The sequence below is a fragment of the Danio aesculapii genome, chromosome 16 (genome assembly GCF_903798145.1).
Source record: "Danio aesculapii chromosome 16, fDanAes4.1, whole genome shotgun sequence".
Classification (NCBI taxonomy): domain Eukaryota; kingdom Metazoa; phylum Chordata; class Actinopteri; order Cypriniformes; family Danionidae; genus Danio; species Danio aesculapii.
This window is the reverse complement of record NC_079450.1, coordinates 51,649,412-51,705,807: the sequence shown is the minus strand read 5'-3', so window position 1 is coordinate 51,705,807 and position 56,396 is coordinate 51,649,412. Positions and strand designations below refer to the sequence as shown.

At 38.5% G+C, this 56,396-nt stretch overlaps 2 protein-coding genes across 2 annotated transcripts; one reads left to right on the top strand and one right to left on the bottom strand.

The window, feature by feature from the left end:
* Positions 1–1,025: 1,025 nt before the first annotated feature.
* Positions 1,026–12,980, bottom strand: dctn3 (dynactin 3 (p22)). The gene is made up of 7 exons (XM_056476052.1): positions 12,840–12,980; positions 10,558–10,642; positions 10,372–10,458; positions 8,872–8,955; positions 5,633–5,691; positions 1,768–1,827; positions 1,026–1,636 (listed from the first exon to the last, which is right to left on the bottom strand). Exons 1-7 carry the CDS (start codon positions 12,939–12,941, stop codon positions 1,550–1,552), a joined length of 564 nt encoding a protein of 187 aa, XP_056332027.1. The 5' UTR covers positions 12,942–12,980; the 3' UTR covers positions 1,026–1,549.
* Positions 12,981–16,866: 3,886 nt separating this feature from the next.
* elovl4a (ELOVL fatty acid elongase 4a) lies at positions 16,867–42,162 on the top strand. The gene is made up of 7 exons (XM_056476022.1): positions 16,867–17,058; positions 17,619–17,709; positions 19,694–19,881; positions 23,947–24,027; positions 27,760–27,931; positions 29,822–29,949; positions 41,212–42,162. Exons 2-7 carry the CDS (start codon positions 17,643–17,645, stop codon positions 41,512–41,514), a joined length of 939 nt encoding a protein of 312 aa, XP_056331997.1. The 5' UTR covers positions 16,867–17,058; positions 17,619–17,642; the 3' UTR covers positions 41,515–42,162.
* The last annotated feature ends 14,234 nt before the right edge of the window (positions 42,163–56,396 follow it).

The window sequence follows — 56,396 nt, the reverse complement described above, 5'->3', positions numbered from 1 at the left end:
CACACACACACAGGGAGGTTCGGGTGCTTTGAAAGACCCACCCCTCACTGACAAAGGTCCAGAATTTGCCCCATATATGTGCTCATTTGTCCTATTTTGACGGCTATGCCATAAAGAATTGTGAAAATAACCTATAGAAAAAGACCAAGCGGAATCCTGTGTTAGCTGTCGATACAGAATTTGGGACACAGAATTTAAAAACAGATTCCTATTTTTCTAATGATATATAATTTAATAAATGTGTATTTTTAAAATAAGTGTTGTATGTATTATTGTATTTCTTTATTCTAAATCTTCAGGAAATGTTTTTTGACACATGCGTCAAGCTACTGCAGCAAAAAAAAGTGCTTAAAATGCAGTATTTAAACCTCATAATCAAATAGAAAATGAGGTGAATAACTGCAAAAGGTCCACTTTTTAAGAAAAAAGAAACACTCTTCACTAGGCTGGCTACAAGCCTGATATTTATATTAAAACAAGAAACTACGTAACTGCCTTTTAACTTTTTAATCATGTATTATTTATGAGTGTATGCATCTATTTATTCGCTATACAGTTTTTTTTTAATCAAATCTTGAATCTTGAAACTGTCATCAAAAATTATTGTTTATATTACTAAAATTAGGATTTATTTTGTACATGGATTGTGTGTTATTTAAATCAGTGCAAACATTACTCAAATAATAGCTGAATGAGGGATTTTTGATAGTAAGAGTAGAAAAAGTAATATTAATGACGTATTTAATGCTACGCTAATATTTATTGTTCAGTACATTGCATCATCATCCACTTATGTAATTATTTTGTGTTTTTACATAAAATCTTATAATATTATTCACAAAGCAGAAACCATATACATTTGTTAAAGATATTCATTAAAAATCATCAAAAAATATTGTTTATATTAGTAATATTAATATTTATTTTACACATGATTGCATGTTACTTAAATATGTAAATAATTGTCATGTAGATAAAATGTCATAGTTTTGTAAAAATAAATAAATACAAATACAACACAAACATTTTCTAAAGTTGAACTTTTATTTGATTGCTTAAGGTATTTTTAGGAGAAATCTTGCAGTGTAACCATCTTCATACACACATCATAAGAGCTGGAATAAATAAATAAAAGAGCAATAATGAGTCAGATTTAACCTGACGTCATCGCAGAATTTAAAATCTGCGTTTGAGTTTTATTAAGTAATTCCAACTGAAACTGAATATTGAGTAGGAGACCCAGTCTGCCCAATCAGATTCAACCTGATGTCATAATAGAAATGCGGCTATTCCAAAGCGTAATCAGATGGTCAGATTTGATTACAGATTACCAAAACAAAACATAATATTTCACTGGATTAATTTGCACGGATTCATTGTTCACCTTAAGATTGACAATGTGCGGCAACAAAATAAACATTGCAAATTTTAATGTCATGTGGACTTTAAACACATTACCAATGCATGTTGAGGAATGACAGTGCTGTTTTATTCATCAGTAATAAGTAAACGCGTCAATAGACTGAAAGACATCATAATCATTACGGTCCTAATCAATCTGCTGGACTTGTTTGGGTCCTTCCAGCGTTCGTAGAGTTTCATCCCACTGTGAAAACTGTTTGGACAGAAGAAACATCTGTGAAAGGGTTAAGGAGATTAGTGTGGAAGTATTCAGATGTTTAAAAAGACTGTGTTGTCTGTTTTAGCTGCAGGCAACACGTGGTAATAAAAAAAGTTATTTTCATGTTTCTCTGCAAGTAAGGATACCATTTTATTGTATTCTTCAAAGAGTCTTTTGACTTCAGTAGACAAGTCTTCATTCTGGTCCTGTAGATGTCAATGGGGGATGAAACACACTATTATATAGGTAGATGTACCAGCAGGGTTTACATTTAGTTGGTTTAATTATCATCTAACACCAGGGGCGTCGCTAGAGCCAATTTACTGGGGCACGTGCCCCAGTAAAAATCTCCAGTGCTCCAGTAAATGCAGAGATATGATTTACTTCATATGCAAGTGTATTTATGAAGAGTGGTAATTCCGAAATAAAGACGTTATTCTCTATGTGCAACTGAACCAACGCTGGTGAAAGCAATGCGTTTAATCAAAAAGCAAACTGACGCATCTCCGCGTGTGCGCAGAGAACCCGCGCACCTCTCACACGCGCTGTTCTTCTGCCAGTGCCAGTCTCGGTAGTTAACATGCGCGCCAAAAAAGCAGGCTACTTGCTTGTCATGCGCCACTCATGCGTTGTAAAACCGGCGTAACAGGCTTTTTTGTTTAGCTAGTCGACAAAACTAAAGTTTAAACAATATGACGGTGATCTTACTAAGCATGCCTCCTGATAGATTTATTTGTATGAAGCAAAAAGGAGGGATGAGGAGATGAGGAGGGATGAGGAGTCAGGGAGGTAAAGACTTAATAAACCTAATTCTCTGCCATGTGTCAAGTCTAAGACAACAGATAATTTAATAAAACATATTTTTTTGTATTTTATTGAATTTTATAAAGAATTTCATTAAAATGAAATTACTATTTATGCAAAAGATTTCTTAAATGATCTTAGCATCACTCCAGTTGTCTCTAAACATTGTTTGCCAGTTACATTTAAGATTATTTAGAATAATAATTGTATAATAACAAGAATACTTTTATTTATAATAAATATTTATTAAAAAAACAAATATATATACATTTATTTTATTTTTTTTGAAGGGATGGGGGGGTGGGTACCCTAGTAGACCTTTATGTCTAGCAACGCCCCTGTCTAACACTATGACCATTTCAGCATTTAAAAGTCTCCACTTTCCTTCCTAATCTGCAACTGCCTCTCTGGCTATATCACTAACTGTGCCCCCTCTCTCTCTCTCTCTCTCTCTCTTTCCAAAAAAAAAAAAATTTTTTCTAATGCTTTGACTTCTTAGACTTTACACACCTGAAACTTGTCTATAGCACTTGTTCACTGCTGCTCTTATAGTTGTGTGAATTGCTTCCTTGTCCTCATTTGTAAGTCGCTTTGGATAAAAGCGTCTGCTAAATGACTAAATGTAAATGTAAATGTAAAAGGATAGTTCACCCAAAACATTTTCAGTATTTTCTCTCCCTTAAGTAGAGCTGCACATTTAATGGGAAAAAGATTGCAATCTCGATTCGACCCAACACACGATCTTAATTCTGCTTTTCTGTGATTCAGCTAATAATATTTTCAAGGTCAGGAGAGCAGCATAAAATCTTCACATTGTTTTATATACGATGCTTAGCAACATGGACACCTCCAAATGGTGTTGAAAGTGTCACATACTGTAATTATAAGGTAATTAGGTAATATATAAGGTATAAGGTATATGTATAAGGTGATTATTAAGGTAATTATAATTATATTCACCCAAACATGTCATTTCTGTCTTAATGTAACGATGTATTCGTGGGCACAAAATCACACATAAGCTGATGCACTGTGTGTTTAATACCGATAGGATGCGCACGCGTGCCCGTGATTGATGTCTACTTTAGTGAACAGAACCTGCATTGGCAACACAATCTCACAGCAATTCGTAAGTTTTTAGATTTAGTGGCTAATTCGTATGAATTAATCTGATCTATTTCATACAATTTAGTACGATTTGCTCATCACCCAATGACAGTTGGGCTTAGGGGCGGGGTTTGGGTGCCACGCCTCCTTTTTAAAATCATACCTTTTCGTACGACTGAACTCGAATTTGTACAGATTAGCCACTAAACTGACAAAATACTTACGTTTTCTCGTGAGATCAGGCTGGCATAGGCTGTGAATAACATATAATAGTTATAAGTACATTCAGTTTGTTGCACAGAGCGATCGTTTGGGAGTCGCGCACATGTTTTCTTTTTCCTCAAAGTGACGACAGCCATGATATAAACCGCACTCGGCAGTGAAAGTAAATCTGAAAGCGTGCACATCATGTAAATGATCATATCGCAGTTTAGAGTTATGATTATGACAAGCATTTGATATGTTTTTTTCTTTCATAGCGAACACAAAGTGTTGTGTATAAAAATAAAAGTTTACTGGGTCAGTAAAACTACTCTAGCTTATATAATTGTGAATATAATGCAGGAGGGAATCTGATAATGACAAATGTCATTTCACCTGTGAAAAAAATTGTCTAATAATGTTTTCAATGACATGTCTCAAACATAATAATTGAACTCCAGAATTATGAATAGTTGCATTCTCATGTCGTCACTTTACTGTGCATTAAGGACCACGACATATTTAAAGTCTGTTCAAGTCCACCATTCCAAGTCTATACAAAATTTAGCATTTTAACTAACAGTAGACCTACACATAGGCCTAATGTTATTGTTGTTTTACCATATGTTTGAGAAATAACAATAATAATAGCCTTTTCATATTAACCTTTATTTTATATCCACAGAATCGTGATCTTGATTTTGCAGCCCCACCCTCAAGTGATTCCAAACTTTAATGAATTTATTTCCTCTGTTGAATGCAATAGAAGATATTTTGAATAAAGTTGAAAACCTGAAACCACAGCCTGCTATAGGAGGAAAAAAAACAATGAACGTCAGTGGTTAAAGGTTTCTTCAGTATATCTTCTTTTGTGTTCAACAGAAGAAAGAAACTCAAGTAAAGGGTGAGTAAAATTATGATCATTTAAATTTTTGGGGTGAACTGTCCCTTTAAGAGTATGTTCATGTCAAAAGTAAAGATTTCTATCGTTTTACAGAGAGGGAAAATAAGTATTGAAGACATCATGTGTTTTCCTGGGAATAATATTTCTAAAGGAGCTGTTGACGTGGAACTGAAGCAGATTTTGGAAAAACCCAAACAATACAAACATTAAAAAAAAATCTGAAAGAGGAGTTTTGTGTCAGGTATGAGTTAATCACAGACTTCAACAGAGTGTCAAAATCTTGATTGTTTCTGTGGGTCTCGTCTATCAAATCTGAGCTTTATTTTGTATTTTCCATTGGATTCAAGTCAGGTGATTGGCTGGGCCATTCTACAGCTTGATTTTCTTTCTCTGAAAGCTTTTGAAAGTTTCCTTGGCTGTGTTTTGCATCATTGTCTTGCTGAAATGTCCACCCTGGTTTCATCTTCATCCTCCTGCTAATGTAGATGTCGGACTGAAGCAGCTAATATTCATTTAGAATGAGGAAGGGCAGAGGGTTGCTGAAGAACTACTGAGAGATTTCAGCTGCTGTCTGGGCTTTCACTGCCTTTCTACACCTCCCTTTCTTCATGTGTTCAATACTATACATTTTATTTTATTAAGCATAACATAATTTGTAAATTAATTAGATTTGTTTTCTTTGCATTTATGGATTTCTTTGGTTGTTACCAACATCTGGTGAAAATTTACAGTCAACAGCACCTTTAGAAATATGTTTTCTGAGAAAAATGGTGACGTGTTTAATACTTATTTCCCCTGCTGTATATCGCAATATATAAAACACAAAACAACTACTAAATTTCACCATATCAGTTTTTACAGTATCATGTAGCCCTACTTAGCACGTACATTTTTATTTTTCATGCTAATGCGTACAGGGAAATAGCAGAGAAGACAATTGAGGTATATATATAATTAAATAAATAATTTAAAAATAATTGATTTTTTTTTGTTACCTGCTGTTGAATGTGAATTTGTGACAGCCGCTGTACTTTAGTAGTCAGCTCTGGAACCGCTGTAATATCATCAAGGAGGAAACAACACACACACAGCTGTTAATAATACAAAGACTGACTGACAGACACTTACAGTTCAAGACAAAGTATTTCCCAAGTTACAGTTAATAGAGAGAAGAATTCTTCAATACATTTTCAAACATAACAGCTTTAACTAATTTTTTTTGTCATGACAGTACAGAAAATTTGATTAAATACTTTTCAAGATACTAGTACACATCTTAAAGTACAATTTAAAGCAGGGGTGGGCAAACTCGGTCCTGGAGGGCCAGTGTCCTGCATAGTTTAGCTTCAACTCTAATTAAACACACCTGAACATGCTAATCAGTGTCTCCAAGATTATCTATAAGCAGGTGTGTTTGATCAGAGCTGGAGCTAAACTGCAGGACACCGGCCCTCCAGGACCGAGTTTGCCCACCCCTGATTTAAAGGCTTAATTAGGTTAATTAGGCAAGTTAGGTATGAAAGACAGTGGACAGTGTTTGTTAGCCAATCTAAAAAATTAATTTCCTAATTATTAAAACTAATAATATTGATTACTGAGTGCTTAGTTTTAACATTTAATATATTAAAAATCCTTTTTATTTCAGCCAAATTAAAAGTAATAAGACTTTCTCCAAAAGAAATATATAATAGGAAATACAGTGAAAAATTCCTTTGCTCTGTGCCACATCGAACGCGCTTTTTGCAATCTGAAATGAAACCATTTTGCTGACAAGAAAAAAAGAAGTAAGCTGCGCTTTTTATGTCAATAGGCAACCTTACCCATCATCCCTATTGCCAGACTGACTGCTGCTTTTTAATAATATTGAATGAATGTGATTTCCACAATTTGTGAAGTCATACATCACCGGATAACTGAAAACAGCGACCACTAGTCTCTTCTCCATCTTTAAAAGTCTCCATACTTGTCTTGACAACACAAACATTGTGAACACCTCAACAGAAGCCCCAGCTCTGCTTCATTTGATTGGAGAATGAAAAAAGACGTGACTGATGTAGCGAGCTTTTTTCACTCAGAGTTGACTTATTTTCAACCGCAGGTGCACAGAGCACAACAGCAAATATGCGAGGTGAGCAGGCAGTTAAAGCATGTAACGAGAAGAGCACATATGCAGTGCGCAAAACGCTTGTGTCCATTAAGCCTGGTTTATACTCGACGCGTTTGCTAGATCGCTTGAGTGCGCACGGCGAATGTGACGTCATCGCTGTGTTGATTTCGGCTGGCAGAGCGCATGAACATTTTTGAGACTCGAGCATACAGTTCGCGTGAAGCCGCGTCTCATTTGAGTTGAATATGAATCACTTTGAAGCAATTTTGTCTGAAACAGGTACGACTGTACAGACATCTGTATAATCCGTCCATGCGTGATCATAGGGAGAACCAGATCACCAATAATTCTTGGCTAGAAATCGCAACAGCCGTGGGAAAGGAGGACAGTTTTTGTATAAGTTTGGAAAACCCTGAGGGATAAGTTTGCTAAGACCAAAACAGATTATTTAATTACAGAAATATGTTTTTTCAACATTTATGTTGAATTTAAAATAATTGAATAATTACGAAACTAAAATTAAGGAACAAATTATTTCTTTGATAACTGAAAAAGAATATTTGAACCTATTGGTTTCAACATACTGATGCCCTGTTTTTCTGGACTTTATTGGTGATTATGGTTTATTATTTCTATAATAAAGAATATATTTGTAGAGCAACCCATGTTCTGTTGTCATTAATATTTTTATAAACTTTAATACAGGGTTATTCAATTACAAATTTAGTTGAGCCAGATTGTCAAACCAAGAAGGTTAGCTGGGCCAGTCATTTTAGCAGCAAAGCAGCTCATAATGACAAATTTTAAAACCAACACAAACAAATTTATTGAAAAACATAAGGTTTATTCGTTGTTTTTCTTTTAACTTTGGTCAGTTAAAATGCACCTTTGGTAAGTTAAAATGTATACAAAAAGAGCTGAATTAACAGAATCTGAGGGCGTACTCAGACGATGTATAGTTGCCTTGAACCGGGCTGAATGTCCCCCTCCCGTCTCCCCCGACGGCCTGCACTCACAGTGCATTCAGGCCTAAGCACGCTTCCGTCATCGATGATGCGCTGTTCAGTTTAAGAAGCACGCTCGCTCAGCACAGTCAAGATTTCTTTATAGCGTTCTATCATTTTGTGGTTTAGGATGCAGTGACACGCAGTCAAATATTTCGCAGAACAGATCAGCCACTTTTGATGCTCATAAACATCATAAAATCCTCATACTGCCGGAATTAGGAGGTTTGCTAAAGGTGCAGCTGTGGTGCAGTGAGGGATTTGCATCTTTAATAATCTACAGCAGTTTGCGTTCATTAAACAGTAAGAATGATTAATAAATTCATATGAAACAGGCCCTTAAAAGTCACGTCTCGTCTTCAGTTTCGGGTGCTCAGGCACATCTCTTGCAATCGGGCACACTCTGCATTGTTTGCGTGTTGCAGGCTATGTAATTTACGTAGGAATTTGCGTTTTTGGCGGGACCATAGACATAATGAATACTTTATATTAATATTATATTAAATTATATTAAATAACAATTAATGAATAATATATATTAATTTATTCTATGGGTGGAACTTAGGGCTGGGCTGCTCGGAGGTTGATTCTGGGCCGCATGTGGCCCGCGGGTCGCCAATTGAATAGCACTGCTTTAATAGGTAAAACTGTCCGAGATATGAACAAAAGAAAGTGATGCATCAAAGTTTGATTTAAAAAAATCGTGAATGATTATGAAAATCTTTATAATCATTAAAATCATTTATAAAAAAAAAAAATAATTAGTTTAAAAATCTTGAACGATATTAATGATATGACCTAGTTCCGGAAACTTCCTACTTCTGTGTTTATCCGTCTGATTTTGTGTTGGGTTTTTTTGACCGCCCCCTGTCCTTTTAAAGAATATTACAACGGCGAACGCGTCAAATATAAAAGCTTTTTATAAAAGTGAGGTGCGCGCGCAGTCAGTGGACGTTCACAATGCGGCACCAGGCGAAAATATAAATCAGGCTTTAGAAAAGCATTAAAAAAAAGGTGCCTCTTATTGCAAAAAGCATGTACGGTGTGACTGATCCTTTAAACAGCAAAATTCACAGGAGGGCTCATAATTTTGTCTTCTACTAAGAAACAGTCAGTGTTATACCTTTAATGTGGTTACTGTCCAGAAGAGGCTGCATAGTCTGCACCTGCTCCAGTAATGCAGCCTGTGAACGCAGAAACTCTTCCTCTGGAGGAAGAGACAGACATACACACACATGCATGCACATCAGACTTTACAACACTGCAGATCCTTCAAACATGTTTAGCCTGTTAACAGTGCATCCATTTTTGAGTGCTAGGTCATATTGAAATTGAAATAAACATAATACTTCTGGACTAGTTTTAAATATAATTCTCATTCTTGTCTTCTTTAAACACGGGTTCTTGTACAAATATCTGCATTTAAAAAAAATCAAATAACAAAAAAAGTTACAACTATTTCAGATTATTTCAATATACAAAGTACCACAATAAAACCTTCATATTTTATTGAAAGAGAGAAAGATTAAAGAAAATAGTCAGAGTTATACGAGATTCAAGTCATAACATTTCTAGAATATGTCTAAATATTACAAAAATGTACAAGTTTCAAGTTGTAAAACTATGAGCATAAAGTCGAAATATTACGAGAATAAAGTCTGAATATTACAAGATTAAAGTTGGAGTTACACAAGATTAAAGTCGTAATATTACAAGAATAAAGTCAGAATTATACAAGATTAAAGTCGTAATATTACAATAATAAAGGCAGAGTTATACAAGATTAAAGTTGTAATATTACAAGAAATAAGGCAGAGTTATACATGAATAAAGTCGTAATATTACAATAATAGTCAGAGTTATACAAGATTAAAGTCGTAATATTACAAGAAATAAGGCAGAGTTATACATGATTAAAGTCGTAATATTTTGAGAATAAAGTCTTAATGTTACAAGAATATAGTCGAAGTTATACAATAATTAAAGTCATAATATTTCGAGAACAAGCTCGTAATATTTCATGAAGTCAAAATATTACAATATAGTTGGAGTTATGTAAGATTAAAGTCAAAACGTTACAAGAATAAAGTCAGAGTTATACAAGATTAAAGTCGTAATATTACAAGAATAAAGTCAGAGTTATACAAGATTAAAGTCGTAATATTACAACAATAAAGTCAGAGTTATACAAGATTAAAGTTGTAATATTACAACAATAAAGTCAGAGTTATACAAGATTAAAGTTGTAATATTACAACAATAAAGTCAGAGTTATACAAGATTAAAGTTGTAATATTTTGAGAATAAAGTCAAAATGTTACAAGAATAAAGTCAGAGTTATACAAGATTAAAATCGTAATATTACAAGAACAAAGTCAGAGTTATATAACATTAAAGTTGTAATATTTTGAGAATAAAGTCATAATATTACATCAATATAGACCAAGTTATATGAGATTAAAGTCGAAATATTACAAGAATAAAATCTAAATATTAGAAGAATAAGGTGTGAGTTGTACGAGATTAAAGTCTTAATACTTAAAATTTCAGACTTCAGTGTACAAAGAGGTTTACTGTTCTAAAACATTTGACCAGCCGCATGTGTGGAAATCAGAGCACTAACCAGCTAGAATGAACTCCAGTTTGATTGAATCTGGCACAGCGATGAAGTCTGTGAACTGGGGGTCCAAATACTTCAGCAAATCTTCGACTGAGTGGAAACACAAATTATAAAATGATAAAGCAACATGTTAAAACACAGGCCATATTTTGAATATGCATATTTCTGGATAACGTCTGATGCTCTCACTCTTCTTGTGCAGGATCTTGACGCGCTCTCTCTTGTTGGCGGTGTTTGCCAGAGCTGCACTGATCCGGGTGAGGGATTCGGCACACTGGAGGAAAGAAAAAACTGATTACAAATACAGAAAACGAAATTTACAGCTACAACAATTTACAGTTCCTTTTTTTAAAAGTGTACCTACGATTTCACACCGAATATTCAAAGTAGTGTGGTAAACAATATTAGGGACGGTGTCACAAAGTTGTCACTGCTCAAATGTAACTTTGAAACGTTACCTTAATGAATTTGTGTCGCTACTATGGATGTCAATTGTCGCATTTTTCCAACATTCTTCAAAATATCTTCTTTTCAACAGACGAAAAAAAAAATCTTAGAACCATTTGAGTGTGAAAAATGGTGTTGTACTTTTAATTTTCCATGTCCCAAGAGCTAGTTTCTGTACCCGATGATCAGGTTTGAACCTTCGACCACCACCCATTCCACAATGTACCAGCCCCTTACGACTCCCCCTGCAGGTGGTAGTCCCATGTTGCTCCTTCGGGCTGAGCCTGGCCAGGTTCCATGGGATAAATCCCGGCCACAAGACACTCACATATGAGCACCAACCCCAGGCCTAGCTCCAGGGTGGGACCGGCATGCACTGGGGCGGTTTGCTGCCAAGTGTGACACGGCTGGGATGAGAATCAGCACCTCCAAGTCCCAGGCCATGGTGCTCCACCGGAAAATTGGTTTGCCATCTCCAGGTTGGAGGAAAGTCCTTACCCCAGGTGGAGGAGTTCAAGTATCTTGTGGTTTTGTTCACGAGTGAGGGAAGGATGGAACGTGAGAGTGACAGGCGGATGGGTGCAGTGGCAGCAGTAATGCTGCTGATGTACCAGTCCGTTGTGGTAAAGAAGGAGCTGAGCCGAAAGGTAAAGCTCTCTATTTACCAGTCAATCTACGTTCCTACTCTCACCTATGGTCGAGATTTGGGTCATGAATGAAAGAACAAGATCTCAGATACAAGCAGCCGAAATGAGTTTCCTTCGCAGGGTGCACACTTAAAGATAGGATGAGGAGTTCTTTCACCCAGGAGGAGCTCGGAGTAGAGCCACTGCTCCTCTACATCGAGAGAAGTCAGCTGAGGTGGCTTGGGCATCTGTTTTGGATGCCTTCTGGACGCCTACCTAGGGAGGTGTTCCAGAAATGTCCCACTGGGAGGAGGCCTCGGAGAAGACCCAGGACATGCTGGAGGGACTATGTCTCACAGCTGGCATGGCAACGCCTCGAGATCCCCCCTAAGGAGCTGGAGAAAGTGTCTAGGGAGAGCGAAGTCTGGGGTTCTCTCCTAAGACTGCTGCCCCCGCAACCCGGCCCCAGAGAAGCGGATGACATTTTTTTTGTGTGAAATATCCTTTTAAACGTACTTATCATATCACAGATAAATCATGTATCTTCTGTAATGTGTGTTATATCCCTCATTAGGGTAAAGTTGGATTTATATTCGCACATTAGGACTTTATCCTTGATAATATAATTTCAGAAAAGTATTATTTGCTCATTTTAAATAGTGGAATTATATTCGCAGCCAATGACTATCAAAGTACAACATTGTTCACAGCAGTGGTGTAGTCCTACAAAAAAAGGAGGTGTACTATTTCCCACCCAACCCATGCTGTTTTATAATTTTACCTGAACGTTTCAGCGAGACATCATTCAGTTAACTTCAGTTAATTAAATAGTGCTATTGTTGTTTTGAAGTCATTCTTGCATGCTGTGTCTGACCGAATATTCAAAGAAGCGTGGTAAACAATATAGGAAGTGTGTCACAAGTTGTCACTGTTCAAAACTTAATGAATGTTTGAATATAAAACCAACTTTACCTCAAAGATTTTTTTTATTGTTGTTGTTGATCCTATGGATGCAAATTGTCATTTTTTTCTATAGAATTTCTTGTTTTCAAACGAATAACAAAGTCTTAAAAGCTTAAAACCACTTGAGCGTGATAAATAGTGTGATAATTTAATTTTTTGAGTGAACTACCCCTTTAAAACTACTTATAAAATCGGATAAATCATCTAACGTTACTGTATAGTGTTAGATCCTCCTGCCACGCCCAACATCTAAATAACCTCAATAAAACATCCACAAAAGACCAACATGCGACCTCTAGCACAATTAACGCACATTAAACGTCATAATCATCGATGATAATAATGAATGCTATTGTTATGGGTTTTCATTTGTCAACAGTAAACACCACAGAGCCGCAGATCTGACAGGCTTAGAGACGCGAATTTGAGCGTCACCTTCACTGGCTTGCCGTCTTTTCCTCCCCTCTCTCCATAAACGCGTTTTTCGAGAAGCTGAAGACGAGCGTCCAGATCCTGCAGATTGCTTTTCTCTTCCATTTTGTTGCCTTGCAGTAATTCTGTACACCGGAAAGGACGCTAGGGGAACTATTTCTCGTGCGCACTCGCTTCCGCTGCTGGATGGGAAAGTCTTGATAGATTGGGATAACGTTACGCTCTCTTCAATATTACTTAATTTTCTTCTTCTTAGTGATTTTTTATTGGCGGTTGACATACAACTTTATGATACATTGCATAATTTTTGTGACATTGTACAACAATAATGAATATATTACATTACTGTACTGAGGTTGGGTTAAGGTTTGGGCCAATTCAATAGGTAATTCAATAAATAAAATAAATAATAAAAACTAAAATGACTGTTTTGGGCAGCACGGTTGTGCAGTGGGTAGCATAATCGCCTCACAGCAAAAAGGTCGCTGGTTCAAGCGAGTCAGTTGGCATTTCTGCTTGGGTTTCCCCCACAAATCCAAAAACATGTGGTATAGGTGAATTGTGTAAGCTAAATCGGCCTTGTCCCAGTGATGGGTTGCAGCTGCAAGAGCATCCGCTGCGTAAAAGATATGCTGGATAAGTTGGTGGTTCATTCCGCTGTGGCGACCCCGAATTAATAAAGGGAGTAAGCCAAAAAGAAAATGAATGAATAATGACTGTTTTTACATTACTGTAGGGGTTGGGGTAGAGGAACCGTAGAGGAATTCTTTTACAAAAAAAGGAGAGATTTGTAAGTACAGTATCAAAAGGAGAAATGTTTCTAAAGCTTGAACACTATAAACTGAAACTATATGTGTTCACACGTTCACACATATGGCCTTCGTTTTTTTTTTCATTCAATTTTTTTATTTGTCTATTTCTTTTACAAAACATAATATTTAAAACACTCAATATTGGTCACATTTTAAAAACATTGAATCAGATTATTTATTAAATTTGCCAATTAACTAAAAACTAAGTAATTCTTTAAAATGTTACATTGATGTAATGTTATAGCAATACTACGCTATAGACCGTATATACACTACCTGACAAGTCTTGTCGTCTATCCAAGTTTTACAACAGTTTTACAATTTACAAGTTTTACAGTTTACAACAAATAATCACTTGACGTCTAGTTTATCATTTGGAATCAGAAGTGGGTTATATGAAAGGCCTCTAGATTACAGTTATTTTATCAAAATAAAATATGATCATGCCTTGATTTTTAATTATTTAATTAGGACAGTAAGGTCAGACTTTGCTTAGACAAAAGTCTTGTCACTGAACAGAAATAATGTCCAGTATAGAATATAAAGTCATGTTGCAGTGGAAAATGAATGAATATTGTGTATGACTCCCATGAGCTTGGATGACTGCATCCATACATCTCTGCAATGACTCAAATCACTTATTAATAAAGTCATCTGGAATGGCAAAGAAAGCGTTCTTGCAGGACTCCCAGAGTTCATCAAGATTCTTTGGATTCATCTTCAATGCCTCCTCTTTCATCTTACCCCAGACATGCTGAATAATGTTCATCTCTGGTGACTTGGCTGGCCAATCCTGGAGCACCTTGACCTTCTTTGTTTTTAGGAACTTTGATGTGGAGGCTGCAGTATAAAAAGAAGCGCTATCCTGCTGAAGAATTTGCCCTCTCCTGTGGTTTGTAATGTAATGGGCAGCACAAATGTCTTGATACCTCAGACTGTTGATGTTGCCATCCACTCTGCAGATCTCTCACATGCCCCCATACTGAATGCATCTTGGCTTCATGTGGGTTCCAGTAGGTCTTCTGCAGTATTTGTGATGATTGAGATGCAGTTCAACAGAGGATTCATCAGAAAAATCTACCTTCTGCTATTTTTCCAAATGATCCCCTAGAAATCAAGTTATTATTTGTTGCTCTTACAACTGGGATCGATGACAAGACTTTTGTCAGGTAGTGTATATTTGGGAGTAACTTAATATTTATGGGAGAAAAAAAACGTTTATAATTTAAAAACTTGCTACTATGAAGTGTTATTATTCTTCACTGTTTGTTCAATATTTAAAGGCAACTTATTACAATTAACAAATTACTTTGAGCACACTATCAATAAATAACCACAAAAACCTGAAACAAGTTTTTTTTGGCTGCAGTATTACAGATTCATTTATTTTCTTTTCGCCACAGCGGAATGAACCGCCAACTTTTCCAGCGTACGTTTTACGTTTACACGTTTACAGCTGCAACCCATCACTGGGAAACATTCACTCATTCACACACATACACTACGGACAATTTAGCTTACCCAATTCACCTATAGTGCATGTCTTTGGACTTGTGGGGGTAATCGGAGCACCCGGAGGAAACCCACACCAACACGGGGAGAACATGCAAACTCCACACTGAAATGCCAACGATACCCACTGCGTCACGGCCGTTTCTAATAATAAGTATCTATTAATTGTACCAGCTTAGGACTTTCAAAAAAACAATAATCAAATAAGCAATACAATATTTTCTCAAACCTTCCCATCCCATATATTAGTTTTTCTCAGTCGCTTTGGTAGATTTCTCAGATCAGAATTGAACTTTGCAAAACAGTAAGTGTATTTCTCAAGTTTACAAATAGCAAAACACCATGGATTACCCACAAAAGCCAGTCTCCTGGTCAAAACGTTATTTCATCTCCCAAAACTGAATTTCTGTCAATGAACATGTCAGTGCCATCAGAATTAAAAGTCCTTGTGTCATTGTGTGAGGATAAGACAGTCAAATTACTTAATGTACATTTACTAATGTAAACTATGTTTTTTTTTTGCTCTTTGTACTGTAATTTGTTGGCAGATCATCTCATTGTGATACTGAAAGTAAGACAGCACTGCATAACACAAATAAAAAACAAAACAAAAGTACAAATGTAAACATAGGACAATCTGCTTTGAGATTCACCTCTATTAGAAAAAAAATCAAGATTCAGCTGTGATAAATTTACCAACAGACAGATTTAATAATAATAATAATTCCTTACATTTATATAGCGCTTTTCTGGGCACTCAAATCGCTTTACACACATAGGGGGGAATCTTCGCATTCACCACCAGTGTGCAGCATCCACCTAGATGATGCGATGGCAGCCATTTTGCGCCAGACTGCACACCACACGATTGGTGGAGAGGAGACAGAGTGATTAAGCCAATTACGATATGGGGAGGGTTAGGAGGCCATGATGGGCAGAGGCCAGGATGCCAGGGTTAATCCCCTACTCTTTTTTTGAAGGACATCCTGGGATTTTTAATGACTACAGAGAGTCAGGACCTCGGTTTAACATCTCAGCCAAAAGATGGCGTCCCCGTCACAATACTGGGGCATTAGGACTCACTCAGACCGCAGGTTGGGCCCCCCTGCAGGCCTCACTAACACCACTTTCTTTGCAACATAGCTTTCCCATGTGGTCTCTCATCCAGGTACTTACCGGGTGCAGCCCTGCTTAGCTTCAGTGGGCGACCATGTGAGAGTTGCAGAGAGCTAGCTGCCGGCTAGCTCTCTTTTAGAAAAAAAGTCTAATGGAAATGTAAAGAAAAATGCATCATGATAAAATATTATTACAACTTGGTCAGCCATTTTGCATGTAAAGACTTATGCCATGAACAAAAGATTAAATGTTGTGGAAGGTGAGACTATTCAACAGAGACCAAAATAATACATTTTGGTCAACATGACATAAGCAACTGATAATGTAGGAAACATCAGATTTGCATGGATATACAAAAGCATTGCAACTTGGTTAAAGGAATGAGAAACTGCTTTTCTGATGTGCACAAGTGACACAATGATCTGAAGATTGAACAGGAGTTTTGAGAATTTCAATTCTGATCTGAGAAATGGACAAACTGTAAAGTCTGAGTAGAGATGAAACGGCTTTTCATCGATCCAGTGAATTGCACCTGTTTTGGCGCATGCGCAGTGGAGCGGCGCTCGTTCAGCGCTGTGAGTGGGGAGCGACCGGAGAGCCGCAGTGATGCCAGTGACCCTCTAGGATGCTCGATACACGAATGGGTTTATTACTATTTGTTTCATCCACGAGCCTTTGAGCAAATAAATATCGAAAAAAAAGGTGTTTTTCACGGCACGGACTAACGGGATAGCGCGACCTTGCGCTGAATGTCATTACAAAGGGATTTTAATCTCGCGACGGTAAGAACGGAAATCATCATTAGCATAATGCATTTAGCTTACGACGCCAAATGACAGTTTAATATCAACTCCATGATGCTGAATATGTATTTTAGAGGTAGGATATTCTGCAAATAACGTTATAAATTCGCCTCAATTTGCCGCATCGAGAGGTTTGCGCGATAGATCCTTCATTTGTACACATTTTCTGTCAGTCTAACGTTAACTGATAACGTTAAATTTATTTTAATGGTGGACATAGAATAGGCAGAGGGTTTAATGGGGGTCATTCCAATATGAATAATCATATATTTGATATTCAACGTCATTTTCGACCAAACCTTTTATATCCACTATTCAGTAGTTGTGTGTGAATGGTATAACGTTAATTCGGCTGGTGTTGAGTATATATTTGTGCTGACACGTGCTGTTGCCCTTTGTGCTGAATTTCACCCCCACCTCCCATCATAATAAACCCTTTCCCTTCTCCTCCATCACTGTGTGAAGCATCAGCATCTGCTCTCTCTCTCTCTGTGTGTGTGTGTGTGTGTGTGTGTGTGTGTGTGTGTGTGTGTGGTCAGACTGTGAGGATCTGAGTCCCAGCCATGGAGATCATCCAGCACATCATCAACGACACCGTCCACTTCTACAAATGGAGTCTCACCATTGCAGGTAATGATATGCGAGGCGTTAAAGGGACAGCTCACCCTCCAAAAAAATAAAAAAAATGAGTCAACTTATTAAACTTTCTTTCTTCTTTTGAACACAAAACGAGATATTATGAAGTATGATGGATAAAAAAAAAGCATCCATTGATTTCCATAGTAGGGAAAACAGTTTGTCAGTATTTTCACATTCTTCAGTATATCCTCCTTTGTGTTGAATAAAAGAAGAAACTCAGGGTTGGAACAATTGGAGGATGTGTAAATAATGACAGAATTTACATTTTGGGTCAACTGTGCCTTTAAATGTAGCGGGGAGAACAAACCACGCTAGCTCTGCCTTCTTATCAGATTCTCCCATGAGGCACTGCTGCCTAGGTTTCAGCTTTGGTCACGTTTTTAATCACTATTAGACTGTTTTGGTGAATAAAAGTGTTAGAAACATCATTAACTCTTCCTTCATTTGTTTTAAATTGGTTGAAAACTAAAGAAGATATTTTGAAGAATGCTGGCACCCATTGACTTTCATAGTAATTTTGTTTTTTCCCAATATTGAAGTCAACAGTTACAGGTTTCTGACATACTTCAAAACATCTTTAGTGTTCAACTGAATAAATAAACGTTTAAAACTAGTAAATGATGAGGTAATTTTCATTATGTGCGTAAACTATGCCTTTAAAAAGCCATTTGAACCTTATTTATGAATCGTGTTTTGAACTCATGAATTGGATTTGTTTATTTATGAATCGTGTTTTGAACTCACGAATTGGATTTGAGTATTTATGAATCGTGTTTTGAATTCACGAATTGGATTTGAGTAATTATGAATCGTGTTTTGAATTCACAAATTGGATTTTGTAAATATGAATTGTGTTTGTTAGTGTATTATTTTTTGAGACTAATTTGGCTCCATACTGGTATAGTGCATATACACAAGTATCTAATGCATTTTCATAAGTATATAATTGTAAAGCATCCTATAGAATATATTCATTCAAAAGAGCGATCTGTGAGGGGTGCATTCATTTATTCTGAACACTGCAATAGACTCTAATCCAATTCGTAGATTTAAAACACGATTCATAAATACACAAATCCAATTCATGAGTTCAAAACACGATTCATAAATACACAAATCCAATTCATGAGTTCAAAACATGATTCATAAATACACAAATCCAATTCATGAGTTCAAAACACGATTCATAAATACACAAATCCAATTCATGAGTTCAAAACATGATTCATAAATACACAAATCCAATTCATGAGTTTAAAACATGATTCATAAATACACAAATCCAATTCATGAGTTTAAAACATGATTCATAAATACACAAATCCAATTCGTGAATTCAAAACATGATTCAAAGATACACAAATCCAATTCGTAGATTTAAAACACGATTCATAAATACACAAATCCAATTCATGAGTTCAAAATACAATTTATAAATACACAAATCCAATTCGTAGATTTAAAACACGATTCATCAATACACAAATCCAATTTGTGAGTTCAAAACGTGATTCATGAATACACAAATCCAATTCATGAGTTCAAAACACAATTCATAAATACACAAATCCAATTCATGAGTTCAAAACATGATTCATAAATACACAAATCCAATTCGTGAGTTCAAAATACAATTTATAAATACACAAATCCAATTCGTAGATTTAAAACACGATTCATAAATACACAAATCCAATTTGTGAGTTCAAAACACGATTCATAAATACACAAATCCAATTCGAAAATCCAAAACACGATTCATATACAAATACAAATACATTCATATTCAAATACAATATATAACATATAAAACACACACACACACACACACACACACACACACACACACACACACACACACACACACACACACACACACACACACACACATACATATATACTCTTAAAACAGTGCTTTGCAGTAGAGTATGAACACATAATGATTGTGTATGTGTGTGTTTGTGTGTGTTTTCAGACAAGCGTGTGGAGAAATGGCCCCTGATGGACTCTCCTCTGCCCACTCTGGCCATCAGCTCCTCATACCTGCTCTTCCTCTGGCTGGGGCCCAAATACATGCAGGGCCGCGAAGCCTTCCAGCTGAGGAAAACCCTCATCATCTACAACTTCAGCATGGTCATCCTCAACTTCTTCATTTTCAAAGAGGTCCGTTCACTCAAACTCACCTCCAGCATTCTGTTGTGTCACTCTGTATTGTATTTTCGTTCTTTCTATCTATCATTCATTTACCTTCGACTTAGTCCTTAATTATCAGGGGTCGCCACAGTGGAATTAACATCTATCTAACTATCTGTCTGTCTGTCTATCTATCTATCTGTCCGTCCGTCCGTCCGTCCGTCCGTCCGTCCGTCCGTCCGTCCGTCCGTCCGTCCGTCCGTCCGTCCGTCCATCCATCCATCCATCCGTCCGTCCGTCCGTCCGTCCGTCTGTCTGTCTGTCTGTCTATCTATCTATATGTCTGTCTATCTATATATCTATCTATCCATCCATCCATCCGTCCGTCCGTCCGTCCGTCCGTCTGTCTGTCTGGTTTGGTTCATCTTAGGTCAGACATAATATAATAGCCCCATCTTAATAATATGAATAATATAAACACATATACACACATACAACCACACACTCATTCACCAAAAGGAAGATATCCGTAAAACATATGCTAAATAAGTTGGCGGTTTATTCCACCGTGGCGACCCCTGATTAATAAAAGGACTAACGTAGATTAACCATATTCCGTACACAATGATATTCCCTACAGATGATCTTTCATCACCAATCTCTGAATAAATACTTACGGGCCGTAGACAAGCTATATATCTTTGTAATCTTTGTGTCTCACTCTTTCATTCCTGATCACAGCAGAGACTCTCCTAACAAATGTTTCCGAAAAAAACAGTAAGTTTGCTACGTCCAGCCAATGCGCTTGAAAATGAACAGTGGGCAAGCTTAAGCTGCCAGTGTCGCTTGGGAGGGGAGACATTTAGAGCGAGGAAAATATGCATTTGCATTTAATTTATGCATCACACAGTCATAGATATATACATTAGATGTCGCCTACCCTGTTGTTGTCTAATGGAAGGAATGCGTCAATAGAGCCGCCATTTTAGTACAGGGTAGCGCTCCTTTGAAATGAATGCGGGACCAAGCTGCAGTGGAGGACTGTGGCCATCCAAAGCCAGAGATATACACATACACACATATATCTGTGATCTTGAGTTTTCCCAGAGGTCAGTAGGCAATTTTTTGTTTAAATTACGAAAATTATAATTTGACATCACTTTTTTACATTGATGGATGAGTGATCGTACAGGCATTCCTGACAAAAAGCTTGTGCTTGTGTGTATAAAAATGTACTATCTTCCCTTCCTGTTAAATTTGATCTAATCCATGTTCTGAAACACACCCCCTCTTCCACTTTCACTTCTCATACTGACGGAGGGAGCGATTCGTTTGTAAATGAATCTCCGTTATGAACGACTCGTTCACTTGGCCGACAATAATACAAGTTTCTGGCACCGCAGCATCTCGTTGTCATATTTCATTTACATTGTTTGCTGATTTTATTCAACAAAACTAGCATAAGCCGAGTCTTTAGTGCGAGTTGGTGCTGCTTTGCCAATGGTGAATGGAGCAAGTGACTGTATTATCATCAATAACGCTACCTGTTTAGCACAAAAGTTCATAACATACAAAAACGTAAAAAAACAAGTCTTACCTATAAAATGCTCTGCCTTTGTGCTTTGTTTTCTTTCTTAGCTCGTTACTACACCCGTAGACAGCGCTAAAGTCCAGCATCTTCACGTAGTAACACTGTCTTGACTAGTGCGGTTGAATGACATTTGTCCTGGGAGCACTGTACAAATGTGGCGGCGCTATTGACGAATGGTCCCTATGTGATATCAAGTGCAGTGTTTCCCAACCCTGTTCCTGAAGGCACACCAACAGTACACATTTTCAACCTCTCCCTAATCAAACACACCTGAATCAACTTATAACATCAGAAGAGACTCCAACACCTGAAGTTAATGGGTCAGAAAAGGGAGACATCCAAAATATGTACTGTTGGTGTGCCTCCAGGAACAGGGTTGGGAAACACTGATCTAGTGTATATATCTGTCACACAGTGTTACAATCTTTCTGAAATTAGGATTATGTTATCGCAAATTGTTAAGTAAATTACCTTTTCTTGAATAAATGTTTTGAAATGGGGATATTTAAACGTCAGTTGTGAGTGATGATAACCATGGAGAGAGCCTGAAAGACGGGCTTCAAACGCTATTTGCCCATCATCTTTGTTCATTGATGATGTTTATATTCATGAAAGGTCAGTTAAGTTAGCATTAACATGCATGAATTTAATGTTTAAATATTTTGAATTGTCACATTGTAATTAAATAAGCATGGTCTAAAATTTAAATGATTGTAAGGTTCTTTCATTGCAAACTTTTATAAAATGAAATTAAATGTAACGTTAACTTCAAGTTAAACATACTAATATTATGTTCTGACAAATGTTTTTAATAAGACTACAAACAATGACCATTTTTGCCGGTGAATTAAAGTTATGCGTCCTGTACTGAACACTATTTAATCATGTACAGAACACCATTAATACCTATCATCTTCCGTCCACTCACGGAGGCGGTACTTTTCCCCTCTTTTCTCAAAAACTACTAGTCCAAAAGACATCAATCAAAATTTGGATTGTGCAGTAGGTATTCACCAAGCGGCAACCTCCCTCTCTCCCTCGGGAGGCCAATACGAAAGTAACTGAAACTGCAATTCATCAAAATTCCGCTAGTCCTGGCTCCATAATAGAGCAAGTTGCAATTTAGCCCACTGTTAGAATGGCCAACTTTACAGCAGAAAAAAAGGTGTTTACAGCCTGGTACAAAGAACGATTTTGGTTCATATAGCTATTATTACCCTCCATGACAACTGTGAGGGGGGTGAATTTTTTTATAACTCATCCATTTCCTTTATATTAGGTTATATTAAGTTTGCATAATTAAGGGCGTGGCCACTTGAGTGACAGCTAGGTCTCGCTGGTCGCCGTCACTTCACCTCAGCTGAATCCGGCAGATTAGCCACTGATCTCAGCATATTCATCGTATTTTTGTTTTGTTTTATGTGGCTTTACACAGTCAGCTGCCTTTTGGACTTATTTCTTACAATTATCAGATGATATGGGATGCTGTGTGCACTTAATTGTGCCACAAACCATTCATGTGGCCTCCGTTTCCCATGTGAGTAAAGTTATATACCTGTTTACCATCTCTATAAATGTATTTGTTTTATTTAAGATCATTTATCATTAATATTTTTCTTTAGACCCGTAAAGCACTCCAGAATCTGACAGATTGATTAGCTGTAGGCTCTAGAACAGTCATCTGAAGCGTTATCATACAGTGTTATGCTGGAGTTCATCAATAGTCTTGCTTTTACTAACACACACACTATATCTGAAGTGTTTGGAAGTAATTCGCGTTTTCCTCCTGTTGAAAAACGTCATAAGAACAATGTTTAGTGGCTCAATGTATTACTACAGTGTTTTTAAAAGTCTAAACACTTTATTGATATAGTGTACAGCCAAGCACATGTGGTCAGAACACAAACGAGCCGCAGGTAATAAAGTATCAAGCGTTTCTCCCAAAGTAAAGTTTGTCTGCCAGGTCTAAGCAAAGTGCCAGCAGGTGTCTGTAGCTCCGCCCACTCTCCGCCTCTTTGCCCTTGTTTGGTATCCCGCCGTGGGTGCGATGATGCGCGAACAAAATAGCGACGGTTGGCTGCGCCTACTTGTAGCTTCTTTTGCGCTCTTCAGAAACCTATGGGTGACGTCACGGATACTACGTCCATATATTTTACAGTCTATGGTATTCACCCAGAGAATGAGCACACAAACATGCTTATCTGGCGTTCAATGACGGAGGAGTGGTCGTTTGAGTGCGCGGAAGAGCGTAAAGTGTACGGAACATGGTTAGTCTATGTTAAGCAGAAAAGAAAATGAATGAATGAACCCTGTCCTTAATATGGGCCGCATGGTGGCTCAGTGGTTAGCTTTTATGTCACCATATGCATATAGTGTGGGAAAAAATTATGAGAAATTGTCTTTAACACTGACCACAGATCAAATGAAAGACATTTTGCGTCCCGTTCAGTGTCATTCCTCAATGAAATAGTCCAAATGTGAGTTGTTTACCTGTTGTGTTCCAGCTGTTCCTTGCGGCACGAGCAGCGAACTACAGCTACATCTGCCAGCCAGTGGATTATTCAGACGATCCCAATGAAGTGAGGGTGAGTGAGAAAGAGAGAGAGGATTCCTCATCACACTGAAACCCGACTCGACCTCCTGAAGTGTGTTTGCAGAGCAGGAGAACCAGAGAGATCAGATTCCCTCCACGTCACTTTAGCTGACTCACACATGCACACACATAAATGCAAACACGCATATAAACACACTCACACTCACATCATATTTGCATATAGACACACATACAAATACACACATAAACACAAACACACTTAAACAAACATACACACTCACACAAACACATACACACACTCGCACACACACAAATACACAATACACACACACACAGGCTCACACAAATGCACACATACACTCACTCACACACAAACAAACAAAAACACACAAAAAACACCACATATACACACACACACAGAAAAACTTAGAGAAACATACACACACACAAACATACACACCCACACAAACACATACACACTCGCGCACACACACAAATACACAGTACACACACACACAGGCTCACACAAATGCACACATACACTCACTCACACACAAACAAACAAAAACACACCACAAATACACACACACAGAAAAACTTAAGAGAAACATACACACACGCAAACACGCACATACAAACACATTCGCATACACACACACAAACTCACTCAAACATACACACACGCAAACACGCACATACAAACACATTCGCATACACACACACAAACTCACTCAAACATACACACATGCAAACACGCACACACAAACACATTCGCATACACTCACACAAACACATTGACACAAACTCACACACACATACATAAATGCAAACACACATAAACATATTCGCATACACACATACATAAACTTACAGAAACAAACACACACACGTACACAAATAAACACACAGATGACAAAAATCTCATATCACAATATAAGTAATTTAATATCCTGATAATGATATATATATTCATTATCCAGCATATGTTTTACGCAACGGATGCCCTTACAGCCACAACCCAACACCGGGAAACACCCAAACACTCTTACATTCACACACATAGACTACGGCCAGTTTAGCTTACCCAATTCCCCTATAGCGCATGTGTTTAGACTGTGGGGGAAACCGGAGCACCCAGAGGAAACCCACACGAGCACGTTATATATATACACACACAATACAGTATCACAATACAGTACCATTTCTATAAAAACAATCAATTAATGGTATATTTATATTGACCACATGTAAAGGACACTTACATAACACTTATCAAAAACAAATTATTAAAAATGTTAAAAATATCACTAAATAAAATGCAAAATGTAAACATTGTGCCTTCAAAATGGCAGCTTTCTCACAATGCTGTTATTGGTGTTTCTGTCTGCATCGCAGTAATTGCGTGTAATATTGCGCTCATATAAATTATGTCAGGAAAAAGGAATTATTTTTATTACTTTGGTCTCTTTTCTTTTCATTAAACATTTGGATTGCTTAAGGGGATATTAATCAAACTTCTTTTCTGAGTGTGATATGGCTTGCACACTAATGAAGCATTTTTGCACAAGTAGACGAAGCTGATAGAAATGCAAAGGCCTGATGGTCTAAAATTAACTTGGGCTCTGCAGCTAAACTTCCTGTGAGAGGCATGAGTGACAGCTAAGAACTGAATCTTCTAGCATATACCATATCTGGTGTTTTATCAGAGTAAGCTGTATGAAGGCAGCTTGCCCTATATGCGAGTGCTATTTAAGTTCATGTGTACAGAGAAGTATTGCAAAAAAGAGGAAGTATGTATGGGTGCGGCCAATGGAGGCCTGGAGAATGATTGACAAGTGACGAATTCCACTAAACTCCACCTGTTAATATCAGCTGCGTATAAAAGCGCGAATCAGGAAATGAAGGTGGTTGCGCACTTCCTGGATGTAATTCTTGCATTGCATTGAGGATACCAGAATTCTGTGAATTGAATAATTCATTTGTATCCAATAAATTACTAATATTTTTGACATCGAAGAAAACCTCTCCTGACCTTTTTTATTGAACACGCATGGAATTGATGAAATTTTCCAACAATTAATAAAAAGTATTCTGGTAAACAATGTATTTCGTCACCTTAGAATTATAAGATTCTCTCTGCGTTCCAAATGATTTTGAGAAATTGAGCTTCAAAGTTTTTGCATTCCATATAACAACATGTGTGTAACAGTTCTCTTTCATACATTAACAAGACAGAGACCCAAATGGTTCTCTAAATGTAAATGATCAAAGTTCTCTTAAATTTGCAAATTGGAGTAAAATAACCAGGGTAAATGCAGATAGAACCTTCTAATTCTGAAAATTCATTTTCCACTTGGAATTATGAGGTTATTTCATGTTTTAGGATGAGTATTTTTTCTTTTCAAATTAAGCATACAAGGCTGGGCTAAATATTTTTTTTCCAGTGCAGCTTTTAATTTATCTATTTAATATGTTAATATTTATAAAATGTTATGCTTTATATGAATTATTGAATTATATTTATTGAATTATATGCCCCATAAAATAAAAAAGTATTTGCCCTTCAAGGCTTAATATTAAATTTAAAGACTTAAAAAAAACTGACGAGGACCAAATGAGTTTAATAAACACTGAAAAGTGATTCACTGACTATATGTAAACAAATAAATATTTTCCACATTTAATATATACATTTTTTAATATTCATTTTTTTCAACAATGTAAAATTGAACATTTCATCTCAATGTCGGCGGCACAGTGGGTAGCATGATCGCCTTACAGCAAGAAGGTCGCTGGTTCGAGCCTGGGTCAGTTGGCATTACTATGTGGAGTTTGCGTGTTCTCCCCATGTTTGCGTGGATTTCATACGGGTGCCCCGGTTTCCTCCACAGTCCAAAGACATGCGCTACAGGTGAATTGGATAAGCTAAAATTGGCCGTAGTGTATGAGTGTGAGTATGTATGGGGGTTTCCCAGTGATGGGTTGCAGCTGGAAGGGCATCCGCTGCGTAAAACATATCCTGGAAAAGTTGGCGGTTCATTCCGCTGTGGCAGTCCCTGATTAATAAAGGGATTAAGCCGAAAAGAAAATGAATGAATGAATCTCAATGTCAAGAAATGCTTCTAAATCACCACATTTACACACATCTCACACTTATTTTGTGTGGTGCGGCATTGTTTAGTCGACTCTGATTTTGTCTGATTTTGTCTTTCTGTTGTTTCCTGCTGTCAATAGAGCAGTCCTGTGAAATGACAAAGAAAGCTGATCTTGATTGGTCCTTGTGTATGCATTAAAAATGCTGATTGGCTCACAGGAAGAACCTTATAGAGCCGAGCTAGACTTCAACTTTGTTCAACCTTTTTTGTTTTTAAATAAAAGTCTTAAAATGTAAACAACTTATAAATAAACATCATATAATGTAAATAAGATGTTGTTTAATAAGAATATGTGAATAACTCAATTTTGACAAAAATGTCAGATAGAACCTTATAATTCTAAGGTGACGATTTGGCAACACAACGAACTAAACGATAGAGCATAATATGTACATGAGCATAATATAAACACAAATGTGAATCAAAATGCGGAAAACTGCTAATTTACAGATATTTGTTACAGTGTTTATGTGTAATTACACTAATAATAATGAGACAGAAGCTGTGTATAATAGTGTGTGTGTGTGTGTGTGTGTGTGTGTGTGTGTGTGTGTGTGTGTGTGTGTGTGTGTGTGTGTGTGTGTGTGTTTGTGCTGTTGATCTGGCAGGTGGCAGCAGCTCTGTGGTGGTATTTCATCTCTAAAGGCGTTGAATATCTCGACACAGTGTTTTTCATCTTACGCAAGAAGTTCAACCAGATCAGCTTCCTGCACGTCTATCACCACTGCACTATGTTCACCCTCTGGTGGATCGGCATCAAATGGGTCGCCGGCGGCCAGTGTGAGTTTTAAACACACCAGCGTCACATACACAATTACAAAAAAACTAGTGCTGTCAAAGTATTGATCCTATTTAATTGTATGCAAAATATACATTTGTGTTTTCCGTAATATATATGTGTACACTGTGCATATTTATTATGAATATTTTAATGCAAAATTTGATTGCAAAATTAAAGTTTGTTCTGACACACACATGCAAGAAAATATCCCCTACACCATTACACCACCACCAGCCTGAACCGTAGATACAAGGCAGGATGGATCCATGTTTTCATGTTGTTGATGCCAAATTCTGACCCTACCATCAGAATGTCACAGCAGAAATCGAGACTCATCAGACCAGGCAACGTTTTTCTAATCTTCTATTGTCCATTTTTGGTGAGCCTGTGTGAATTGTAGCCTCAGTTTCCTGTTCTTAGCTGACAGCAGTGGCACCCGGTGTGGTCTTCTGCTGCTGTAGCCCATCTGCTTCAAGGTTGGACGTGTTGTGTGTTCAGAGATGCTCTTCTGCAGACCTCGGTTGTAACGAGTGGTTATTTGAGTTACTGTTGCCTTTCTATCAGCTGGAACCAGTCTGGCCATTCTCCTCTGACCTCCGGCATCAACAAGGCATTTGTGCCCACAGAACTGTCCAGTAAATCAGCAGTTTCTGAAACACTCAGATCAGCCCGTCTGACACCAACAACCATGCCACGTTCAAAGTCACTTAAATCCCCTTTCTTCCCCATTCTGATGCTCGGTTTGAACTGCAGCAGATCAGCTTGACCATGGCTACATGCTTTAATGCATTGAGTTGCTGCCATGTGATTGGCGGATTCTAAATTTGCGTTAGCAAGCAGTTGGCGTGGTGTACCTAATAAATTGGCCGGTGAGTGTATATTTATTATACAGTGTGATATATAAAAAATATCACATGAGTAGCAGTGCGATAAGGCTGTATATCAGCACTGGCGATCGGGTTCAGTACTAAAGTTGGCGACTCAGGGGTGTTTACAGACTGTACCAAAGAGAGCGGGCGTGAAATATGAGAGTTGTCCGGAAGAAATAAAAAACAGGATGGTTGCGGGAGATTGGTCTGAAATAAGGGATACTCCCAGGAAAAACGTGAGTGTTGGCAGGTATGCTTAATAGTTTAATAATGATTTGACCAGCTGTAGTTAGAAATCAGACTGTTATAATCTTCTAAGCATAAGGGCTTATTATGCGCTTCTGTCGCCATATTGTGGATAGAAAACATCAACCGTCTTTGGTCTACTACACTAGGGCAGGCTAATGGCCGTCGACGAGCTCTCTCAGAAATTGTAAATATTTTAAAATAGGCACTATTCTTATAAATAAACTGCATAGTTGCAATCTAAACCACTACATTCTCGACTAAAAAAAGTACAGTAATAATACAGTCTATTTGTAGTAGTACAGTCTAACAGTAGTAATATTTGTCAAACTGTAGAGTGTCCTCTGCTTGTTGCTGGCTGTATGTGGGTGGAGTAATAGCCAGGTGAAGGGTGAAGAGGCCTTTGTGTGATGTTACTGGCAAAATATCGCACGGCTATCAGCCAATCATATTCAAGAACATAATAAATATACACAGTACACACATTTATTATGTCAAAAACAACTTTTATTTTGGATGCAATTAATCACGATTAATCATTTTCCAGGACTGGTGTATTTAAAAAGCATAAACAGGAGGTAAAATACAAAAACAAATGCAAAACTAAAATATTTACATATTTATTTTTATTATTTATATAAAATTTGTAGAAGATAAATAAAGATGTAAAGCATGCTGAGAACTGCAAACCTTAATCAAGCAAAATGTATGTGCATCATACAGTATGCAATTAAATGAACGTATAATTATGTGTATTTTATCTCTGTTTCTCAGCATTCTTCGGAGCTCACATGAACGCAGCCATCCATGTCTTGATGTACTTATATTATGGGCTGGCAGCATTTGGTCCAAAAATACAGAAGTTTCTGTGGTGGAAGAAATATCTGACCATCATCCAAATGGTAAGTGGTGACTTTTTACAATCTTGTGTAAATAATAATAATATTAATAATAATAATAATTTGGGGAATTATGTGGAATATAAGACTGATTTTAAATTTAATTATTAAAATATTTTAGTAGTAGGTAGTGCTGTCGCCTCACAGTAAGAAGGTCGCTGGTTTGAGCCTCGGCTGGGTCAGTTAACATTTCTGTGTGGAGTTTGCATGTTCTCCATGTGTTCGCGTGGGTTTCCTCCGGGTGCTCCGGTTTCCCCCACAAGTCCAAAGACATGTGGTTAGGTGAATTGGGTAGGCTAAATTGTCCGTAGTGTATGAGTGTGAATAAGTGTGTATGAATGTTTCTCAGTGTTGGGCTGCGGCTGGGAGGGCATCCGCTGTGTAAAACAGATGCTGAATAAGTTGGCAGTTCATTCCGCTGTGGCGACCACTGACTAAGCCGAAAAGAAAATGAATGAATAAATGAAAAAGAGGACATTATTGCATTCTGTACATTTCAATAATCTGGTAATATTTACGTTTACATTTTTCGATTGTCTCCTAACCTGATAACTTCTCATTTTTGTTTAGTATTTTTTTATACCTGAAATTAAGCAGAGCAACAAAAATGAACCACGTAAATGTCATTCATTTTAATCTTAGTAGATATGTTATGCTTTCATTACTTAATAATTTCATAAACATTTCGATAGATGTTTCAAGAGTTCACACTTAGCTGATGATTGATTATAAAGCTTGTTTGTCATGCTGTCCCGGGAGAGAGCCCTGAGCTCAAAAGATCCTCGAGCCTGGGGCTCCCTCCCGTTTGCAAGGCGAGAGGGGAGTTTGAGCTCAGGTTGATCACGAGAACTCCCCTGCTGTAGTAGCTAATGAACAGATAGTGATTGCTCTTAAAAGTTAACTACTTACTAGTAGCATGTCTATGGTGCCGATTTGGATTAGTCAATTAACTTAAGTTGCATGTATACGGACGGTGGGAGGAAACCAGGGAACCCAGGGGAAACCCACATGAGCACTGGGAGAACATGTAAACTTCACACTGAAACGTTGGCTGGCTTGGTAAGGACTAGAACCAGTGACGTTCTTGCTGTGAAGCAACAGTGCTAATCACCGTGCCACCCATCTAGGAAAGGAGGAGGTGTAGGGGTGGAGAGGGGGGATTCTTCAAAACTAAGATGGCTGTCATATTGAACTTAGGGTATTTATAGAGGCTTAGGTATCGTCTGATTGGTGAATCATTAATTGAATAATGCGGGGCAGCTGCAAGCAATCATAAGCATGTGATCCTCTGAAAAATAGTAAAATAATTCACTTAAATGACTCATTACAGGTACATATTAGGTATTTTCTATTCATTTTCCTTTAATCGGATTGATATACAACAAATGTATCATTTAAAAGTCCTGTGTAGTGCATTGAAACGTGCATTCTGTATTCGATGTTTGACGTAATCTTAACTAAAGCATGAAGAGAGGGTGGGACATGTTGTAGCTCCTCCCCTTTTAAAAAAAACAGCCAATAGAGTTTTCTCACAGCTCTGACAGTGAGAGCGGTTGAGCTCAGGCATATCAAATGAAAAGCAAATGAGAAGCGTCTTGAAGGGGCGGGGCGTGTCAGATACTAGAGAGCATTTGATTGGTTATGACTTGATGAGAAACTGAAAGATGAGGTGACGTGAATAGGCAGAAGTGTCAAACTGCAAGCTTTACACGTATATATCAGTTTTATATCTTCTAAACGCTTGTTTTGGAGCACACCAGCTTATAGATGTCTTAAAAACTAACAATACTGATACTAACATCTTAAAAACTTTATTTTTATTTCCTGGGACCTTTAAATTAAACTAAATCTATTTTTAAAGTAAAATAATGCGAAATGGGGCGACATGGTGGCTCTCATTGTTTAGCACTGTCACCTCACAGCAAGAAGGTCGCTGGTTCGAGTCCCGGCTGGACCAGTTGGCATTTCAGTGTGGAGTTTGCATGTGCTCCCTGTGTTGGTATGGGTTTCATCCAGGTGCTCCGGTTTCCCCCACAGTCCAAATACATGTGCTATAGGTGAATTAAATTGAATTAAGGTGAATTAAATAAAATTGGCCGTAGTGTATGGGTGTTTCCCAGTACTGGGTTGCAGCTGGAAGGGCATCCGCTGTGTAAAATATATGCTGGATAAGTTGGCAGTTCATTCCAATGTGGTGACCCCTGATGAATAAAAGGACTAAGCTGAAGGAAAATGAATGAAAGAATAATGCAAAATCCTAAAATATTATTTGATTCTGTTATGTATGATTCTATTTGATGTATTTTCATCAAATGTTATTGTGTTTAAAAGCAAGTGAGAAAGTCACCAAAATATCACAGTAACAGAGTTGACACACAATGAATCTACTTCAACTCTCAATGGACCAAGTACCAGAGTCGACTCCAGGACAGGAATCAACTCCCAGAGTCGAGTCTGTTTTTTCAAATCCTCCTGAATGAAGCAGTTACATGCTACAGTTATGATGCTCATTCTTGAGTACGATGAACATCGAAGGCGCCCGCTTTGAATGCGTGATCACACTATTTACGCTTTTGAATTTCGCGTCCACGAGCATTCTAGGTTATTAAGTAGTGCTGCTGGATGAAGTTTGCTTTTGTTTTCAAATTCCTGTAAAGCACGTACACCTTTTGCATTTTGGTTTGGATCTGCCTGCGATGTCAAGCTTGCTGTGTTATAAATGAAATATAGTTGTATATGTATATGTGTGTGAATTTGGAGCAGATCGGTTACTGTTGGCGGACCGACGTCTTAAATTAGCACTGCAGGTAAAATTACAACCCAGGCTCATTCTGAGAACGTAGTCCCGGGGACGTTTCTGGAGACCGCGAAATACGTCCTGGGAGGTACGTATTTTTGCAGTTTTTGTTTTCGCGAATCCGCGAGAGGCCGCTGTGCGCGCTTTTTCCCGCACCGTTCTCGCGTAAACCCGCTAGAGGCCGCTGTCAAACGACCTTCCGCCTGTCTGCCTGGATGAAAGAATCATTGACCGTGCGACCGGCCAATTGGCTGACCCACCCTCCTCCGTCCCTAAACCCAACCAACGACGATTCACAAAAGCCGTCCAGAAAAAGAAAAGCCCTCGTCTGATTTTTACCGCGTTTTCAGATTTTGACCACATTCTCACCCTGTGACGAACTTGTTCGCTTCATTTTTTGGATTTTGTTTTTGTTTTCTTACCTGATTTCTGGAACCGCTCTTCCCCGGACTCGAACCCGGTCGTCATCGTCATCGTGGTCAGCCCCTCTCTGCGCCTCGAGTCCGCCAGAGTACACGAAGAGCTAACCGGACAAACTGGTTGCAGCGGGAAAGCCCTCCACACGGAGGCGAGCGGCCGGCTAGCCGGCCGGCAATCGCCGAAAGGAACATTGTCACACCGCCCCGCAGCGTTCGCTTAAAAAAATCAAATGCAGCCTTAGGTACCCCCGGCTACGTATTTCGCGGTCTCCAGAAACGTCCACGGGACTACGTTCTCAGTATGAGCCTGGGTTGTAAAATTATGAGGTTATGTTAGGCTATTGGCTGCTGCTAAATGCTTAATTAAAATATTTATTTAACCTATGCATATTTCACGAATAAATAAATAAAACACTAATCATAATGACAAAAGTAGCCAAGATTAATTTATTGTCACAAAATCTGACAATACATGTGGTCGTGGTTTTGTTTTGGCCCCAAACACACTTAATTTTATCTCTTAATTCTTACTTCTGTTTATTTTAATAACTACAAAACAACATCAGAATTATACTAAACAAAATTAGTTTCTAAAAGAGGATTTTTAAATAAAAATATAGCCGAGTTAAATGTTCAAAAACTAGGTCTGACTCACTACTTTTCTTCCGATGTAGACTATGCAGTCCCATTAACACACCGTTATTTAATTACAGTAATGAACAAATTGCACAAAACAAACAGTTATATTTCAAAGTAATGAGCTATTTAAAAGTACACTTTAAAGAAAACCACATTTACGAGAGAGAGCAATATGATATGCTTAAAGGCACAGTCTGTCATGCTGATTTTATTTATTATTTTAGGTTTGTTAATGTATGAATTTTTTAAGTTAAATATTTCGTGTATGATGTTTAATATTTAATTGGTCATCAAACCAAATGAAAAAGCTAGCTATTTTGTTTATTGATCGGTTGGAGCGTCAAAAAATAAAGAAATGAACAACCGCAGATTATTTCGTTCTCTCTGTACAGGATTCAAGTATCAAACATTTCTATTAAGAAGATATTTAGGGGGATGCGCATGCGCAACGGACGGTGATGGCTGCTTAGTGAAACGCGCTCTGCTTCAGATGTCCTTTTCCTTTATAAATATTCCTACTGAGATTTAAACTGAGGTTTTAAGTATTTGTTTTTGTTAAGAGGCGTCAGAGATGGCATCCAAACGAGAATTGCTGCACTCGCCCTCCAAAAAACGACCTAAAGATGACGAACGCCTTCACGACGCCATTGCCGAGATGCTCGAAAAACAACTGAGCGCTATAAAGCTAAGTATGTCTGCGATCGTTCGGGAGGAAATTTCAAAGATTTCTACACGTCTTAACTCCCTGGAAAATGATGTCAAAGCGGTCGGCGACAGACTGGATTATATGCAAACCACAGTGCGCGATATTAAAAAGGATTCGATTGCCAGCACGTCGCGTGTGGAGGAGCTACAGGAGAAGCTTTGGCTTTACGAAGACAAGGCCAGACAAAATAATCTAAGATTGGTGGGCTCACCTGAAGGCGCGGAAAGCAGCAATGCAATTCAGTTCCTACAGGCCCAGATTCCTAAGTGGCTGCCGGCCTTGCAAGGGAAGGTGATCGAGATTGAACGCGCACACCGCCTGTACGCGAACGAAGATTCCTCCAGACAGAAAACGCGCACTTTGATTTTCAAACTTCTCCGGTACAATGACAGGCAAGCGATTCTGAAGGAAGCCAGAAATTCCTCATCTCTAAATTACGAAGGAACCAAACTATGGTTCTTCCCCGATTACAGCAAGGGCACGTCTCAAAAAAGGAAAGTCATGTCAGAAAAAAGGAAACGTCTCCAACAATTGGGCATTGAGTCCTTCTTGTTATACCCAGCAGTGGTTAAAGTGTTAAACGGCCGTGAGCAAATTCTCTTCAAAACACCCACAGATCTGGAGAAGTTCGTCTCGTCGCTAAATGCTGACACTCCGATGGGAGAAAACCTGACGGCGCGATCCACTGACTAAATTTTGCCTCATATAAAGGGTGCTTACTACATATTTCAAGTAGGAATTTATGTTGTATCACTGATATGGACATTTGATTAAGCGGCACACGGGTTTCTGGGTTTAGCCGCGCAGCTCGAGCGCATGGCCTCGAATTTGTTTATTTTCCAGGCAGGTAAGAGAGACTGTATTCTCTCTCTACAGGCTGCCATTTATATTTTGTTTATTTTGTTTTTATTTAATTCAATCATTTCGTTGTTGTTAATAGGGTTTGCTCTTTATTATTATATATTCAATTTGATGGTTCTCTGGGGTGACATTCTTGATTACATGTGTGCTATTTATGGGTTTAAAATGATCACTTTATCTGTTAAGTGTTTAATCTATACGTTCTGTTATGAATGATATCAACGTGATATCGTGGAATGTCAATGGCTTGAATTCACCGGTAAAGAGAACAAAATGCCTGGATTATTTACATCGTAAGAGAGCCGATATTGCTCTCATACAAGAATCCCACTTCAGGGCCTCAGATGTTACTCGTTGTCAAAATAGACATTTTAAAATTATAGCCGCTTCATCTTACACTAGCGCTTCAAGAGGAGTGCTAATACTTCAAAATAGAAGATCCCCATTTATATTAGAGGAATCAGGGAGTGATGATCATGGGTGGATCACATATGTTTTAGGATCGTGGAATAGTTTAAAAATAGCTTTTGTTTCAGTCTATGCCCCAAATAAATTTGACGCAGATTTTTCCCCCTCGCTTACCAAGCTCCTTCTTAGCTTTGGTGACTACAATCTGGTGGTGGGTATGGATGCTAATGCAGTTATCAATCCCTCTATTGATAAGTCTCTCTCCGCACCGTCCGCGGTACACAGTGTCCAGGCTTCCCGGGCATTGAACGAGCTTATTTTGGATAATGACTTGTGTGATATCTGGAGGATGCAGAATGAAAATTGTAGAGACTATACCTTTTATTCTTCCCGACATAAGACATTTACAAGAATAGATTATATTCTTATATCAAAATATTTAATTCAGAGTGTAAATAACATAGGTATTCTCCCTATGCTCATTTCAGACCATTCGGCAGTAATTTGTAATTTGTCACCCCCTACAGGATTTCAAAGGACAAAAAGGTGGCGCTTTAACACAACTCTGCTACTGAAAGATGATTTTATTAAAGTTACGAGATAATCTGACCATGTTTCTTTCAGAAAACTCCAGTTCAGCAGTTAATCCGCAGATTTTATGGGAAACAACCAAGTGTTTTCTGAGAGGGAACTGTATATCATTTGCCTCCTATGAACATAGGTCTAAAACTAAAGAATTAAATCATTTAGAAAAACAAATTGAAATAATAGAGAGAGACTTAAAGGAAACTTTTTCAGAACAGAAGAGCAGGATTTTAGGAAATTTAAAATCTGATTGCAAGGCAATTTTATTAAGAAAGGCAGAATTTTTGATTCATCGCACCAAACAAAATTATTATTTTAATGCAGAACGACCCACTAAATTATTAGCTTTAAGGTTGAAACATAATGAGGCAATGTCATCAATAACAGCCATTAAGGATAGTATGGGCACCCTGCATACTGCTCCGGACAAGGTGAATGCTACATTCAAGAACTTCTATGAACATCTTTACAGTTCCGAGGTGGGGGTAGAGGATCAACAAACAATTGAATTTATATCAAAACTAAATCTCCCTTGCCTAAGTGACGAGCAACAGAAATTTTTAGACTCTCCAATTACATTAAGTGAAGTAAAAGAAGCTCTAGAGTCAATGAATAAAGGAAAGGCCCCGGGCCTAGATGGTCTACCACCAGAGTTGTATTTGGTGATATGGGACTTGCTAGGACCACTCCTTCTAAATTCCTTAAATTTTGCAATAGATACAGGTTGTTTTCACAGAGATCAGAATACTGCCCTTATCTCCCTGATTTTAAAAAAAGGGAAGGACCCCTTTAGCTGCTCGAGTTACAGGCCGATTTCACTAATCTGTACAGACACTAAGGTTTACGCAAAAGTTCTAGCCCGCCGTTTAGATCAAATTGCCGGTTCTATAATTTCCCATGACCAGACAGGCTTTCTTAAAGGTCGTTCTGCGATGGATAATGTCAGACGACTTTTAAATATCATAGACAAGCCCAAACTTACTGAAGATCAAAGTGCTATTCTCTCGCTAGATGCAGAGAAAGCCTTTGACCGGGTCGAATGGACATATCTCTGGTCAGTTTTGAAGTGTCTGGGCTTTGGTCCATATTTTATACATATGGTACAAACTCTGTATCGTAATTCAGCTGCACGGGTGTCAACAGGGTTGAGCTGCTCAAGTGCCTTTCTGCTGGGCAGAGGCACAAGACAGGGCTGCCCATTGTCACCTTTGTTGTTTGCCCTTTCGTTAGAGCCTTTGGCCCAGGCAATTCGTCAGGATCATGTAATCGCCCCTATCATTATAGATAATTCTAAACACCACATCTCTCTGTTCGCTGATGATATTCTACTATATATGTCAGATACTTCTACCTCTATTATTCAATGTCTTAAAATATTTAATGATTTTAGAAAAGTGAGTGGGTATAAGATTAACTGGGAGAAATCTGTACTAATGCCACTGTCGGGGAGAAGTGATATCACGTCAGTGCCCGCTTCAATTCCAGTTAATAACGCATTTACATATTTAGGAATTCAGATTCTTCCTTCACTTCAGGCGATGGTCAAACAAAACTATAGTTCCTTATTCAACAATATCAGACGGGACCTAGAGAGATGGGGCGCACTATTACTCTCTCTGCAAGGTAGGAGTGCGATTATCAAAATGAATGTTCTACCTAGACTTTTATTTTTGTTTACCATGATTCCTCTTTCTCCACATAAGACGTTTTTTAAAGAAATAAACTCCATTATAACTAAATTTATTTGGAACAACAAACGTCCTCGAATTAAACTTAAAACATTACAGAAAACACCTGCTAAAGGGGGGTTGGCATTTCCTAACATTCAACTATATTTCTGGGCTTGTCGACTGCGTAGTCTTAAGACTTGGTTGGAAGTAGATTCTAATATTGCTTGGCGTAACATTGAAGCATCTGCTGTGCATCCACACCGACTACAAGATTTGTTATTTACGGGATTACCTAAGAAAGTAAAAAAGATTGATAATAGAATAGTGGTTGACTCTCTTAAAATATGGTATGATGTTTGCAAATTCACTGGATGCGGCAACAAATTTACAAAAGAATCTCCGATTTGGAACAATTATCATTTACAATCTGGGGGAAAGCCCTTTATATTTAAGCTGTGGTTAGATCAAGGTATTTCTGTGTTGGGCGATATCTTCGACAACCAGGGCTTGAGGTCTTTCCAGGATTTGAAAGAAGGTTACAATCTCCCCGGACATTCCTACTTTCTGTATTTAAGGCTGAGAAGTGCAATGCGTGCTTATGGAGTTCCGTGGAACTGTAATTTGGACAATCATCCATTGCGGGACTGTGTGAATTTCTCTCAGTCACGTGGAGCAATCTCTTGCATTTACAACAAACTGCTTAACTATGACTCTGTTGCACTCCCCATCATCACAATATGGGAAAAGGAACTGTCCTCTTACCAACTGAACTGGGACTGGATATGGGAAAGTATCCAGGTGATGTCTAAGAATCCTGCCCATCAACTCATACACTATAAACTGATCCACAAGGCTTATGCAACTCCATATGTGCTACACCGCATGAAACGGTTACCTACCCCTTTTTGTACATTGTGTAATTCAAACTCCGTGGGGACATATATGCATATGTTTTTTGAATGTCCACTTATCAGTACATTTTGGGATAAGGTATTTCAAACTATTTCAGAATTGTGTGAAATGTTCATTCCCAAATACCCTAATATCTGTTTATTGAATGATGATTATGATCTAGACCTAAACACTTCCCAACGCAGGATATTTCATACTGCACTAACTGCAGCCAAGAAAGTTATATTTAAAATATGGCATGAACCCTCATTCCCAGCGGATAAAATGTGGCTTATTGAATTAAAAAATATTGCACTGTTAGAACGTTCCACTGCAAGAATTAACAGAGCTAAACCCCATACAATCAAAGCATGGTCAACTTTTATTGAGAAAATTTCTTATATAATAACTAGTTAATACTCACCCCAGAGCTTTTCTTTTTTTTGTGTATTGTTATTCAGGTATTATTTTACTGTCTTTATTTAATATTATTATTATTTGTAATTTCTTTATGTATTTTTATTTAATGCAAACCCTGGCTTGTATAAAGTTGTTGCTAGCTATGTATGTTGGCTTTGTTCTGCAATAAATAAATAATCATAAAAAAAAAAAGAAGATATTTAGACTATTGTAAATCATTTATTAAACATTGTTTGGGCTCAATTGGGATTTTTTATTACCTGTTAATGAACTGCTACTCATCTTTCCATCAAACATTTCGATAATAAACTGATGTTTTAACTTTATGTCTCCAAGATTGCCATGTAATTTTCTCAGTTATATAAACTAGACCATTAAAATATGCTGCAAAAAGTGTTGGTTGATAACTATTTTATTTTGGCTGGAAATGATTTACTGCTGGTTTTGTCTGACCAGAGAACTGCACAATGTTTCAATTGACGCAATACCATTGTGTAAAGCACGATATGAGACAGCATGTTTAATCCTTGCGCTATTTTAGGTGAATGTAAATGGAGTCGATTCCAGAGTCAATTCCGACTCAAAAAAAACAGCAACCGAACACCCCTAAAATCTACTATTTGTGTATCCCAAACATTTTGCATAAATTATTGAGAGAAGAATAATGACAGGCCTCAATGCCTTCTAGAGTTTCCTGCTAGAGGAAGTGACATCACTTGGAAGAAATCACATGCTTTTTTCAAACATTCAAATATGATTTTGTCTAAAAGCGTTTTTCATTCTTAAATCAGGCTCATTATCTTTCGGTACGTGACCTCGTTGTTTGTCATTCTGCATTTAGTTTTCTCTTTTGCGTGTTATAATTTTACAAGCGATTAAAATTTTTTGACTTGCACGCATTATATTTCGATCAGCAACCGCGATACATTTGGCGGGATTTTGATCCCATACCAAAAATAATGGCACAAAAAGTAATATAATAAAATAAAAAATAAAACTTCAAACTCAAAAAACGTACAATACATGTAAACTACCTTGATGTTAAAATGACATCAAATTGACATCTAATATTGGCGTCAAAATGTGGCAAATATCAATTTTAAAATAGTCCTGCAATCGCTTTTCGACACCAATGTTAGATGTCAATTTGATGTTATTTTGATGGTATTTTGTTTTATTTATGATGTTAAAATGGCATCAAATTGACATCTAATATCGGTGTCAAAATGCGGCAAATATTGATTTCAAGACAGTCCTGCAATTGTTTTTTGACACCAATGTTAGATCTCAATTTGATGTTATTTTGATGTTGTTACGTGTTATTTATGATGTTAAAATTACATTAAATTGACATCTAATATTGGCATCAAAATGTGGCAAATATCTATTTCAAGACAGTCCTTCGATCGTTTTTGACACCAATCTTAGATGTCAATTTGATGTTATTATATGCTATTTATGCTGTTAAAATGACATAAAATTGACATCTAATATTGGCGTCAAAAGGAGGCAAATATTAAGTTCAAGACCTGCAATCATTTTTTGACACCAATGTTGGATGTCAATTTGATGTTATTTTGATGTTATTACGTGTTATTTATGATGTTAAAATGACATCAAATTGATATCTAATATTGGTGTCAAAATAAGGCAAATATTAAGTTCAAGACAGTCCTGCAATCGTTTTTGACACCAATGTTGGATGTCTATTTGATGTTATTTTGATGTTACGTGTTATTTATGATGTTAAAATGACATCAAATTGACATCTAATATTGGTGTCAAAAGTAGCTCTGAAATATCCATGACAATTAAATGTAAAATAAGCAATGCCGTGCCCATACTAATGATGTTGTGTTTGTTCCTCAGGTCCAGTTTCACGTCACCATCGGCCACACGGCTCTGTCTCTGTACTCGGACTGTCCATTCCCCAAGTGGATGCACTGGTGTCTAATCGGATACGCTCTCACTTTCATCATCCTGTTCGGGAACTTCTACTACCAGACGTACCGCCGTCAGCCGCGCCGTGACACCTCGTCCAAACCCAGAGCACTTCATAACGGAGCGTCCAACGGAGCTTTGACCTCCAGCAATGGAAACACGGCCAAGTTGGAGGAGAAGCCAGCGGAGAGCGGCCGCAGGAGGAGAAAGGGCAGAGCGAAGCGCGATTAAAAGCATTAAAAACATCATCCAGATGAGCGAGAGCATCATGAACAAACACAACACAGGCCAGGCGGACACAAACATGAGTTTATGTGTATTGAGACTGAACAAAACACTCTGCAAATATCCTTTTTCTTCGTTTTGTGACATTATTCCCATTGAGTGGACACCTTGATATTAAAACGACATTGTCGTCAAAAAACACATCAAAAATGCATCAATTTGTGTCACAACCTTGATGTCTATTTGACATCCACACATTGATGTCAAAATAATGACACAAATATTATACTATGAGAAACATAAGCTTCAAACTAAAAAACTCCAAATTTACAAAACAACTCACGCCAGGCGGACACAAACATGAGTTTAAGTGTAGAGAGACTGAACAAAACACTTTGCAAATATCCTTTTTCTTCATTTTGGGACATTATTCCCATTCACCTTAATGTCAAAACAACATAACATTGAAATCGACATCAAAAATGCATCAATGTGATGTCAAAACCTTGATGTCTATTTAACATCCACACATTGATGCCCTTTTGACCAACAAAATATTGACGCAAAAAAATCATACTATAAGAAAAATAAACTTCAAACCAAAAAACTTTAAATTTACACAACAACACAGGCCAGGTGGACACAAACATGAGTTTAAGTGGCGATAGAATGAACAAAAACACTGCAAATATAAATTAAATTTGACGTCAAAAATGCATCAATTTGACGTCAAAACCTTGACATCTATTTAACATCCACACATTGATGCCCTTTTGACCAACAAAATAACACAAAAAGTATTATAATATAAGAAACATAAACATCAAATGAAAATACTTCTAATTTACACTGGATTATGGTTTCCCTACAATGCATGTAAACTACCTTGATGTCAAAATGACATCTAATATTGGCGTTAAAAATGAGGTCAGGACAGTCCTGCAACCTAACGTGTTTTTTGACAGCGATGTTGTTTTGACATCAAGGTAGTCAATTAACATCAAATTGATGTGCATTTTTTGATGGCGTTTTGACATCAAGGCGCCTGCTGGTCAACTAGCAAAAGTATGATCTGCTAACATTTTCCTACTGTTTTTATTGAAAAATTTGTTTACTTCTAGAATGAAAAATTCCTGATAATTTACTCACCGAAATGTCATTAAAGATGGTAAAGGTAAGGTAGCAGATTTCAGAAAGGCTTGCAGCAGGGTTTCCAGGTTTTCAAAGAAAGCTAGCCTGATAATATCAAAACTCAAAATATGCACCGCAAATTCATATTTTCCATCCCTGTATGCATAATACATGATTTCTTCTTTGAAAACAACTGTTTATTTAATACTACAACTGTTTTCTTATCATAAAAAAATCATCATACCTTAAGATTGACATGACATCACAGCTGGCTTTGTATACGGTGTGCTGTCCAGTTAAAATGCAGACAAATGACAAATAAATTAGCATCAAACTTGTGAAATTTAGTTGAAACTAAAGATATTTTAGTAATCTACGATAAACATTGAGGATACAAGATAAATTGTAAATCAACAGAATCTGTAGATGACATATACAGTTTACCAGAAGTTTACATGCACTCTAAAAAAGAAACATAACCATTTTTTTTAGATGTCTGATGGTAAATTATACTAAACGTTTACTATTTTAGGTCCGTTAGGATTACCTAAATGGTTTACATTTGCTAAATGAGAAAAAAAAATGTTTGAGAATTTTTAATTAATTTCTAGACAGTCTTTAAAGTTTACAGACATTTCCTTGGTATTTTTTAGCTTTGCTTTTAAACTGTATAACTTTGGTCACATGTTTTGGGTATCCATCCACAAGCTTCTCATAATAGTTTGAATTTTGGCCCATTCCTCCTGACAGAATTGGTGTAACTGAGTCAGATTTTTAGGCTCGCACGAGCTTTTTCAACTCTGCCCACAAATTTTCTATAGGATTGAGTTCAGGGCTTTGTGATGGCCACTCCAAAACATTCACTCAGTTGTCCTTAAAGCACATTTTAACTAATTTGGCAGCTTGCTTAGGGTCATGGTCTGTTTGGAAGACCCATTTGTGGACAAATTTAAATTTTCTGGCTGATGTCTTGAGATGTTGCTTCAGTATTTCTACATTTATGGGGGTGAAGTATTTCGCCCCCATACTTCACAGTTGGAATGGTGTTCCTAGGCTTGTAAGCTTTCCCCTTTGTCCTCCAAATGTAACACTGGTCATTATGGCCAAACAGTTCAGTCTTAGTTCTATCAGACCACAGGACATGTCTCCAAACATTTGTCTCATTCCCAGTGTAATTTTGCAAATTGTAATCTGGCTTTTTTTGTTGTTGATTTTCCCATGTTGTCAACCAAAGGAAGCAGTGTGTTTGAGGTTTTCCTTAAATACTATTCTACATTTGTGCCTCCAATTAACTCAAATGTTGTCAATTAGCCAATCAGAACCTTCCAAGACTTTGACATCATCATCTGAGCTTTTTCAGCGGCATAATAATCTTATTGTATGTAAACTTGACTGTCAAGAAAATGTATATATATATATTTTTTTTTTAAATCTCTCTCTAATTATTCTGCTATTAAGCATAACAGAAGCTAATTTGATAATCCTAACTTACCTAAAATAGGAAATTTTAGTCACATTAACATCTGTCTTTTTTTAATGGTTATGTGCCTTTTTTATACAGTGTATGTAAACTTCTGGTTTCAACTGTACATTTGCATTTACTATAGCAATAATCCTGGAGTCTTTCTTCTAGTGCCACTGGGCATCACAGAAGTCCACTATCTGGACAACAATTCTGCATGTTTTCCTCAAAACCTTAATTTATTTTCGACCGATAGAGACAGAAATTAATAACTTGGATGACAAGATGAGAGTAGATTATCAGGAAACTTTTATTCTTGTATACCGGAAGTAAATGAATCCTCACCTAAGCGTTATGAAAACGTTCTCTGAAAGTTTGAATTGTCCAGCTTTAAAAATGTTTTTATTGGTTATATGCACATTAAGAGAAATTTCGGTTAAACATTATGTTCTTAAATAAGTAATAACATTTAAAAAACGTTAGACAAACGCCTCAATAAAACATGTCAGATTAGAGTCTTCATTGTTCATCATGGTCAAATCCAAAAGTTCTTTATGTTTCACTCATTGTAATTACGTGCCTCAGTCTACAGTTTTCTGAAACGTAAAATATGTTGCAATAGGTATGTTCTGTTGCACGTTTCAGATTACAATTCCACTAGAGGGCGCTGTCTACATTTATGTGAATCTGAAATACGTTACCTAGTGTGTATTTTGTTGTACGTTTCAGATGACAAATCCACTAGAGGGCGCTGTCTACATTTGTGCGAATTTGAAACACGTTACCTAGTGTGTATTTTGTTGCACGTTTCAGATGACAAATCCACTAGAGGGCGCTGTCTACATTTGTGCGAATCTGAAACACGTTACTTAGTGTGTATTTTGTTGTACATTTCAGATGATAATTCCACTAGAGGGCGCTGTCTACATTTGTGCGAATCTGAAATACGTTACCTAGTGTGTATTTTGTTGCACGTTTCAGATGACAAATCCACTAGAGGGCGCTGTCTACATTTATGCGAATCTGAAATACGTTACCTAGTGTGTATTTTGTTGCACGTTTCAGATGATAATTCCACTTGAGGGCGCTGTCTACATTTGTGCGAATCTGAAACATGTTACCTAGTGTGTATTTTGTTGTACATTTCAGATGACAATTCCACTAGAGGGCGCTGTCTACATTTATGTGAATCTGAAATACGTTACCTAGTGTGCATTTTGTTGCACGTTACAGATGACAAATCCACTAGAGGGCGCTGTCTACATTTATGCGAATCTGAAACACGTTACCTAGTGTGTATTTTGTTGTACGTTTCAGATGACAAATCCACTAGAGGGCGCTGTCTACATTTATGCGAATCTGAAACACGTTACCTAGTGTGTATTTTGTTGTACGTTTCAGATGACAAATCCACTAGAGGGCGCTGTCTACATTTGTGCGAATCTGAAACATGTTACCTAGTGTGTATTTTGTAGTACGTTTCAGATGACAAATCCACTAGAGGGCGCTGTCTACATTTATGTGAATCTGAAACACGTTACCTAGTGTGTATTTTGTTGTACATTTCAGATGACATTTCCACTAGAGGGCGCTGTCTACATTTATGTGAATCTGAAATACGTTACCTAGTGTGTATTTTGTTGCACGTTACAGATGACAAATCCACTAGAGGGCGCTGTCTACATTTATGTGAATCTGAAACACGTTACCTAGTGTGTATTTTGTTGTACATTTCAGATGACATTTCCACTAGAGGGCGCTGTCTACATTTATGTGAATCTGAAATACGTTACCTAGTGTGTATTTTGCTGCACGTTACAGATGACAAATCCACTAGAGGGCGCTGTCTACATTTGTGCGAATCTACAACTTGTTATTTAGGGTACATTTTATTGTATGTTTCAGACACGTTCATCATGTACATATCCAGGAGAAGGCGGAGCTTGTCGTACAGATCAGCTAGCAAACCACTGAGCTAAATCCTTCCCTAAACCCAACCAATAGTGTTTTCAGAAGCAGAGGTAAGAGAAAAGAGCAGAGTTTTACCTTGATTTTACATTACTTTTATTTACTTTGTGAAAGCGATCGCACTGAAGCATAACAGCATACAAAGTCAGCTACGAGCAAACTGACCACGCCAGAAAATGTCCATATAGAAATAGATAGGTGATGCAAATGTATTCATTACAAATCATAGACAGCATTAAGATGTTTAATGGTGTTTATTTGGTGTCGTAAATATCATTAATGGGAAAAGGAACTAATGTTCTTGTCGTCATACTGCCCCCTAGTGTTCACTTTACCTAAAACTACAGTCAAACGTATGTTTTTGCGGTTTCACAAAAAAATAGACTGAGGCATGTATTTTCCATCGCACATTTTAGTTTTGATTGTATCACACGTATCACATGTATCAGATTTCTATGTGGGTACTTCACAAATATCATGAGGCTTGGTTCAGAGTTACAGATGCAGCTTTCAGAAACCGTCAGTCATATACAGACAGTCATGTTGTTTTGTGTGTTGTCTTAAAAACAGTGTTCAGTCTTCTAAAATCAGACACTGCAACTTCTAGTGTAAATTCAAGGCTTTTGCAGCCTGGTTTAGAAATAATAGACAAACTGAAATGGATCTGCTTCAATCATCGGCTGATATTAATAACAGATTTTGACTGAGATCAATAAATCATGCATCCATATTCATATATTTTGATATCACATCATCACAGATGATAAGGCTGATTGGGAAATTACAACATCACCTAAAAATAGCTTTTAAAACATGCAAGTAGCTGCAATATTGCATCGTGCGTGAATAAAGTCCTAAGCTCCATATCATTTTTTATTATCATCATTTTGAGTAGCTCCTAAAGTCCTGAACTATATCATGTGTTTTGTCTTGACTTTTTTATAATGTTGTATATTATGTGCAGTTTTGTACATTGTGCTTTTGAATACGCAGTTGTCATCAACGACCCATTTTCTTTTGTTTTCAAATGACAGATATGCATTGCTGTAATACAAAAAATAATAATAAAACTAAGTAAATGCCAATGAGTGGTCACTGTCATCTGACATTTCATTTCCCAGAAAGACTCCAGCGTTCAACACATTCACTCACGAGCAGGAAATGAGCAGTAAACGTCGCATTTCAGTACAAATGTTTTTGTTATTCCTACATCGAATATGTCATCTTTATATAAAGGATACCTATTATGCTCCTTTTAATAAGACGTCTCTGATATCCCTAGTGTGTATGTAAAGTTTCAGCCGTTCAACACCACACAGATCATTTTTATAACTCTTTGAAACAGCCGATTATAGGCTTTAATCCACTTTGTGCCTTTTTGGTGACTGTTTTAAATTGAAGTGAGACTGCGCTCCCAGTCAGAGCTACAAACGCCTATGCCTTAATGCAGGGATGTCCAAACTCGGTCCTGGAGGGCCGGTGTCCTGCTGAGTTTAGCTCCAACTTGCTTCAAGACACCTGCCAGGATGCTCCTAGTACAGGGGTGGGCAAACTTTTTGAGTCGCGGGCCAAAATGAGTTCTAAAATTTGACAGAGGGGCTGAGGTGTTCGTCAGTTATCCTGGATCTGTGACGGGCTTTGTTCATGTTCATAACACTAAATGTCTGCTCACATACATAGGACCATACTAGGACCTAGTATATGTAATAAGCAAGTGTGCCACACACGCATGCTTTTGAGTGACGCTCCCAGCCGTTAGATCGCCCCCTGGGGGCTGGCTGCAGTACAAGTCATAAACCCTGCCTCCTCTGTTAATGAACGAGATTTGAGCCCAAATAAAAAATCAATTACACTTGCAATAAAATGTCCCGAAAGATGGTTTTGGTCAATTAAGGCACTGGTTATCATGCGGATATAGGTGCAGAGCTTCATTTTTGTAAAGAGTTTGTTTTTAGCCAGTAATTTAATGCTAAGTAAACGGGGCGTTGACAATTGTTATTGTCAGTTTCTCTAAGCAGACCGTCGGAGCTTCGGGAGGTGATTAAAGTGTTATTATTCAATTTCTGTGTTATTTTACCATGATTTAGCTGTTCAACAGTAAACTAAACTTTCTGAGGGTGTTATTGGGCTTTATCTTATGGCTCGTTTCCGCTGACTGGCATGGTACGGTTCGGTTTGGTACGGGTCACCTTTATCAGGCTTGCGTTTCCACTAACAAGGGTACCCTTTTGGTGGGCGTGGTGTATGACAGAAAGTTTCAGTCGACGTCATTCTCGCTGGAGGAAATGTCTACAATAAAGCTGTACAGGTCACTTACATATCATATGAAAAGCACTTCTCACAAAACAGATGCTTTACACACATAAATACTTGTGTAGAAATGTTTATTACTAACTTTACTATGAACATGAGTTAATTATAACTGCAGATCAACGACAGTGCGAAACAGCCTACTGTAACGTCTGTAATTATATTAAATAACTAAATAAATGAACATATATAAACACATACAGCCCCTTACAGTCTCCGATATGTTATCAACTACAGAAGAACTACACACAGCAGACATTTCGTAGGTATTTAGGTTCAAAACAACACAAAATATAGCCCACAGTCAGTGAAAACCTCTTATCTGTGTCTGTAATCTTCAGCAGCACATGTAGCCTCTGTTAGACAGTAATTCCGTCATTCCCAGAACATATTAGTCCAAAAGGTGAAGATAATAAGTTAGTTAATCATGGCATTTTGTTTATGTTTGCTGAAAAATAATGTGCTCCTTTTTCCGGCTTCTCCTTTGTTTCTTCACGCTTCACTCTCACGTTTGTCAGTGTCTGACAGGATCGGGTTTCAAAAGCACGTCAATAATCAAGCGCAGGTTATTATCATCAGCTCAAGAACTTTGTTATTTCAGATATAATGTTAGATGCGCGAGGAGCGCTAGCAAGAACGTGAAACCGCTCGCGCCTCAGACTGGCTCGTAAAAAACTACGGGGCACAGGGTAAATCTGCTCTTCTTCTTGGCTTTGTGGCTGTTCATCATGACGACGACAAGGTTTGTTTGAGCCCAGATCGACCATGGCTCGTTATTATATGTATAAATAATTCCGCTATAATCTCTCGGCTGTGTATTTCAAACATGGCGGTTTTTTTGTTTTTATTCTGGCTTGTTGCGTAAGCGTATGACGCCTCTCTGTAAACCAATAGCGTTCAGCTGCGTGTGTGGCTCCGCCTTTTGGTACCCTTTCGAATGCGGTATGCTTTTTGACTGTGGAAACGGCCATAAAAGCATACCAAACCAAACCGTACCGTACCACTCAGTGGAAACGGGCCATTAGTTTGCTGATACATGTCTAATGTTAGCCATGATGGGGAAAATACAGGGGATCGTTATCTAGCAGTAATTATTTTTATGGGTCTGAAATAATAATTACGAAGACAAAACTAAAGTTAGTCTATGTCCACTGTTGCAAAGGGCTCTTTATTCACCCTTCTTAAGGACTGTGGACTGTTGCTGCCCCCTTGTGGAAAGACTGAGTATGTTTAGAATGTTCCAGAAAGTTTACCATACGCGTATCAGTCGGTAATAGTCTGCAGAGCCTGGAGCACATGAGAAAACGTCCTCCTTTTCTAGCGGTGTTATTTAATTGTGTGCGTGCATCTAAATGTAAGTTTCTTCGTTCCATAATCATATTTATCATGTTGTTTAAGGGTTATCACCGTGAGATGTTTAGTTTAATTATTTAATTACTTTGTGCTGTAAAGTCACCCTAAGAGCCAGTTTTATACTACCTAAATGCATGATTAACATCTGTATATAGTTTATTCTTATTGTTTACATCAAGCGGAAGCATATTTGCCTTTTATTGAGTTTAGTTTAAGGTTATTAAACGATTTAACGAGGTTGCCGTGTAGGCTAAGAAATGCAGTCATGCTAACGCACGTGATATACTGTGTGACGTCAGTATTGCAAGCGGTCGTGGGTTCGATCCCCGGTCGGACCAAAGTTGAGAAACTGCTATAATAAACTATATAAAGTGAAGAATAGTACTTCTAAATATTATCTAATGTCTTTCTAACTATTTTTACTGCTCATTTATCTATTGTTTAAACTAATGTTTACCAAATGTTTATTGTATTTGTATACTGTGGATGAATGTTAATTATTCTTTGTTTCTACTTGTCTGTAGAACCACACACCCACACACCCTCACCTATATGTCTGCTTATACTAATGGAAATAAACCCAAGTGAGACAATAAGCATCTTCGTCGCGTTTTGATCAGACGTACCACAGTGATTAATTCAACTTAACCACACTATCAGCTACAGTACATTGGTCCTTCGAGCCGGAGTCAGTAATTGCTGTGGATCTAGAAGATGTTTCCAGAACAGAGGATCAGAGAAGGACAAAGGAGTGATGTGCGTCCTAAACGTCGAATACAACCTCCAGCCTGGTTAGAGGATTATGAGGTTTCTCTTCCTCAATATAACCAACAATCTCCAGCTGTTCATACATTGGCTCATCGAGAGTTACAGGAGCCTTACACTGAAAGGGTAGCCGAGATGACCCCTCTCATTTATCAGCCACAAAGCGATTATGCTTTAAGGGCAGACCAGAGATTCATTAACCACTCATTACATATGGGGCCAAGATATGAGAGCACACCTGTAACTCAGCCAGTCACACAGGAGGATGTATCGGAGATTTTGAGAACAGTTCAGGAGCTTAGACGAGAAAATCAACAGCTTCAGTTTGTCATGCAAGATATGCAACAGAAAATGAGCTTAAATAGAGCACCTCCCCTTCAACAAAGAGCAGAGCCCTTGCCATATGACAGAACCCAATCAAAGGCAATTCCAGCCCCATTACATGATCATGATGAATGGCCACTACCACCTCCACCTGTAGTAGATGATGGGTTTCTCCCTTTGGCTGTGGATATACCACCCCCACTTCCGAGACACATGTCTAATTTTGTGGATGAGTTAACATCTCGACTCAGGAACTTAAAACCAAAGGACCATCTTCTCTCATGCCCATCAACCCCAGAGTACTGTGAACCTGAGAGTTTCTCCATGGCATTACCTCCACAACAAAGGACACGTGAATACCCACTGTCTAAGTACCCTCAAACAACACCTATCAGCAGTAAGCCATTCTGTATGGACCATGAACAGCACCCTTATTACCCTCAACAAGAAAGGATGTACAGAGGCCCAAAGCCCACAATCCCTGACTTTACTAAAGGAGACCCAAGAGAATTTGCACGACTGAAAGTCTCATTGGACAATCTTTTACCCGAGGATTCTACGGAAAGGTTTAAATATCAAATACTCCTAGAACACTTGAAGTTTGAGGATGCTCTTCTCATTGCAGACTCCTACATCAATTCCGCCAGACCATATTCAGATACCATGGCCTCTCTCGCAGAACAATATGGGCAGCCCCACCAGCTAGCTTTGAGGCGAATTGCTGACTTAATGGAAGATCCTACCATACGTAGTCAAGATGCTAGTGCATTCAAGAGGTTTGCATTGAAAGTAAGAGCTCTAGTAGGCATGCTGAACCAATTGGGAGATAGTGGCAGAGTTGAGCTTCAGTGTGGCTCACATGTAACACGGCTGTTGTCCAAGTTGCCCCATGACTTACGAGCAGATTTCAAACGGTATGTGTACCCCCTAAATGTTCACATCCCCACCCTGTTACACTTTGCAGACTGGCTTGAATATGAGCTGAAAATACAGGCGAGTGGATTTGAGTTTCTTGGTGGAGACCGAAGGGAACGTCCTGACCAGAGGAGAGACAGGAGTAAAGACTTTAAGTTCACAAAGACAGCAGCTGTATTTCATAGCACAGACCCTGCTTTAAATACTACAGCTTCAGGAGAGTCCAGTTTGAGTGCTGCTAAAACTCAGGACAAACCAAGAATATTTTGCCCCTACTGCACAAATACCCAGCATTATCTGAATCAGTGTCAAAATTTCAGCCAGCTCACCAAAGAACAAAAAACAAACTGGGTGAAAACCAATAAGAGATGCTGGCGTTGTGGTCGAGCTCATCAGGCAGCACAGTGCAATTTAAAGACAAGCTGTAAGGTCTGTAAAGGCAAACATCTCGATGCACTTCATGAGCTGAATGAAAGGCCAGTTTCTGAGAACACTTGTCTTGTTAACAACGCCAATGAAGTTCTATACCTGGACCGACCATTAGGCTGCAGTCAAGTACTGCTAAAGGTTACCAAGGTAATTCTTCGGAATGGGGAACATACCCTTGAGACATATGCCATTTTGGATGATGGCTCAGAACGCACAATCCTTCTGCAAGCGGCCGCCCAGGAACTGAAGTTACAAGGCAAACCAGAAAACCTTGCTCTGAGAACTGTCAGACAGGACATGAAAATCATACATGGTACTACAGTCTCCTTTACCATCTCCCCTGCCTGCCAGCCTCACAAAGTCTTTAAGATACATAGAGCATTTACTGCAGACCATTTGGGGCTCGCTGAACACACATGCCCAGCTACCACCTTACAGCATAAATACAGACACCTCAGGGGACTGCCAATCCCATCCCTTAACAGTGTTCAGCCCCTCCTTCTAATTGGTTCTGACTATCCCTACCTAATCACTCCCATCGAGCCTGTACGGCTGGGGCCTCCTGGCGGACCCGCAGCAGTGAAAACACGACTAGGTTGGACCGTCCAAGGGCCTACTAAGCTTGTGCGGCATCAGCTTTTGGCCCAGCAGTGTCTCAACATATCCATCTGTAGCCCTTCTAATGAGCTGTTCAGACACATTGAGAAACTCTGGCAACTAGACGTACTGCCCTACAGAAGCGAGAAACTTGCAACCAGATCTAAGCAAGATCAAGAAGCTGTCGACCTGTTAGAGGCAAAGACAACTAGAATGGATGTCAATGGGACACAACGATATGCCACACCCCTCTTAAGGGTTAAGGACATGCCAAAATTACAAGCTACTAAACAAGCTGTAATGCCGAATCTGCGCAGCACCGAAGCCCGCTTAGCCAAAGATCCAATAAAGTCAGAGGCATACAGGGCTGAAATTCAAAGACTGAAAGAAGCAGGTTATGTGGTTGAAGTACCCGACCAGAAACTATCGAAGAAAGAGGAAGAATCATGGTTCATCCCCCACCATATGGTGAGCCATAATGCCAAAAACAGAGTTGTATTCAACTGCTCATTCTCATATCAGGGTAAGAACCTGAACAACCTGCTGCTGCCGGGACCAGCTCTGGGGTCCTCATTACTTGGAGTGTTGCTGCGCTTCAGGGAGCACGCTGTGGCCTTTAGTAGTGATATAAAGGGGATGTTTCATCAAGTAAGATTACTGCCCGAGGATAAGCCCCTACTCAGGTTTTTATGGCGTGACCTAAAGAGAGAAGAGCTCCCCAAAGTCTATGAGTGGCAAGTGCTCCCATTCGGGACTACCTGCAGTCCGTGTTGTGCTACATACGCACTACAAAGGCACATTGTTGACCACAGTCAGCAAGGAGACAATGTCCGCCACTCACTGGAAAGGTGTTTTTATGTAGATAATTGGCTACAGAGTGTCGCAACTCCTGATGAAGCTAAAGAGCTGGTAGACACAGGGATGAATCTGTTGGCTGTAGGAGGATTCGAATTGCGTCAGTGGGCATGCAATTATCCGAATGTCATTGAACATCTGTCAAAGGAAGCCAGATCAGAAAGCAGTGAACGCTGGCTTAACCAAACTGAATCCGATCCTCAAGAACTCGCTTTAGGATTACGATGGATGTGCCAGTCTGATACTCTCGGATACCAAACCCGCCTTGACAACTGTTCCACCCCCACAATGAGAAACATATACAAGGTAGTAGCAAGCCAGTATGACCCTCTTGGATTCCTTGTCCCCTACATCACCCGAGCCAAGATCCTTATACAGAGTCTTTGGGCTAAGCAACGAGAATGGGATGACCCCCTACTGCCAACTGAAATTCTCCAAACATGGCATGATTGGCAAGGGGAACTTCAGCATCTTTCCCAACTGACACTGCCACGCTGCTATGTGAGTTCCCAGTTGGATTCCCTGAACTGTAAGCGACAAGTGCATATCTTCAGTGATGCCTCTGAGCGGGCATACGGATCTGTAGCATACTTGCGCTCAGAGGATCTGAAGGGAAATGTTGAGGTAGCGTTCCTCACAGCCAGGTCAAGAGTAGCCCCTAAACGCCAGTTATCTGTGCCTCGACTGGAACTTTGTGCAGCTCTCACAGGTGCCCAATTGGCTTCACTATTAACTAAAGAGCTCACTCTACCCATCGAATCCTTTGTACTCTGGACTGATTCTACCACTGTCCTAACATGGCTTCAGTCAGAATCCTGCCGTTACAAAGTATTTGTAGGCACCAGAATTGCCGAAATACAGGAACTTACCAGTGCACATGCCTGGCGTTACGTGGAATCCAACAATAATCCAGCTGATTATATCACTCACGGGAAAACTCTGAAGGAGCTAGCTACAGACAAAACCTGGAGACAAGGACCGGAATATCTGTGGAACTTACCTTGCTACTGGCCTGTTCTCCCTGACATAAATGCAAAGGAAAATCCTGTCGAATTAAAGAAGCCCACTTTCTGTAGTCACGTAACAGTCGATGTACAGCCATTGCCTGATCCGCAACAGTTTAGCTGCTTTAAAGCCTTAGTTGAAGCGACTGCACTACTTCTGCACGGGGCGGCAGGTAAAGATGGAGATCTTTCAGCCGTGGATTATCAGTCAGCAGAAAGAAATGTCTTACGAAAGGTTCAAATTGACTGCTTCCCCGATGACATCAATGCCCTAGTCGCCGGTAAACCAGTACCATCCTCTAGCCGCCTCATAACTTTAGCACCTGAATATGACAGCACAGTTGGGCTCATCCGAGTGGGTGGGAGACTACGCCGCAGTCTTCAATTAGACTCAGATGCTGTTCACCCAATTGTTCTTGACCCATCTCACAAAATTACCCAACTTCTCATTCAGAACATAGACAAAGAGCTTCATCACCCTGGGGCGGAACGGGTCTTTGCAGAGATCCGCCGTAAATATTGGATTTTACGTGGCAGAGAAGCAGTTAAACGGCAACAACACTTATGCCCTGATTGTCAAAGGTGGCGAGCTAAACCAACAGTGCCTCAGATGGCAGATCTCCCTCAAGCCAGACTTCAGATTTTCAAACCACCATTCTTCTCTACAGGAATGGACTGTTTTGGCCCCTTTACTGTTAAACTAGGCAGAAGAAGTGAAAAACGTTGGGGCATCTTGTTCAAATGTCTGACAACCCGTGCTGTTCACATCGACCTACTAAGTAGTCTTGATACGGATTCATTTCTGATGTCACTAAGGCGCTTCATATCCCGGCGAGGGAAACCTTCAGAGCTATTATCAGATCAAGGCACCAACTTTAAAGGGGGAGAAAGGGAGCTCCAACAGTCATTTACATCAATGTGTCCCACACTGCAGAAAGAGCTTGCTAAACAACAAATTCAATTTCGATTCAACCCTCCCGGTAGTCCCCATTTTGGAGGAGTATGGGAACGCGAGATTAGATCGGTCAAGTCTGCCCTGTATGCCACTGTACAACGACAAAGCATGACTGAAGAAGTCTTGAACACTGTTCTCACTGAAATAGAAGGAATATTGAATTCAAAACCTCTGGGTTATGTGTCCACGGACATTGCTGACCCCAACCCGGTGACGCCAAACATTCTTCTGATGGGGCGGCTAGACTCTTCACTCCCGCAAACAGTTTACCATGAAACAGAGCTCTTAAGCCGCCGAAGGTGGAGACACTCGCAAGTGCTCGCGGATCAGTTCTGGATGCACTTCACAAAGCACTACCTACCCAGCCTACAAATCCGTGGAAAATGGCAAAGAGAAAGAGACCAATTGCAGCCAGATATGATCGTCATGATTGTGGACCCACAGTTACCTAGAGCCCTCTGGCCTGTAGGCAAGATTATTAATGTTTTTCCCAGTGCGGACGGACGAATCAGAACTGCTGAGGTCAGAATTAGGGACAGAACATATGTTAGACCTGTAGCACGCCTCATTAAGCTACCAGCACTCCCAGACATGGACACAGTTTCAAGCCCTTCTGAATAAGCAAATTTGACTGTGCAAATTTGGGGGCGGCTGTTGCAAAGGGCTCTTTATTCACCCTTCTTAAGGACTGTGGACTGTTGCTGCCCCCTTGTGGAAAGACTGAGTATGTTTAGAATGTTCCAGAAAGTTTACCATACGCGTATCAGTCGGTAATAGTCTGCAGAGCCTGGAGCACATGAGAAAACGTCCTCCTTTTCTA

What these genes read in the sequence shown, in the direction of transcription:
- dctn3 (XM_056476052.1), bottom strand. Translation starts at nt 12,941, where the DNA reads ATGGAAGAGAAAAGCAATCTGCAGGATCTGGACGCTCGTCTTCAGCTT. An exon ending in ACTGGAGTTCATTCTAGCTG is followed by an intron (nt 8,956 to 10,371) that starts GTTAGTGCTCTG and finishes CTCTTCCTCCAG; the next exon opens with AGGAAGAGTTTCTGCGTTCA. An exon ending in GGACAGTAACCACATTAAAG is followed by an intron (nt 5,692 to 8,871) that starts GTATAACACTGA and finishes ATGATATTACAG; the next exon opens with CGGTTCCAGAGCTGACTACT.
- elovl4a (XM_056476022.1), top strand. Translation starts at nt 17,643, where the DNA reads ATGGAGATCATCCAGCACATCATCAACGACACCGTCCACTTCTACAAA. An exon ending in ATGGAGTCTCACCATTGCAG is followed by an intron (nt 17,710 to 19,693) that starts GTAATGATATGC and finishes GTGTGTTTTCAG; the next exon opens with ACAAGCGTGTGGAGAAATGG. An exon ending in ATGGGTCGCCGGCGGCCAGT is followed by an intron (nt 27,932 to 29,821) that starts GTGAGTTTTAAA and finishes TCTGTTTCTCAG; the next exon opens with CATTCTTCGGAGCTCACATG.